At 46.4% G+C, this 54,733-nt stretch overlaps 2 protein-coding genes across 3 annotated transcripts; one reads left to right on the top strand and one right to left on the bottom strand.

Moving 5' to 3' along the window:
* Positions 1-5,677: 5,677 nt before the first annotated feature.
* Positions 5,678-24,482, top strand: SNX3 (sorting nexin 3). 2 transcript variants are annotated; one of them, XM_037391470.1, is made up of 4 exons: positions 5,686-5,994; positions 19,739-19,834; positions 20,200-20,324; positions 23,805-24,482. In XM_037391470.1, the coding sequence occupies exons 1-4, from the start codon at positions 5,833-5,835 to the stop codon at positions 23,908-23,910; spliced, it is 489 nt and encodes a 162-aa protein (XP_037247367.1). In that variant the 5' UTR covers positions 5,686-5,832; the 3' UTR covers positions 23,911-24,482. The 2 variants fall into 2 exon arrangements, with proteins under 2 accessions (XP_037247368.1, XP_037247367.1); XM_037391471.1 differs by lacking the exon at positions 20,200-20,324 and having other exon boundaries at positions 5,678-5,994; positions 23,805-23,864.
* On the bottom strand, positions 24,269-44,932 carry NR2E1 (nuclear receptor subfamily 2 group E member 1). Its single transcript, XM_037391469.1, is given in 10 exon segments — positions 24,269-29,207; positions 30,902-31,007; positions 31,272-31,421; positions 31,801-31,850; positions 31,852-31,895; positions 36,170-36,316; positions 37,621-37,856; positions 38,151-38,238; positions 38,966-39,111; positions 44,176-44,932. Coding segments are annotated over 10 exon segments (1,155 nt in total). The 5' UTR covers positions 44,201-44,932; the 3' UTR covers positions 24,269-29,044.
* Positions 44,933-54,733: the final 9,801 nt, after the last annotated feature.

Genomic DNA, 54,733 nt, shown 5'->3' with positions numbered 1-54,733 from the left:
CTCCTGAGAGCTCTCGGGAGCACGCTGACCGCCTGCCTCCTTTGGCAGGTACCTCGCCGCCTTACCCAGCCACCTCCATCATCCCTACGAAGGTCTTTTGACCGAAAGGCACAATGCAGAAAGGCTAGGCTCCAAGGGAAAGGCGCTTAGAGCTTGGGAATCCCCAACCACGACACTGGCCGGTTCACTGGGCAGCCCTGCATTCCCATCAGAAATGCACCCAAGCGTCAGGATGGGGCTTCAGAAAATGCTGCCTGCAGAGTGTGTTGTTGTAAGAAATAGGTAACAAAGTGTCTGCTTATGGCAAAAGCACAAAGGAAAAGCTTTAACCGACTTTTGGTTTTGCAGTGTCAGAATTCCTATGTCATACTCCAGCATTAAGTTTCTGTGCAACATGAGAAAGTAAGCAAGTAATTTTGATAAATGATTAACTTTTTTTTTCTGTATGAGTATAGCAAAATGTTGCATCAGGGCACGATAGAACAGCTTGCAAACAAAAGTTGACTACATCCCGAATGGTTTTGTTAATTTTAAAAATAATGATTATTACCTTGAAAATATTAACACTGATTGAAGTTATGTTCTAACATGTTCAGCTGTTTTAAAATATCTAGTTGCTCCAGACACATCTTCAGTGCTATGTACCTAATTAAATAGTGAATCGAAGTGCCAATTTATCACAGCTTAAAAGAGCTGTTTTCAGTGCATTTTCTTTCATCTTTCCCTTATTGAGCATTTATTGGTTTTGACTCATTCGAGCATGTTATAGCTATCAACACCTGTGCCCATTTAGGAAAGAATTCCAGTACAAATCATAGTGAATTGAATAGACATCTCAAAGATCCATCACAATTGTTGCAATATTTTTAGAAACTCAAACAAGGAAACAAACAACTTCAGTAAAAGTGATTTAAATAACAAATAAGTTATCTTTATAAACAGCTTATCTCCTTGAGAACAAAGAATAAACAAGGCAACAAGAGCCGGGTTTTCTTCCATTATTAACTCAGATCACAATACCAATGGGTGAAATGTCAAGAATAATTGGAGAAAATGACAGGATAATCTTCTGCAAAAACATCTGATTTATTTAAATTGTCACTGTTTCTTTCTTAACCTTGTTATCCATGGCAGCATAGAAAAACTTCCCATTTGGGTGTATTCTGACATCTTCTACCTAAGTGAATAAATCCTCTGCAATGCTGTGAGCCTCCTATACACTGACAGACTCTGAAATGCCACCATATATTCATTGTATTGCACACCTCAGGAACTGTTTCTCCATTGGCTATATGCACTTGGCAAAACTATGTTTGGTGTTAACCTAAATGAACAGGACTTTCAAGCATACTTCCACAGATTAGCACGGTTAATGTCCTGTAACAGGTATAGGTTATCTTTGTATGCTTCATTCCCTGTACCTGTCCCTTTTCTCACCTCCAAAAATGTGACACTGCAACTGTGTAGAAAAGAAATTGACACTTGTTCAACCCAGCTGCATTAACAGTCTTCCAGCTAGCCAAAACTATAGGTGGTCTTTAACAGGAATAAAAATCAGGGGTGTAATAAAACCCCTCCAGAGGCCCTCTCTAGCCTCTAGTGGTATAAAATGTACTCATTTTAGAAACCCTGATGTGCTGAACCCCATGGGGATGTAGGTATCTAAGGGTCTTCGGGCCTCCACTAGACGCTCTCTGAGTTTCTGCAGGAGGCCAGGGTTTACCTGCTTGCAAGGCACCAAGATACTCCCACCATGAGAAACATCTCTGGCTCCCAAACATAAACATACTTTTGATATAGAACTGACCATTCAGCCTACTCTATGAAAATTGACAGTTTCCATCAAAAGCCATTTTCCTGGGATTATGTTGAAATACTCTGGAGTAACCTTGATATTAACCTCACCTATTTCAAGACAATCAAATATGCTATTAATAGTCTACATTGCTTATGAAACCTCAGATTAATAAAGCTGCATAAATGTTCCCAAACTTATGGACTTAGAGCCAATTTCACTACCAGTTTACAGCCTGCATTTCAGTCAGCTCAGACATCCATTGCACAGTTTACCAGCTACACGGGCACTACTCAGCATCTCTCAAATCAAGTTCACAGTAGAAATGAATGCCATGAGGTGGTGGATGACATTTTAAACATTGAGGAATCTAGAATTGTGTGTGAGAATCATCCCTTGTTAAAGGGATAATGGTGTGCAAAAAGGGAGAAGAGAAATTGAATATAATAGTTAAATCTGAATATATATATATATATATAATGTGTATATTACAAATTAGATTTATAAGCTTAATATTTTTATCTGTCGGGTAAGTACACAATGCAGATATTCAGACACCATGTTTCAAAGCACTGGCCGCCAATGTAGGGATCAGGAAGTCCTTTTTCCACACAAGCATTGCACAATTAGTTCAATGTCTTGTGGGTTTTGCCTTATCCTGAGTCAGCATTTCCCACAAGTTTTGACAAAATATGCCTGTGTTAACTAAAATGTGTTAACCTGGGCACTTGTCAGAAAGCTGAAGAGTCCTGACTGGATAATGGAGATATTTGGTTTCCTTTCCAGTTAAATGTGACTTCTTTTGAAAACAAAGAAACAAACAGAAAACTACTTGAGAGGTATTACTATATCAAATTTAAGAATTTATCATCCATTAGCACCTGCTTCTGTGAGTTCATGCTATAAGACTCTGGTATTCATATTATCACTTGAAGTTATGCCAGAAAATCTTTGTGTCAGTTGAATAAAAAATACGTAGTAACAAATCCATGAGCACCTAATCAACCTAAATGCTTGATTTCTTGCATCTAAACTTTGGACCTACAAACACAGCTGACCTCTCTCCCTCTAGATTTGAAATTTGGCCCAAAGTTCACGTCAGAAACAGCATTGAAACTTCCTTTTCTGAATTTATGCTCAACTTCATTCTGAGAGATTAATCTTTGCAGCAAACAAAACCAGCTACAGATAGTGTAACTCAGTCTCATGGATCGCAAAAAAAACATTTGCAACACAATTCAAAATATACAAATGCATTTTTTGAGGGTTGAAAGGAAACAAGGAGGCTCGCCAGGACTCTGACTTCCCCTCACCTTCATTCCTTCCCTTTGCCTCAGTATCCAGTGGGGCACACGTGCTTTCACGTGACATAAGGGGGGGCTAATCATGAAGTAGGGCATCTTTCCCTTTGTCTCCCAGGTCAGAGGATTTGTATTTCACCTCAATGAAAAAAAAAAAAAAAAGAAAAAAAAAAGATGGGAGACTTAACCAAACCACTGTAGCCTCCTTACTTAGCCATGCTGTTGACACACGGGTACGAAAATATTGACTCTCTGTAGCTTGAGCTGGCCTCCATACAGCTCTCTACCACCAGTTATCTCTGTTAGGAAAAGCAGACAAAACAGTGGTGCTAAGATGGTATGCTGTGAGAAAAGCATTCAGCTTAAACCTCGCTCTTAGTATTTACCCAGCATGAGAACAAATTATACTGTTGATACATCACAGGCTCACCAACTTCCCAAATGTACAGTATTAGGCACTTTTTTGTTTCTTTGGAATAGATAATGAGAACAGGCTTGGCCGGGAGGCAGACAGTTTATTATACTTAAGACAATACCAGTGCTCTGCTGTATTTTCACATTTGCAGTCAGATGTGGTAGCATAGGTTGTGTAACAAACAAAAGCTTATCCAGATGCATGCACATATAATCTCAGTAGAATTAATGAGTTTTTTCTTGCCTTGCTGCAAGACCAGTTTAATAACTAGTATGATTCAGGTAAGGCTTCCTTTCACTCCCGCTTTGTAAAACTCTGTCAGCTTAATTTCTGTTTATAATTATAAAATGAATAGTTGGCAGCTATTAGCAAAAAAAAGGAAGAAAGGGAGGTGCACTAGGAAGGGGGAGAAACAATACTGGAGGAGTGATGAGCAGGAAATTCACAGAAAAGCTACCAAGCGAACCACCTACAGCATACTGGTAATATGGATAAGCTATTTTTGTACCTTGGGTTAATCCCTACTTTCTGATTACCTTTTTATTAACATAGACAACTGTTAACCAAACTTGCTGGATGTTAACTTGGAGTCTCTCAGATGTGACCTCTGGGCAGCCTGCCACTTTGCCTGCTGCCTAAGACACAGAGCTTTAGAAAAAATAGAACTAGTTTTTCTACAGTCTCATTCTACCTGGATAGTAAATGAGCATTTCCTGAACTCTTTCATAAGGAAGGAAGGAAAATGATATATGCATTTAATCATTGGAGGGATACAGTTAACAGATACAAAAAAACCCTGGAAGACCTCTGATAGAGTCATTTAGAAATATTAGCAGTGGATTAATGTAATTTCTATTCACTGATGTCCTAGGTACATCAAGAAGGTAAATATTCCACTTCCTTTGGCAACATTTCTTTTATCTTAACACACCATCTACTTGAATCAGGTACTGAAGAATCAAAAAGCTTACATCTTGGAAGGGAACAATTACATCAGCTCCCCTTCTCCCTTTCTTTCATTCTCTTTTTTTTTTCTATCCCTCTCGGTTACTAAAATACCTTTTTAATTATTCTGTAAACACAATTTTCTTTTCTTATCCTTTATGAATGAAATGTTAGCAAATTGAATAAAATATGGGCCAGCTGGTTATACTGCTGTTAAATGCATATCATTTGTGAAAATTCAAGAATTTTTGAAGCTTTAAGGCTACCACAGGCAACATTGCCACCTTGCTTGCAGCATGGGTCAACAACCTCGGCTTCTGTCTTCAACACAGAGATTTTAGCAGGCATCTCTTCCAGCCTACATTTGTACCTGGCTGATTCCTTTTGCCCAACACCTTGCATATACAGCATTTCCTATTCAGTCTTTTCATCCTGGTTCTCACAGTTTCCTATCTACGTTACAGCATTGCCTTTTCCTTTGGTTTTTTTCCCTGATCTCAATATGTACAGCTTTGTTCACGTCCATTAGCAACTCTGTTGCAAAATTAATTTGTTATTCTCTTACACTGAGACCTAGGTTATGTTTCTGTCTAATATACCCAACCTACCTGGGGTTCCCCACTCGTAATGAACTGCAATCCTTCCTTTCCACACTCTTTAAGAGCTGGAGGTGAAAAGCCGCAGCCGGGAGTGATGCGTTATTATTGTCGTGTGTTATTAGAACTTTCTTTGGTTTAAGGAAAAACCGGTTAGCTTGCTGCTGCGCTGGCCGAACCGCACCGCCGCTGCCCGCCTGCGCCCCTGACCCGCGCCCCCGCCCCAGCAGCGGCCCCCGCCTCGGCCCCACCGAGGGCCGGGCCCAGCCGAGCCGCCCGGGCCGCCCGCACCGCCTCGGGCAGGGCCGCACCCCTGCCCGCACAGCTGCTCCCTCCCTGCACGACAGAAGGGGACCCGCGGCGGGCCCCAAGAGAGGGCAATCGGCGGGCAGCCCCGCACCACACCCCGCGCAGCCCCGCTGCCCCCGGGCGGAGCGGGGCCGAGCCCCCCGGCCGGCGCCCGCCCAGCGGACGGCCCCGCGGAGCCAGCGCGCAGAGCGGCGGCGACACGCCTCCCGCGCCCGCCGGGGCTTGTAGTTCGACTGGCGAGCGGCTGCGCCGGGCCTGGCGAGCGGGCCGGCCCCTCAGGACTACAGCGCCCAGCGTGCCTTGCCCGCGGGCGGCGGGCGCATCCGTCGCGGCCGCGGCGGCGTGGGTGCGGGTTGCCGGGCAGTCAGCTGGCTGCGGCGCGATAAGACGGCGGGCGGCGCGGGGTGGCGGCGCTCGGTGCTCGCTCGCTCGCGGCCTGCTGCGCTCCGGGGGGAAGGCGCCCGCTCCGCCATGGCCGAGACGATCGCGGACACCCGGCGGCTGATCAGCAAGCCGCAGAACCTGAACGACGCCTACGGGCCGCCCAGCAACTTCCTGGAGATCGACGTGGGCAACCCGCAGACGGTGGGGGTGGGCCGCGGCCGCTTCACCACCTACGAGATCCGCGTCAAGGTGAGGGCTCGGCCCGGCGGCGGGGCGCGCTGGAGCCGGCCCCGGCCCCGCTCGCTGCGGGCCGCCCCTGCCCTGGCGCGGCGGGAGGCCGGGGGCGCCCCGCGGGGTACGCGCCTGCCCCTTCCGCGGCGGGGGCAGATAGGCGGCGGGGGCGGGCGGGCGCGGAGCCCCTGTGTGGGCGCTGGGCTTCGCCGCGGGCTCCGGCCGGCCCTTACGTAACCGGGAGGGGTGTCCCCGCCGCCGGGCCGCGGCTGGCCGTGCGGGGCTGCCGCCGTCGTGCCCTTCGGGGCCCGTTCCGCAGCGGTGCGGCGCGTAGCGCCGCGGGGGTAGGGCACGGCCGGGCAGGAGCGGGAGCAGGCCCCGGCTCCGGCGGGCAGCTGGAGCCGATAGTGACGCTCTGGTGGTAGCGAAGTCGACTCGTCTGGGCTGAGTTAAGCAAAGGGCAAACGCTCGCTGGGCACGGCTGCGCGCAGCTGCCGCTCGGCTGAAGTGCTGCTGTGCAGGGAGCCATGGCTCGCCGGCCTCTTGGTAAAGAGAAGAGGGCAAGCCCTCAGCTGTCTGAGATTTAGTAGTATGGGTGGATCTGCCCTGAGGAGGAGGTCAGGCTCAGCGTTCCAGCAGCCTCAAAAACCCGTGGGGAACGTGTAGGTCAGTCCAGTGGGCACATGTGCTGGGTCAAAGCTGGCTGAAGGGATGAGGTGCAGGTATGTGGGGGAGGGCTTCCTGGTTTGTTCTGTACCTGAAATGTAAATGGACTGCCTGATAAACAGGGCTGTTTCCTCACTGCCTGCTATCAAATAGTTTTTCTTAGTAGTACTAGACCCCTTCCTGGCTGGAAGGGCTGTGTTCACCGACTTGCCCTAAAGGCTAGTAGTCCTGAGCTTGAGAAAAGCTACATGAAGCCACTACTGTGTTCCCCGGTCTTTCTAGTTTCATAAGCAGGGCCTGGAGGGGTGAATGGAAAAATGCAATATCTGCAGCGTGGCACTTGACTGTGGCTGGTAGGGACTTGAGGCAGGGACCCTTTAAGTCTATACTGCCAGGGATAAGTTGGGCTGAGAAAGATGACCTCTTACAATTTTTTAGCTTTTTGTAGCTTGTGGTTGAGTTTACTACCTTGTGTAGCTTTACTCCATCACAGCTGATTGAACCTGGTCAGTTATTACAGGTGGTAATAGAGGGGGAAGAAGCCTCATTGACTCCCTGCACACATTTTCTGCCATATGAGTTCTTCTTTTGCTGAACACCACAGAGTGCACATTCTTTCATGACAGGGAAGGCCTCAGGTGAGGGCTGCTGCCTTGGTCGCTAAAATTCTTCAGGCAAGACTTAAAACCCTGTGTGGATTTTCTGGTATTAAAGGTCTAAGTTCTCAGCTTAGTATAACTTAAGTTAAAAAAGCAAAATCAGCTGAGATCTAAAGCTACTAGGGAGGATACTTTAATTCTGATGCTTCCAAGTTGTTGTGTCCAGTAGCTATCCTCATGTTTCAGGACATGTCCATAGGGTAGGAAGAATAAACTATATCAGTTGCAGCTTGTGTTTTGGCCTTTGTAGGAGGACAAACTAGAACTTGCTGACTTGTGTTGCATTACACTGCCCTTGTCAAGACCCTAGCTGTCCACTTGGCAGAAAGATCTAACTACCTTGCTGATAAGTATTTGTGCCTTAAGTTCCTGATGACTCTTCTTTCTGTGAGACTGAGCATTTGGAATTGCTGGATGCAGGCAAGATGATACAAAAGGGACTTAGCCATGATATGGTCTTGAGAATGAGACCAGATTTGCTGGGATTAAAAAAATACTATTTTTTAAAAATTCCCAACTGAAGTTTTTCAGCAGAAAGGAAAGCAGGTTTTGAGACAGGTTACTCTTAGCTCATGCACTATTTGGGGTAGAAAATTCTGGATTCCTGTTGTAATGGAGACCTAGAAGTGACTTGAACAAACATACATTGTGACAGTACTGGGACCTTTATTCTTATTCCCAGTCTGACTGCTATATAAACATTGTCTCCTCCATCTTCCTTACATGCATATATGCATGCCTGTATACAGGGCTGTCTCTTATATGATACATGATCATTCCCTTTCCAGTTGGGCACTACTGTACACATACTGCATCCATGCTATGTACATTCATAGCTATCATGAACTGTAAAATTGAGTTTTATATCTCTGTATGCTGGAAGACTATAGAGCAGGTAATACAAGTCATGCAGAATTGTTTGCTGTCTAAACTTGTATCAATTAACTGCTTCTTAGCAGAAACGGACCATGTTGCTAATACGCAAGTTTCAGCATGGGAGAAGAGTTCAAACTTGAATTGCTGTAGTATTGTATTTCTAAAAGTTAGACCTTGTACTACAAGCTGCTTGTTGAAGTGTGGCAGACAATAGCCACCAGCTAGCCTCTGTGGTTTTACAGCTGCTTGTTGTCACAGAAAGTAGTGGCTGTAGCTTCCCCCAACAGTGCTAGTAGTAGCAGCAGAACAAACCTCAGAAGCTGGAGTTACCTGTGTCACATCTGGAAAGCTATGTCTTCAACTAATGTTAACATTAAAACGTTAAGTGGTGCAGGTATGTATTGCTTAACTGTTGCCAAGTCCTGGTAGAAGCTACTGGACAGCCTCATGTTATGGCTGGAGATCATGTGAAGCCAGAAAATTGTCAGAGAGGACACTGAGATTCAAGTTTGTGTTGAAGCAATTAGACTTGTACCATTGCCATAGTGTTTACAAATTCAGTCCAAGGGTAATTCTGTCTTTATTGCTTTGTCTGAATCTCAAAGCTTAACTTTTTTTTGGGGGAAGACTGAGCTTGCCAGAAGACTCTTAAGCTGATGTCTGATAACTAGTACCTTGCAAAATATACTTGTGTGAAATACTGCAGAGTTCCCTCAAAGCTTTTATTGGCAAGTTTTCTACTGGTATTGCAGCTGAAGTATGTCTGTTTCTTGGAAAGCAACAAGTGGAACAACCTTATGCTTTAGTCCTTGTATTGCTGTATTCATCAAGTTCTGGTGGAAGCTGGAAAGCCTAATGGGGAACTCAAAAGTTCTGGGTAGAGTGCTCAGCAGTAAACTACTGGATAAGCAAGTTGGTTATATTTCAATACTTAGGAAAGTTCTTCATCATGTGTGTCTCTGTGCAGACTAGTAGGGTGGCTGTGCATTGTTCTAAGTGCATGGCACTTCAACAAGCTGTTAAGCTCATGAGTGCTGCAGCTAGAACATATATAGCACTTCCAGCAGGGCAGCTTACTTCAGATGGTCAGTTGGCCAAGGTATTGACTTTCTGAGCTTGAACTTGCACTAAAAAATGTTTTGTTCTTGGCAAACTGGACAAGGTTATGACAAAGCTTTCCACTATAACAACCACTATAAGGCACACAATGCTGTGGTATGCTACTACAGTGCAGCTTGGCAATGAAAGTCAAATTTCTTCAGTAATGGTAAATGATAAAAAAATGCCATCCTGCAGTGCTAAAATGGCAAATTTGGGTGGGTCATGTACAGGGTACTTGAGAATTTGCTTTTCAGCAGCAGCATTAGGCTGTGAGTTTGTACCATTCTGAGGTATCCTTTGTGTGAAGGCTTAGGGTGAGCTAAAAAGGAGAACAATGCAGGAGGGTATAAAGCCCCAAGTGCTTTTTCTAGTGAAATAGAACTTGACAAAGTAGTCATTGTATCTAAAGATACGAGACGATCACAGTATGGTAACTGTGCAATGGTTAAAACTAACATAATCAACTAGACTGTCAGCTAAAGTAATACAACAAACTGCTTTGCTGCCCTTACCTCTTGAGGAAGAATGTGAACCAACAGTTAAGCTCTCAGTGTAAATACTCTTGCATGCCATATGCTGTTTCTGATGAGTCTTTACTAGCTGTTCACTCAGGAGCTGCCACCAGAGGGGTGATGGCTCCCTTCTACTTGTTAAACCTTTTCAGGGTGGGCTTGTGCATGTCAACACTTTTCAACAAGAGCATGTTACTATTTATGGTGTGTAAGCCAGTCCTCCCTCTAAATTCCAGCAAGCAAACGTAGAACAAGTGACAGTTGTCCTACAGCGTATCTGCAATCCTCAATCCAGTTCCAGATATCATCTGACTTTTACTGTAGTTGAGACAGATTTCCTGGTAAGTGGGTCAACAGGAACATCTTTGCTCAGATTCTGTGCAACAGCTTCAGTTGCTAAATCCTTTAAGGAGACAAGTCATAAGCTTTACAAGCTAACTCCAATCCCAGCAACTGGTGACGCACTTCAGAGCCATACACCCACTGTAAAAGCAGTGCCATAGGAGATAAGCACATTGGTTAGAGTACTGTCAACAAAGCATGTGGGTGTCCAGGAACTTGCTATGTTTGGGAAGATATCGCTTTATTCACACTATTACATCTATTACTGTTTCTGTATTGGCTTCTGTGCTGCCCACTTTAATTGGGTTTGTCACCTAGACTAAAAGGCTAAATTATCTGTTCATGGTTAGTGAGAAATTGCAGGAAAGTCATTAATAGTCAAACTGACAGAACTAAAATAAAATACCCGTTACAGGAGCTACTAGTCCAAGTAGTTAAAGAGTTCTTTTTAGTCCAGCCAAAGTTAAACAAAAAGTCTGTCATCTTGGTTCTGTTATTTAATGTTGAATGGCCTGTTGCCTCTAGTCAGTATGATTAAACTCAGCATTAAGGCACACCATAGCTTCTCAAGGTTTGACAGCTCAGTGGGTTGTTTTGAGGTGTAGAAAGGTAATCCTTGCTGCTGTGTTTCCAGTTGTGAAATGTCACATGGGTGATGCTAGTGCTCTTTAAGGCAGCAGTCACCTTTCCTGTATTTTCTGCAGAAAGACTTATGTAGACCTGCAAAGGTACTTGACTGTGTAGGCCTAGTGTGGGGAAGGAAATGAGCACACAGGCTTTGAAGTGCCTCCAGTGTTAGAAATAGTATTGGTCCTAAAGGATCAGGCAAGTAAAGTATATTAAAGTACTAAACTTGTGCTGCTTTTGAAAGTCTGGTCTTATCTTAACCCATTTTTTTCCAAGACCTAGCTTGGATACAGCATTTGCATTTCAGCATATTTACACTATTCTGACTCAAGTGACTGATTTGAGTCTATTTTCTGTGATCAAATTGAGTCGGACAGTAAAACTGAAAGTATAATTTGCTCAAAAGCACTTGTCTTATGCCATGGCTTTGCGAAGTGGCACTCTTGAGCTGGTGAATGTGTCTTTGAAATGATCTGTCCTTGAATGGTACCAAATTTCCTGTCCTTCATGTGTTTTGCAGGGTTTGAAGTTGCAGACTTCTCCCACCATGGGAAGAATCAAAGCAGCTGGGACATGTAGTTAGCTTCAACATTGTTCAGTTTCATAGTCGTGAAGCTTGTGGTTGAGTAATGACTAAACACTGACTCAGTGTGGATGTGTTTAGGGATGCATAATCAGCACTAATGCTCTATTTTTCTACTACTGCAAATCTTGTGTCACACTAAGTCTGCTCTAACTGTAGTTAATTACTCTTTTAATATGCTTTTCTAGATACTGCTACCAGTTAGGTATTTTTAGACTCCTTCAAAGAACAAAAATGCACTGATTCTATTGACTTTGGCTCTCTGTTCTACAGCCCAGGTACTGCACCTTTCAAACATTAACTGTTCCATTGAGCAGTGATTCAGAAAAGGATAGCTGGAAGGCTAAGAACTTCCCAGGACACTGACTAGGGAGAAAGGGCTTGGACAAAAGAAACTTGCAAAGCAAGGAGAATAGATTTACAAGTCTACTGCATGTATTAGCTCTGAGCAGCTGATTTTTCTGTAGAGGTTTTTGATTAAACTAGGTTCAAGAGCCTAGTCCAAAGGCACTAAACTAGTTTGATGTTGGTGTCTGTCACTGTGTAAATAAAATAACCAAATTTGAATAGTACTTCTTTATTAGTATATTATTTTAACTGGGGACTTGGACTCTTTTATTTCTGTGCATACAATGCAGGCCTTGATTGTCATGTATTAAGAGTGCACTCTAGTACAGTGCTGAACAGACCAAATCAAACGGAACAATGCCTAATCTTTGTAGGACAGATGGCTGTGATCCAGGTAGGCATGTGATGCCAGAGTGTTTTGATACATCTTTATTTTTAGATGGCTTGCCAGGAAAGTGTCAGCTTGAACTTTAGAGCAGTCAGGTCTACTGTTTTTCATCTGGGGAAGTAAATAATGCAATGTAGATTTATGAGCTTCTAACTGTAGGGAAAGTATTCAGAGTTTTTTTAGTTGGTAATGCAATGCCAGTTGTGCTACTGGAGGCTATTTTAGCAAGTACGTAGTCTGAAAGTCCTGTGAAGTTACAGCACTGATTGAAGGGTCTGAAGTTGTGGTTACTGCCGTAACTTTTTTGACAAGAGAAGGATGGAGAAGCCCTTACATTGTAAAATATTTGGGTTTATATCCTGATCACAAACTGAAGACGTCTGTGAACATACTCCTTCTGTGGCTGTTTCTTGAGAATCCAGCTCAAAGCTTCTGTCATGGGAGAATCTTCTGGGTCATATGACAGTATAGTTTGTGTTGGTCACAAAGCCAATCTTGAAAGTATAACTATAAGCTAGTGTATAGCAGCTTTACTCTAAAATCCAGAAGAAAATGAAACTAATCTGAAGTGGTTTAAAGCCACCACTATACCTGGAAATAAAGGTTCAGAGACTTTCTACGGGCTTAAGCTGCAGAACCTGCCAAGTGTTGTGGTATGCTACAAATTAACAAACAGGAGCTATCAGTGTTTTTGTAGCTGTTAGGTGGCTACTTAAGAATGCAAACAGTGCTGCTCCAATAAAAATGGAAATACAAAGAGATTTTTTTTGCTACTTGGTATACCTGCTTCTATATTGCTCATCTATTTTTGCATATTTGAAGTGTAGGGATACTGGACTGTCTCTAGCTTGCAAAGCACATTAAAACCAATAAAAAATAGCAATTGCAGCAGTTCACTGCAAATTTTTTTTAGTCCCCACTTGACTGTAGCTGGTAGATGTCAGCTAGTGATGCTAAAGCATCAACTTCAGGTGATCCCTTTTCAGTCCTTCTCAATAAGGGATGAATGGTAACATTACAGTAAACTAAATCAACTGTGTAAAAGTAGCAATCCCTTCCCTTTAAAAGGAATATTTGGTATTCCAAAGGAGGCTTTGGCTTTCCAACCCTGAAACAATTATCTAGAGTTACTGATTCTGTCTGGGTGTTGCAAAAGCTGTTGCCTGAATGTGTCCTCCTTTAAGTGGGCTCCTGCTTTTACCTCTGGCTTCTGAGCATGAAGCCTGAAGAATAAAGCATCGCTAAATCTGTTTTTCTAGACTTACCATGCTTTGAGCCTTTTGACTGTGGCATACCATAATTCAGCTGTTCATGATGTTGGTGGACTTGATCAGGTGATGGTAGATGCTGTTTGGCAAAACCCCAGGCACTCTATGCTTATTTTCCTAGAGAAACTCTGGACTGAAGGCACTGGGCTTGGCAAGGGTTAGCTCTTGTCTAAAGACCAATAGTCCTTGTTGTGTTGATGTTGGGATTTTGCTGCCTTAGTCCTTTAGATGGAAAACATCCTTGTTCTGTGTTGTGGCACTGTGGAGTGGGAAGCTTTATAGTTCTTGGTATAGCTTAAGTCAGCATTGTTTGAAACTTGGGTGTGTATGTATGGTCAGATTTTTCAGCGTTCTATTAACTTTAGACTTTTTGCATGTAGTGTACCCTCAGTAGACCTGGACACCAAGTGGATAAAAGGGGCGGTAGAACTCTTCTTTGATCAAAAGGAAACTTGGGAAAATAACAACCTCTTATCTGACCTTTTTGCAGTGGGGAAAGAGGTTTTCTTTCGGTAAAGTACACAGCAAAAATCTAAACTTCTAGCAACTGAAGTTTAGGGCATGTTTGCCTTCTTTCTTGCTTTTCATAATTGTAGGAAATGGGGAGGCAGCTGCTTATGTCAAGTCGGGAAGGAAACAAACCACTGGCAAAGTTTCTGCAATAACAGTGGACTGCTGGAGCCAGCTTCTTGTACTAAAGGACAGCAGGCTTTTGCATTAAGAAAACCATAATCATTTTTGTCCACCCTGAATGCTACGTACTGTAATACCCCAGAGCTCCCATTGGTGACTAAATGTAGCCCACAGGGTGTAGTCTCTTGACAAAGATTACAGCTTGTATGAAGAGACAGTAAGAAGCTCGAATTTAGCTTCTGAGAGTCAAGGCCACAAACTTCTATCAAAATTGAGCACTTTGAGTGCTGTATTTCACTCTATTTTAATGGAAATAGTTGTATCAAGGCTACCATAACCTGCTTAAAAATGTAACATCGAAGTGGGTGCTGTGGCAACAGTGGAGCTTTATTCTGAGTCTGTAAGGAGTGGGAGACATGGCAATGCAGTGCTGCTGCTGAGCGTTACATTGGCAGATAAGGAAATTAATCAAACTTACTTCAACAGCAACAGCTGTGGAGCTTCTGCAGTTGTGGGGTGGGCTGGGCTGCAGTGACATTCAGGGTTAGTCTTGTGGAGAGTCGGCATGCTCCTTGAAGGAACCCAAACGCTATTTGCATTCAATTTATGTCTGGAAACAAATATGTAGGAGCTGTTTGCAAGGTTTTTTCTACTCACTCTATAAATTAAACTTGTCTAGGTAACAGAAAACTTACATTCATTTATAATGCTAATTAATTTTATTTCAAGTACCTCGTTTTCCTTCTGCATTCAAGGTAACTTATGTACTAGAATGGCTGCATTGGTGAGCTGTGTATCTGAAGCTGAATGGGCAGTATTGACTGTTACTCAAACTACTTGTATTCTGCCTGTGGAAGTCTCCTCACTTGTATACATAAACAATTTTTGGACTTCTAATTGGGCGTAGTTCAGGGATTCGTTGTAGTAACAGCCAAAGGCTGTTTTCTGGTTATCCAAGCTACTGTCTTAAGATTGTCACTTGCTTCTGATATGAATTGGGAACCTCCTGAGCTTGGAGTTGGACTTGTAGTTTGGACACGTTGTAATAACATAATGTAGCTGAAGAAACACGCTTACTGTGAATATGGGTTTTGCCCTGAAATCTGTTAGCAGGCAACCACTGCTTTCCATTAGGGAACACTAGATAAATTACTACAGAAACTCATTTGGTATATGAGTGGAGGAGCGCAGGAGTGACCTAAGGGTCTGGGTTTGTCATCTGCTGTTTAACTATGTAATTTAACTCTGCATCTGTTCTGACTATGTTTATTGTAGCGTACTCGCTTGGCTGTTAACTCATCCAGCAGAACAGACTGTTGATTTAACAGTAGTCAGAAAGCCTAAAGGCTGTCTGCATATAGTTGGTACAAAACCAGTGCTAGACAGAATCTGCCTGGTCTTAGCATCTTTCTATGCTTAGAATTTTGGGCTATGTGGGACTTGGGCAGAGCTGGTTTATTGTTCCTTCTGGAATAATGCTTTATCAGCAATTGTGACTGGTGACTTATGGTTGTCTAATGTCTTGGGTAATGCATAATCCTCTCAGGTTGAGGGCTTGCATTCAAACTGCTAAGAGCCATTATTTTGAACTAGGCAGTTGTTGGAAATGTTTTCGATAAGTGAGACTAATTATTGCACTGTAAAATGATTGCTGCAATAATTATGCTGAACTTGTCAGAGGAATGAGCTGTGCTCCAGGGGCTATGCGAAAACTGGGTCGTGAGTTTCATGACATAGACTTCACAGATCAGCAGGCTAAAAAGCCAACACTAATGCTGGATGAGCATGGGGAGGAATGTTTCTAAAAATGAAACTAGTCTGACTTCAAGTTTTGTACCTTACTCTTACCTCTGTTCTAGCAGGCAAACAAAGCATTAACAGTGTTGAGGATAGCTACTGGCACCTCGGTGACTAAGCAAGGATAGCTCAACATAAACTGAAGCTGAGAATAACTTTTTTATATCTGGTATGATCTTGAAGTGACACTTCAATAGAAGTTTAAAGTTTCTGCTGACACCTTAGGCTTGTCTCCTTCTACCAAATTCTTGGCTAATGAGAACACATGCTTCAGCAGCTGTCTGGCTTGCTTAATGAAAACCATCTATCCATGGTAGTAGATGGAGGCAGTAGGACATGCAGAAACCCTTCTTACTGTAGGAAAAAAGTGGTCTGGTCAAACACTATAATAATCGTGAATGAGAAAGGCACACACAGTAACTTCAGATGTGAATACATCCAGAGTTAAAAATGGGGAACAAAGATGTAAATAGGTTAAGCAGTATGAAACGGGGCTCTCAAATTGCTTTTTTTAAATAGATCCTAACAGCTGCATATCTGAGTGCTACTCAGTCAATACTGATTTAACTTATTGTTCAGCTTGTTCATCAGTGACCTGGATGAAGGGACAGAGTGTATCCTCAGCAAGTTCACTGATGATACAAAACAAGGAGGAGTGGCTGACACCCCAGAAGGCAGCACTGCCATCCAGCCAGACCTGGCCAGGCTGGAGAGATGGGCGGAGAGGAACCCAATGAAGTTCAACCAAGGCATGTGTAGGGTCCTGCACCTGGGGAGGAATAAACCCTTGCACCAGTACAGGCTGGGGCTGACCTGCTGGAAGGCAGCTCTGTGGAGAAGGACCTGGGAGTTCTGGTGGACAGCAAGCTGCTCATGAGCCAGCACTGTGTCCTGGTGGCCGAGAAGGCCAGTGGGATTGTTCTGGGCTGCATTAGGAGGAGCATGGCCAGCAGGTGGGGGGAGGTGATCCTGCCCCTCTGCTCTGCCCTGGTGAGGCTGCACCTGGAGAGCTGTGTCCAGTTCTGGGCTCCCCAGTTCAAGAGAGGCAGAGAACTACTGGAGAGGGTCCAGCAAAGGGCTATGAAGATGGTGAGGGGACTGGAACGTCTCCCTTATGAGGAAAGCTGCGAGAGCTGGGGCTGTTTAGCCTGGGGACAAGAAGACTGAGAGGGGATCTTACAAATGTCTACAAATATCTGAAGGGCAAGTGACAAGAGGATGGGGCCAGGCTCTTTTCAGTGGTGTCCAGGGACAGGATAAGGGGCAACAGGGAGGTTCCATCTGAATATGAGAAAGAATGTCTTTACTCTGAGGGCGACAGAGCCCTGGGACAGGCTGCCCAGAGAGGCTGTGGAGTCTCCTCTGGAGACATTCATATCCTGTCTGGCCATGATCCTGTGCAACCTGCTCTAGGAGAACCTGTCTTAGTAAGGGGTTGGAAGAGATGATCTCCAGAGGTCCCTTCCAGCCCTGACTGTTCTGTGATTCTGTGATTTCTAGAGAAAGAAGAACTACTGCAGTTTCTGGGTTTTAAGAAACATGAGGTTTAGAAGTTGATATCAACAGATAACTCTAATTTGTATCTAGGCCAAAGGTCAGGGGACGTGCACTTTCTTTTTAGCATATAGTTGTCAAGTTGACTTATATGCCACTTGATTTAATGGGAGCCTTCTAGCATACTCTTCTAGTTTTAATGTTTCCAGTGCTTATGATCAAAACTGGAGAAGACATTTCAACTCAGAGTAAACAAGTATTCTGTCCTTTTCTCTGACTTGTTGGCTGGGCTGGCATGTCAAGTTCAAAAGGGAATGTAGAAGGTAAAATGAGCTCAACTGGTACTTCTACCCCCACACTGTACCTGTAAGCCTGATATGATGTTTAGAGATTAACTTTATAGAGCTTGTGCCCAGAAGCATGAAAAGAGTTCCTGAAGACCTGGGAACTTGGTGGTTTTTAGCTGCTTTTGTTTAGTTCTAATCCTTCTTATAAGTAACTTGAGAGGAGAATGGAATATCTTTTGCAGGTGAGAGCCTATATGTTAAATACTGTAAAGCACTTTCTACCCGAGACACTGACAAGGAGTTGATGTTGTAATGTGGCAGGCTGAACTTGGTTAAAAAGCCAATAGCTGAAATCAGAGAAAAATAATCCAGTACTTAACTTCTGGGAATCTCCTTCATGCACTCTGGGAAACCTAGCTTTATTCACTCTTGAGTAGCACATTCTTATCAAGACAAGAGTGTTTATTTATAAAGCTTGACTTATGGCATAAGAGTCTTAAGTGCAATTTTGTTATTAGTCACTAGTACAATCAACAATGATTTACCTGGGAAGGAGAGCTTGAATACTTTTAGATCTTTAGCAATAAGAGATTTCATAACGAAATACTGTTCTGCACTTTGTCACTTGTAAATCATGGCCTAAATAGCATCATGTGAAAGTACACAACTAACTTCTCAAGTACTTTTGAACTGTGGCAGCCAGAAACTTGTTATTGGCTGGCAATAATACAATGGCCCGTAGTCATAGGCCTGCCTAGTACAGGAAGGGATCTTTGCAATCAAACCTGTTCTGAGCAGCCAAAAGTATCACTAAATAGCTTAAGCATAACATCCTACAGATGATATTATAGAGGGGTATTTACTCAAACTGTGACCAGAAGCTGAGAGAGATGGCTTGCAACTTAAAATAAAACAACAAAAAATAACAGGCACTAGCTGAGTGCTTATGCCACCAGGAAAACTGTGGATAGCTGTAGTTCCAGTTGAACATCAGCTTCCTAGGGTATTCCTCAAGAGCCTTCTTTAAGGGTATATTAAGACTGATAGTGAATATGCAGTCTGACAATGGTAAGCTTTATTCTGTTACTGCTGGTTATGTATAGCAATTACAGACTTTTGGTCTTGCTTTTAGTAGGTCATAACTCCTACATACATTTTTGTAACACTCTAGCCAGTTTGCTGTCTCAATGACATTTAAGCTTCAGATTGTGGTCTTGGAGCTTTCTGTTTGGGGATGTCTTCAGGAGAGTGTTCTCTCAATTACTACTCTTAAAATAACATGTGCGTTGAATTACAGCAGTGAGATAACACTGTACCCCAAGAATGAACAGAGGGTAATATAGGCTCTTGCACAGGTTAGTGCAAAAGACATATATCAGGGTGCTCATGTATTTAACATGGTCTTGTGCAGCATTATAGTCTTGCTCCCATTTGATTTTTCTTTCAAGGCTATTAGAGTTGGGTGCCGACTCCTAGCCTCATTGAGGAAAGCTCTGCCTAATCACGCTCTGCTTCGTTTAACTTTGTAGCAACAGTCTAATGTCATCGGCACTGAATGTTGTGTTCATCTCAGCCTTGTTGGCTTCTTTGGAGCTATACAAACCTGGCAGCTTGTACTATCACATCTTCAGCTTTATCTGGCCTGAATGGATGCACTGTAAGATCTACTGGTTTTGTTTTTAAAGATGTTGGAGGCCATGTTGTATCAGGTAGCAGGAAAGTACAGGAAGCTTGGTTAATGTCCTATGCTGTACCTGAAACGCTCCCTTGAGTGCAGTAAGAGGAGCCTATGTGGATTAAGAAGACTTCTTCTCTCCCCTGGCCTTCCAATTCTGTACTGGCACTGGGAATCCAGCTCTCAAGACAGTAAGAACAGAAGGCGCTTGTGCAGTCTTAGGAAGCATAAGGGGCCAGCAAATCTGCTATTCTCCTAGGTGGTATGGTGGCAAAATACCAGTGATTAGGATGCCATATATGTAGGTGGGGTCCACAGTTAAGCAGTTTGAGGCACAGCTTACTCATGTAGCTTATAGGGCTTTATCTCTATTCCTGTATCTTGAGTGTTTCTCCATAATGTTTTTGCTGAAGTGGCGCTAACTTGTAACTTGAGCTGAAGCAAGAAATAAGCTGTTTTCGAAACTTCTAACTTACCTAATCAATAGCTTATGTTCTTGTTTTCAGACAAATCTACCTATCTTCAAATTGAAAGAATCTACGGTCAGAAGAAGATACAGTGACTTTGAATGGCTAAGGAATGAACTAGAAAGAGAAAGCAAGGTGGGTAAAATGAAAGGCAAATATAAGTTTTCATAGACACACAATAGTGATGCTGAAGTGTTACCATTATTTTATAAAGCATATAGAGCAGATATTGTGGTTGAAAATATCCAAAACTAAACTGTTGTCAGTCTTTCAGTAAACTTGGTCATATCATAGAAGCTGTTTAATGGTTTTGAGTTAATTCAGAGTTAAACTACTTGAATTCAACTTACCTCTGTGGGCAGATACTGTTCTTCTCTGGCGATGTTTTATTACTTCACTGGGGATGTGATTGATGAATCCTGTAGGAGGAAGAGGTGGCACAGGAGGTGTATAAACTTGCTTACAGGCTGCACTTAAGGACACTTTCCTAAATCTTTCAGGTTGTGGTACCACCTCTACCAGGAAAAGCTCTTCTCCGTCAGCTCCCCTTCCGAGGAGATGATGGCATATTTGATGATGCCTTTATAGAGGAGAGGAAGCAGGCTCTTGAACAATTTATAAACAAGTAAGTGTTGGGTTTAGTTATCTAGAAACAAACCCTGGAACTCAGCTCTGGAAAACTGAACTAAAGCTGCTAAACATCTAACTATGGTAGCACCTCTACATACTATACATATAATTCACATATTCTCACAGTAGGACATACTAACAGTGCTCATTCAGTGTTTAGTTTGGATATTTTAATGCTTACCTGAACAGCTGAAATGAATGTTAGCAGTGGTGTTAATTTATGCAAATTACTACTAAAATTATAGCATTCAAAATAGTTCTACTTTTTCATTTCTGAAAAGGTATCCTCCACTGGGTAAACAATGGAGCTTACAGTAGGCTTTACAGCAGTTTACTTTGCAGATGCGAGATATTATCAGCTTGTATAATGATGCATATTTTCTCTAATTATCATGAGAGATGTAAAGATCTGAAGATGTAAAAACACTACCTGAGGTCCATACACATGCAGTTTGAAATAGACACTTTGAGTTTTGTCCCTGCTTTTCAAAGGATAAGCAGAAATTATAACAGTCCTATGATTCTTTCTACCATCTGACGCTACTAACTGCTGTCTGTATATTGACCTGAAGAGCTACTTTAATCTCTTTAGCCATGTGGATCCAAACAGCGGGTAAGAATTAACACTATCTGTTAACTGGCTCTTCTGGTCTCTAGAGACAACACTGTTCAGACCAACTGAATTTGGGACTGCTCCCTTCAAAAGTTCAAGCTTGTCAGTTCCACTAGCATTCTAATCTTGTTCAGCAGTAGTGCTGTTTAACAGGGACGTAGGATGCCTGTGACTTAACGCAGAATTTACAAGAATCTGCTTGTCAGTTCAGGCATGTGGCTTAGAGTTGCAAGTGACTAGTTTACTGAAACAATCTTGTGCAAATAAGCGGTATAAAATCTCCAAGTTTTTCTTAACATAGTTGCTTGTAGGCTCAATCTACAGGTATTTCTAATGGTTCTGAGCAGCTAAAATGCTGTAGACTGCTCTTTCCTCTGCTTAAAGATGAGTGGAATGAATTTGCAAGGCATCTAGTTTAGCATTTACACTACATGGAGGCAGATGCACTTACAGTAAGATGGACTGTGTTGGGATTTTTGAGCCTGTACAATCAAGGCAGTCATGACTGTAAAGTACAACTTTTATCCATGCAATCTCAGAAATCTACATTAGATGAGGAAGGTGTGCACTTACTGAAAGTTTTGTATGCAAAATCTAGCAGTATATGGGGGAAGAGGGCTGTTTATGTTCTGAAGCAGCTGATAGCAAAACACTCAACTGGAATCTCTGAAGAGCTCAGTATAGTTGACAGTAATGGAGTGGCCAGTTTACTGGTATCACTTGTTCAGATCTATAGCAAGTAATGCATTGATCTTGTGGAAGTGTGGAACTTCTTGGTCAATTTTTCCTCCTTTGAAACATAAAAGCAGACTGTTAATGTAGATATTGATATGATGGAAGACTTGAGTACAGCTGGAACAAGGCTTCTCAGGCACAACTGCTAGCTATTCAACCTCATCAATTTATTCTAGTGGCATGACCAACTCATCAAGCAAACATTATTAATTAAAGTTTTGAACCATCTAGAAGCTTTAAAGTTTATACAGAGTACTCTGGGTACTAGTGATCTTGGACCTGAAGGTAATTTGCATAACACATTCATGTTACTGTGTTCTCAAAGCTGGTCTAGGCTTCTAGAACTAGAGGAGAGTCCCTCAGAAACAGTATCACTGCAACCAAAAAAATCTTGGTGTACCGATGTCGGTTCTTGATATCCAGGAGTGTTAAGATGGATGTTGTTGAGAAGCTTTGTCAAAGTCACAGCAGTGCAGCTTACTTGAGTCAGCTTTCTTGGGCCAGCTTGCTGGTACCACCATCAGTACTACCTAAATGACATTCACAGGGGTGGCTATGTTGCAGTGCTCTTGTCTGCCTGAACCTGACTTGGGGATATATGAAAGTTTTTGAAGTAGTAGCTGCTATGTGTAAGGTCACCTTAGTGAAGAATACTGAGGCAACACCAATGCAGAGTGGGGTATTCATGTGAAACAAAGAGCTGAATCATATCTAGTCTTGCAATTCAGCCACCAGTTTGCCAGCCTTCTTGAAAGAGAGAAGGAATATGTCACTGCCCCATCTTCTCCTGTATATCTTTCTCCTGAAGTTCAAGGCCAGCAACTTCAGTCTGATGGGGGTAAGAAACTCAAACTAGTTATTCTAGATTCTTCCTTGTTAACTAGTGCTTGAGACTGCTGCCCATTTACTAGAACCTGGCAAGATTGATAAGTTTTATTACTGTACTAGAAATAATCTGTCAATGCTGAATAGGAGAGTTCAACTTCCTCATTAAAGGACACTCTCAATGACACATGAGAAGTGACAAATGAATTGTTCTGTCATGAAATAAGCAACAATAGATACATTTGTAGAAGATGCATAAAAGCACTTAGAAGTGCTGAGCCACTGGAGCTGACTATGTGCTTAACTTAGTAACTTCCATTTAGGGTAGAAATGTTCTGACAGATATGGGGACCATAAGACTGACACAAGCTGTCCTAGCGAGGATGGGGGGGCTTTCTCAGCGGAAGAAGCCTGTCTTGATTGACTGACCTGGATGTAACTTTTTTTTTCAATCCAAACTGCTTTGGGTTTTCATATCCATAAGTGATCACTTTCCAGGGGTTCTGATTCTCTTAGATTTTTACCTACACAGAAGGCTGTGTGGTATTTTAAGGAACTAAATGCAATGCCTTGTGGTTTTTCTCCAAGCTTGGCGATGTCTTCTAAGTCAGTTTCAGCTCCTTTACTGTTAAAAGGATGGTGGCTACGTCTATATGTGGAACAAAACTAAATCTACAGTAGAGATGCAGATCTAGTCTAGAGCAGACACGCTCTATCTCCTATCTTCGATATCTAAAGACATCTGTAATTAACAGAATAGCCAGTACCCTCTGGCTGTGCATCAGTGTTGCTCGTGTGCGCTAGGAATAGTGTCCATGGTAAGTCACTGCTCTAAAGAGTGTCAGAGCCTTCAGAAGAGCTTCACACCCCTGTTGGAGTAGGTCTGTAACTCTGCCTGGGTTAACTGCTACTGACTGAGCACTGAGGGATTCAGCAGCCTTTGGAAAGGTATCCCGTGTCAAAGACATGAAGACCTGTAAAAATCTACTTGGCTTGCTTCACTCTAGATTTCCTAACGCTAGGATGGGGTCTTGGATAGTTCTCTCAGTTGTAGGTGACAGATGATGGCATAACACGCTTCCAAATGATCAGAGGTTGCTCAGGGTTTCTATAGGCTAACTTCACGTGGGGGACAGCGACAGATCTTGCTGCTAGACATCATTGTAGTTGCCAGCAATGAACTGGAAGTGGGATCTATGCCTAAGTGCAGAACCATAGGTTGTTGGTATGAAATCTTGCTGTGCTGGCTAGCTGCAAGTAGACCCAACTTGTTAGCACTAATGCTTGTTTTTTCCTCTCCAGGGTTGCAGGCCACCCACTGGCACAGAACGAGCGCTGTCTTCACATGTTCTTGCAAGATGAAGTAATAGACAAAAACTACACACCATCCAAAATAAGACATACTTGAGTTCTGAAACATTGTTCTCAAACATTAGTGGTTCTTATGCTTGGTTTTAAGAGGTTGTAGTTTATGGTAGCATGCTGAGGATAAACGGGCACGAAGTCTCCACTAACATCAGTACACTGCTTGGTCTTTGCATATGCTTTATAGCATTAAAGAACTCACTTGCCTTCTAGCTAAATCCCTCTGAATCCTTGATTTAAGAGTATTATACTATGAGACTATCCACCCCTTGCAATGTCTCACAAACCTTTCCACTCTTATTTGCAATGACTTAATGTTTACTGACTTGGCCTTACTTGAACTTTCACAGTTGTAGTGTCACACGTTCACTTGTATTTGACTAAACTGTTATGCTGTTTCCGAGGTAGTCATCTGTCTGAACTTCTGTAGAAAGACTGCTTTATTTCTGATTCCTTGTGTGAGAAACACTTATGCAATTGTCTTCAAGCTTGTAAAACACTTTATACTGAAGTAATGAGGGAATTATCTTTATATTCTGTAAGAGGAAAAAATCAAATTTATATACTAAATAACTTGTCTAAAGTTTTGAAATAAAAGTGAAAATGCACTTCAAATGTTTTGTCACTCTTGACCTTGAGCATGGGGTATCTCATGCTTTCTGAGAAGCAGGGACTTGACTATACTAAGTGAACTGGTGTTTCAGCCTTGCTGTGATGCTCCTCTGCAATGTAGCCTTGTGTTACTAACAGCCAGCGCCAAATACCCTTAAATGCTGGCACTCGCTGCTCAAGTATTAAAGAGCATATAAAGGTATTGAAGGCTATTCCTGTGTTGCGGAGCCAAAGCTGGAACTCCATTTATGGTAGGCAGTCAACAGATCTGTGGCTTCTGTAAGTTTAGGAAGAGGGTACCTTTCTACTTGGCATGAGAAGCACCGATCCAGCTTCAAGTAACAAGTGAAAACTGTACCATCCTACAGAGAAAGGAATGTTGATATAACCCATTATTATAAATTCAGTCCTAGATTAAAGTAGCTCTGCTCTACAACTACAGCTGGGGACATGAAATCATACAAGCCTGCTATGTGATTATAGGCCACTTCCTTGATCATTAAAGGAAAGGGAAGCTGTGGCATTGTGCTTGTATGACCACTGGTGAAATGCAGGTTGTTGATGCCTGAACGACAGTTCACAAGCAATACTGCTGGAGTTTTCGTTTCCTGCTCCCCCACCCCCTCACTAGATGCTTCTATGGCTGGAGAAGCTTCCTTAGTGCTTCCAAATGTGACATGGGAGTTACCTATCCGTATGCTCTTGAAAATGGATTTGAGAACACTAGCAGCAATCTGATCCAGTGTTGTGTGCTGTTTGGTAACAGTACAAGTTGGCTTAGACTTAGCTTGGCTGCTTTTTCCTTTGTATATACTTGCTACTGTCTAGAACATCCTGCACAGTTACTAGTTTTAATTAACTAAGACTATTAACCTCATTTATGGAAATTCGGATGTAAAAGATTGAACTGACAAAACAGGGGTAGCTGGCTGGATTACATGTAGTACTCCTGACTAGCTACACTGAATAGTTAGATGCTCAAATAGTTGCTCTTTCTCCTTCATACTTAGTAAAGACTGCTGAATCTCTCCAAGCTATATCCCAGTACAAACTGGATCTCCTGGCTTCTCCCAGTACAGACTGGGCCCTGTCCCAGTATAAAGTGGAACCCCTTTGGCCCACTCCCAGTGCAAACTGACAGGTGTAGGCCAAAGCACCTGAGCCTAAGGATGGCAGGGAGTGTGCTGATGTTTGATTTGGTGTTAAGTAGTCCTGTGCAGAGCAGAGAATTGGGCTCAATGATCCTTATGGGTCCTTTCCAAATCAAGATCATCTGTGATTCTATCATCAGTCCTTTTCATGAAACCAGGGACCAAAACTGACAGAGCCCACTTGCAACCCAGAGCTGTCTCGCTTTCAACACAGTCTAGCTTTTTCAATAAGTTTTCATTAATGTAAAATTAATTCTAAAATTCCCTGTGCTTGTTAAATCACACTTAAAAGTTGACTTACTCTTAGAAATGGGGAAGAAGGGCTAAATGTATGTGAAGTTTTATTATTTGGGTTTAGATACATAGTAATGTATTATTTTTCCTTTCTCAAATGTTCTTTTCTGAGAAGCTACCTCCAGAAATCAATGTCCCATCTTATCCCTACAATACGATGACACAATCTGTATCATTTGCTGTGGAAAATAAATACTAAGTTGAAGAGGGAAAAGCTGCATGCTTGATGTGGAAGTATTTCTGTTTCCAAAGTGAAGACTTTGGAGTGTTAACCTCTGAGGTTGACAGGACATCTGCACCGGACTCTGGAATTTCACCTCACCTTCAGTTCTTGAAGGCCATCTAGAGACCTTGATTCTAGTCTAGTGTAATTGGTTCTGTTCCTGTGCAATCTGCAGTACTGGGAGGAAGACATGATCTGAGATTAGCCGTGCCTAAACCACAGGGAGCCGGGCATTGTTCCCAGCTCATGAGTCCGCTCTGCAGCTGGGCTAGGTCCTGCAGGTAAAAGGATGAGATATGGGCGTGCACCTATTGCCCTGCCTGCTTTGCAACTGCGAGGAAGCCAATACACTCTGTTGCATCTTCTGGCCTGGGTGATCTAGGGACTGAGACTACAGCACGCTGCAGAGTCCAGCTGCCTTGCAGCGTGGATGCAGTTCATATTTATTGCTGCTCCAGGACAGCAGCATGAATCTTACTGAAACGAGTGTTCTGGCATGGGGTTCGGCACAGCACTGGGTTCAACTTCTGTAGCTCGTAAACTGAATTGTCACAGAGTGGAGAACCACAATTGATTTTTCTGCCCTGTACAGTTGTTTTTAGTGTAGAGAGCAGAAAATGATTGCAGGTTATCACAGGTGCAGGAAGAACACTTCATAAGGTGTTCGTTGGCTTCTTTCTAAGAATGTGCTATGCCCTGTGGTAAATGCACTCTCAGGTGCTCCATGCTGGTTTTAGTTTTAATAGATGTTGTGAAGCGCTGTAGTCCATGCTTTGTCACAGCTGGCTCATCAGAAGACTGGTCTTGTATACTTTATGGTCTGGCTGTCTTGGAAAGGATAGAATGTGAGACCTAGCAGACTGTGCAAATGGAAGAGAGTTGAGGTGAAAACTTTGACCTCTGAAATGCATCTGATTTTTGTGCTTGGAGCCGGTGGAGCTAGGATTTCGCTTGTGATCTGTATTCCTTGACACTGAAAACCAGTGAACCATTGATGTACGCTGCACATTTCCACCTGTCATTTTAGCGTGCATGGCTCTTTGGTCACTCACTGCCATATGAACAATGTGTTATATTTCCCTTGTCCTATTGCCAACTTGTTCTGTGCATTGGGAGTTGCTTACCTCTTTCTTCGGTGTGATTACACAATTGGACACCTTAATAAAACCTCAGAATCTTTTTAATTGAAGCAGTGGTTTTATACTCATCACCCTTTGTTAGCTGCACAATCCACCAATATTAAAAACTGTAAAAACACAAAACAGAGACTTATACTAGGTTAGACCTCTGATCTGTTTAGTATTGTGTCCTAGAAAAAGCACTGTGTCAGCTCCTGGAGAAGGGAACCTTGCAGCAGGTGTATATTTGAATTACATGAAACAGCTCTATGCAGGACCTTAAGGTTCCTTTGACCCAAGGCAGGATCACCTAAGCTGTTCCTTTAATGTTTGTCTAACCTGTTTTTGATACCTCTGATGATGGAGACTCCACAGCATCCAAAGCAATCCATTTTATTAGAGAATAATATATCTGTACCCTGGTAGGTAGGGTACAGTGGAAGAAAGTAATTCAGAAGTAGAAGGACAAGCATTAAAAGAAAAGTGGAAGGTAATTTAAATTCAATATATTTTTATTCTTTGTAAATACAATGAGTACAACTTTTTAACTTCACAAATCAGTTAATCCACTTTGTACAGGAAAAGTTTTACTCATTCTATGATAGTCCAAGTGCTGATTTTTCTCAGTGCTAGTTCCTAATAACAAATCAAATTTTGAAAAGTACAGCAGCTATCTTTAAATGTTTTTTCTACATTTTTCATACATCAAATAAGCAGCTTATAACGTTTTTTTGTGTGTGAGAGGGTGTAGGCAAACAAGGCTTCAAAATTAGAACCTGGAGTTTTCTAAAAAGGCATTGGAGACTTTTGGAAATTGTTAGCATTGTATCAGTCAACAACCTTTATTTCTTTGAAATAAAATTCCTTCCATTGATTTTTTTTTTATAGTCATTTCACTTCTCTGCACATCTCACTGACAAAGAGTTTGGCCACCGTTGCCTTTGGTTTCAGCACTGTGCCATCGGGACAGCCAGCAGGACACTGAAGCAGTCATCTCCATTGTATTTGGTTTTGCTGTTTTAGTCTTCCTTTCTTGACTTGTGTCTTTTCAGGTGTGTGTGTGAACGTGTGTCTGTGTGTGTGGAAGAGGAAGGAGGGAAGGTCGAGGAGGATGTGTATAAAGCTCTTCTGTCTTTGAGATGTTAAATGAACGAATTGTGGTGACATCCACATCAAAGATCACCAGTTCATTTTGCAGGAAGAATGGAGCTGCCGTCATAAGCTACTTTTTAATCAGTTCTGAAGGCCACTTCATGATGTATTATAGCAGAAGCAATGTTTTGGTAACCTGGTCTTAAATGTTGCCTATCATATTAAAAACATTTTCCCAACATAGGCTACTTTCAAAACAATTCTGAAGGCCACTGCATCTCGTGTTACAACAGAAGCCAAGTTTGGTCACCCAGTTCCAAATACTGAACAAACTAAAGTACCTTCTTTCACATTTTGTCTCAGATCTGCCAGTTAAATGAGAGAATAGCAGAGTCTTTGTTAACTATGACTGGCATCTGAATTGCCTCCATCCTGTAGTAACAGGAATAGCAGCCAAATTCCAACCACTTTCACTTTTTCTGTAGAACAAAGCATTCTCTCCATGATCTAAATCACTCTGTTCAGAGCAGCAGAATCATATCTACCGGGGTATTTTTTTGTCAATGGGTTTAAAGGCTAAACATTCCCAGGCTTATGCTTCCTGTAGATTTTGTTAGTTGAGGCTTATTCTCCGTAGATAAAAGTTCTTCTCAAACTGTCCATCCTGATTGTTTATTTTAAGGTAATTTATATGTCACTGGATTTGTACATATCTGAAAGCAGTCTTGTAATTGGTACATTCCCAATGGTCTTTTTGAAAAACACTTCTTCTATTGTGGACGGACTAATCGAACGTAAAGCTGGTAAAAGCAATAAAAGTTTTCCAAAACGACAGGGTTGCGTGGGATACCTGGGAGACAAAGAGGGAAAAAAAACCAAACCATTATTGAAGTTTTTAAGGTTTTTTTTGAAGAAAGTCTTTTACTTTATAGAAAAGATCGATATTCAACAAATTGTATAGATGGGTGCTACCTGTGCTAAAACCCTGTGTTTTGTACTCATGTGAGCATGAAAGTTGACCCCAAGGAAAACTGTCTTAGTGGAGGTTAGCAGAATATAAACCAATGTCTCTGAGTTTTGATTAGCTCCTTTGTTTATTCCCTCAGAGCAGTAGCAATACAGAGACAGGATCTGCTCTGACTTGGCCCTCATACAACATCTATGTTGTTGATGCAGTTCAGGGAAGATCTTGACCTGTAGTAAATACCCTGTTATCTAAAGTGCAATTTAAAGAACTTAGACATGGACTTCACAAGACCTGTCACAGCTTTCCCCAGAAGTCCTGAACTGACTAGAGCAGCTCTTGCAGAAGGTGTTAGGGGGACTCTTCAGAATTCTCCCCAGTCCCACCACTCTGAAGTGGTCCGTAGGAGGAGGCTACTGATCCGTTCACAGCCAGCTGTTCTAGACTGTGGGATTGTACTTTGCATAGTACAGTTTGTGTGTTCCTGGGCTTACCTTTGTATACTTTGTGGGATGAAAGCTACAACGTTTACAGCAGCTTTTAAGATTCCTGTGTCCCGTGGGACTTATCCTAAATGAGACAAGGGGGAACATTTTCTTCCCAAATAATGATTCTTGTCACGCTGCTGTGGCACCGAAATGGGATTCACAAGTTCTGGGGTTTTCATTTCAACCCGAGGACAGACTCAGGGTAGCATTTTGGAAGAGACATTTACCTTCCTTGTGCCCCAATTTCTGTGTCTGCACAATCGGGGAAATGGCATAGGGATTAGAGATCTTGGGTGACAAGCTGTCATACTGCTGTGAGATGTGATGTTTGAGCATCACTGTTAGTGGTATTTAATTGAATAAAATGTAGAAGAAAATGTAGCCTTCTGTCCCACAGCAGTTGTCACTTCCCCAGGGGAAGATTCTCCTTTTAGCCCTTTTTCATTTGTCTGAATAAATTGAGGTGCTGGAGTGTGTCCAGAGAAGGGCAACGAAGCTGGTGAAGGGTCTAGAAAACGAGTCTTATGAGGAGCAGCTGAGGGAACTGGGGCTGTTTAGCCTGGAAGAAGAGGCTGAAGGGAGGAGGCCTTACTGCTCTCTACAACCGCCTGAAAGAAGGTTGTAGCAAGCTGGTGTTGTCTCTTCTCCTAACGTAGTAAGTGATCAGATGAGAGGAAGTGGCCTGAATTGCACCAGGGGAGGTTTAGATTGGATGTTAAGAAAAAATTTCTTTGCTGAAGGGGTTGTCAGGCATTGGAACAGGCTGCCTGGGGAGGTGGTGGAATCACCGTCCCTGGAGGTATTTAAAAGACATGTGGATGTGGCACTCAGGGACATGGTTTAGTGGTGGACTTGCCCACGTTAGGTTAATTGTTGAACCTGATGATTTTAAGGATCTTTTCCAACATTTTCTATGATTCTATGATTCTGTTTCATCAGGGAATGCCAAATCCCAGCAGGCTGACAGCTGATGTATACTTGCTGTAATAGCCCAGTCCCCATTTCAGCATCGGTGGGGAACTTCACCCTCACTACGTGAGAGCAGGGTTTTACCCCTACACCTGCGAGAAGTATTGAGAAGCCACCACTCACCTGGTGTGAATGTAGCTGTTCAGAGTGAGCTGGGCTTCATCTTGAAGGGCTGCTATAGCAGCAGCATTTCGGAAACTCCTCAGTTCGGAACCACTGTGTGTAGGCACTGGAAAGCAGATCAGTAACTAGTTCAGCTTGGCTCTTGGGGGGTCAGAACAGTTCAGCTAATGCTATCAATGGAAATTAAACGTTCCCATTAGTTCCCCAGCACGCCACTGTCAGCCTTTCAAAATGCAACACTGGCTATTGGAATTCAATACCACGAAACCTGTTGGATGGTATAAAACTATGTCTGGTTTAAAGCATATTTCTGCTCTACAGTAGCTTCATAGTTATCAGACCAGACAAGCAAGAGATTCTTTCTGCTTACCAGCTTTAAAAGTGACAATGCATTTGAGACAGGCAAATTCGGTAGCATCTAGCCGAAGTTGTCTAAATCTAGCCACAACCTCCTGTAAAGCCTGTATTTCCGAAATAATTTTATTCAGCTTCTGAGAATCTGTATTGTCACCGTTCATGCCTAAAACAGAAACAGATTAAATAAATAATATTAAAGGCATTTGCTTTATTTTATATTGATTTCTGACAAAATCCTCTGTATCAATATCCACTCTATTGTCACACTTGTCTATCTGGTTCCATGTAAACTGACTATATTGTATGAAGTTAATTATAACATCTCTTCTCTTGATGATACAAACACAGTAATTTGCATTTAAATGACAATGCAAGCATTCATGAATACAACAAAACAACATTATTTGCATTTAAATATAGATTTATAAATGACAGGTATGCTCTATTGTTCAGTAGAATTTGTTATTCTTTACATGTGTTTCTTTTCAGTAATGTATTTTATGTAATTTTGTAACAAAGTCATTAAATTGTGCAATTCTTACCAGATACAGCCAGTAGAGTGTTAGCATCAACTGGAATGGCCATTGTGCTATTCTAGAACAAACAGTGTCTTCCAAGCATCTTCCAAAAGCATCAGCTGTCATACAATAGATGTACAATATAACATAGTGTATATTTATAGATTATAAACAATTTTAAATATTGTAATTTCTGTTATTTACAAAAACTACTTAAATGCCTGTCATGGTGTTTTCCCCACAGAATTCGTTAGCTCTCCTCTCAGCTTTTTGAGAAGGTGTCTAGAAATAAGTCTCTGCATTGTAGAAAAACACTGCGGGTTGGCTCACTGTGCACCATGGTGTGTACCAAAAGGGAGGAGAGAGTGAGAACTGCCCAGAGAGCTTGCTCGCAACATGAACGCTCGCCTGTGTTTCTCAGCACAGCATGGGCTCTCTGCTCCTCTCCCTCGGCACAAATAGCTGTCCTAGGGCAAGTTGGACAGTGTTCTCCTGTTGCTCTCTAGGGATTATCCTCTTTTCCCCCAGGAAGGCAGGATTTGTGCAGAAAAGCCTGGACAACGCCCTGAAATGACATCACTCTGTAGGGAGCAGTGCTTTAGAGCACATATGTATCTTTAACCCCTTCCTTACTAAGCAAGTTTTTAGCTCTTTCAAGCACACAGCATCTGGACGCTCACACCGTTTCTCAGTATCACCTGTTTTCCTGCTTTTTTGCTTGAAATCACTCAAAAATTCCAGGCACTAAGAGCTGTTTCAGAGAACTGACAATCCAAGCACCTGCACTGACAGCATTGCTAGTTCTCTGCAATTTCCCTACATTGCCTTGTTGTGCAGTGGATGTGGTGTTCCCTCTTTGGAGGCAATGCCTTTGATTTCCGTGGAGAGGCACTGGTGCATCTGAAGAGGAGACAAGACTCCTGGTAATGCAGACTGGCAACAAGTTTAGTCTTGAGGGCATCTATGGGTTGTTGGCCCCCAGTTCAGCTGAAGCTCATGGCCTAAAGGACATGCTGTGGTGCACACACATTGCTGGGAACTCATGTTTCTTAATAAGGTGGGAGAGATTTGGAGGGGTGAGAACTGTAGTGGACTCAGGAGGCATCATCTGGTGGCTCCATGCAGTGAAAACTCATTGCCCAAAACTCATGCAGCAAAATAATCCAAACCACAAGCATTACTATTTCTATGATCCCTGGAAGTATCAGCAGCTTAACTTCTTAGGAAAATGGGAAGGAGGGTATTTTAAGTCTATAAAGACTCTATAAGGAAGAACAATATAAAAAAATATGTTGTACCAAATGAATGATTATTTCCTTGGAAACAGATATGTGAAAGTAATAGTTATTAGGAAAAAAATCTTTACTGGAAGGATTATCAAGCATTGGAACAGGCTGCCCAGGGAAGTGGTGGAGTCACCATCCCTGGAGGTACTTAAAAGATGTGTAGATGCAGCACTTGGGGACATGGTTTAGCGGTGGACTTGGCAGTGCTAGGTTAGTGGTTGGACCCGATGATCTTAAAAGCCTTTTCCAGCCTTCTCTATGACTGTATGATTCTATGATACAGAAAGCATGCAGTAAAAGTGGATTTTTTATCTATGTGCTCTTAACAGTATTATGAGTTTTAAACCACCTTATTCCGATCAGAATGGGAGGAAGAGCTCTCAGAGTTCCTGCTCCCAGCTTGCCACTGCAGGCTAACGCCCATTTTGTGCCTTTTTGTGCTATGTGCTTTGCAGAACTTCTACATAACCTGACTAAGGAAATTGTGACAGGAAAGTATTTCTGTCCCTGCATACAATTACTGTTTGAAATAATTATGTTGGATTTTACAGTACTGGAAGCTGCCCAGACTGGGAGCGGGGACGGGGTACTAGGGTTCAGTGCTCATCTCAGCTCTGTTCTGAGAGCAGCTGAACCTGCTCGTAAATCTCCTAACTGCTGCAGCCTGCAAACCCAGCCCCTCCTCTGGATAATCCTGCCTGATGGATGCACAGGTTTCTGTATGACATAGGAAATGATCCACCAGCCTTTCATTTGCTTTTGTAAAACGTTTTTTGTCATTCATTCATGCAGATACAATGGTAATGAAGGGTGGTTCCTGGAAGATATCAATTTCATATGTTCTTTCCCTCTAAGTCTTTAAAGTCAGAAGACTTTAGAAATAAGATACTATACCAATAGCTGAAGCTTTCTTCATGTGTATGCATAAGTCTGTAAAACCGCCAATTAAAATAACTCTTGCTGAAGTCATACTCAGCCCTCCTTCACCAAAGAATCAATAAATACCAGGCTTTCTGAAGGACTAGGTTTTGCTTCTTAATCAACTCCTTCCTGTAAGTACGACCTTTTGTTGGTGACCTGCATTGGGGCAACCTGTTTTATGGACAAGCTGGGCAGGTGTGCAGGCCAGCTAAACTTTAGGTATGGCATTTTTGTTGTGTGGCTTCCAATCCACAACGGGATTAGCTGTATGGAGCTGGGGAAGGGACACAGCCTCTGTTCTACCGAGGGCAATGACACAGCAATCCTCCAACTTGTGTTTTGTCAGCAGATTGGTTTCTACTTATTTCCTTGCCTTCAACATGAAACTGTCACAGAGCCCTGAAATCACAATGTGCTTGCCTTTTCAGAAGAGCACAAACAAAAGCAAAATCCAAGAAAAGGTTTTAGACTCTCCTCAGGCAGATGTCAGGGGTACAAATGGAGAAAGGCAGACATTTACAGCTGGGCCATTGTAAAATTAAATAATGCAATGGCACTAGTATAAAAATCAACTGTCTGATTATTCATTAAATAAAGTGATTAATATCAGAGTTGTTTCTTCTCCAGCTTTCCTGAATGTGGCAGGGGAATCATACAGAAAAAGGCCCAGGTCAAAACTTTAGAGCTGAGCAGCTCTGAGTTTTGAGGAAGTTGGCTTGCAGTGAGGTACAGCAAGTCAAGGTGATGTTAAGGAAAGGCTGGGATTTAAATATTTAATTCACTTACTCTAGTCCCTGATATGAAAGTGAAAGAAGTGGTTCATTATTTAAATATAACAGGAACACTCTGGTATCTATGGTAGATAAGCAGGCTTTGCTGTTTGAGGCATGCTTGGTCATGTGTGGTGGAGACTTCCCTTGCTCCCAGATCCTGCTGCTCCCTCCTCTTCACTCTAACAGAGATGACCTTGTGGGAAATGCATCTGTATTATGTCTAATAAAGCCTTTGCCTAAGGAGCCTCCTGTGCACATCACTGGTGGAGAGATGGACCAGCCACTTTCTGTGCACTGAGGCTGCTGCTGAAGCAGCACACTTGATGCTTATCCCTGATATTTGGGGCCTGTTTCTTTGGTTCCTTGGTATGACAGACCTAGTGCTCCGCAGGAGCAGTGGCAGCAGAAGACAATGTTAGAGAGCAGCATGCCACACTGGGACTGCTGTCTTCCTAACGGCATGTGTAACCTCGTGGGCCCTGCCTCATTGCTCGCATGCTCGCTACGCAACAGTACTGCAGCCAGAGCTGAGCAGTGTCCCCTTGACTATTTTCATGACAAGAATTTCAAAACATGGGTCTGGTTCTAGAGAAGGAACATTTCAATGTACCTTAGCTTCATATCACATTGTGACCATCATGATTTACCTTTAGGTAGAAAACACTGCTGGTTTCCTGAGAAGCTCTTCTCTTTCAGTTCAAAATATGTATTTGCATATCAACTGCAGCACTTGCAACATGCATCCACGGAAAGGAACTAGTTCCTCTGATGACTGCTATGTAACATCTAAGGCACAACCTTTCTAGTTACCATTTTGGGAAATTAGCTCAATCATATCAAAGTATTAGACGTCTTTTATGATTGGAGCTTTGTGTAGGTTTCCCCTTCCATTTTATAATTATCTGATTACTTTTTTAAAAAATCAGTGCATTATACAAAGCACACAGGGTCCTCATCAAGAATCAAGTCATTAAGAAATTGCTTAAGCTTGTATGGTTCACATAGGATTTTCTTGAGGCAAAGGCAAACTGTCATAGAGGAAAACAAGACAAATTAGGAAAGATTTTAATTAATGGTGAAAAATACTGGGGGCAGGCCAAATTTTGCCTCCACCATATTGGTGTAATTGCAAATTCACTGAAGCCAACATGAATAAGGAAAAAATGTTGGCCATGTGAGGAGAGGAGAGGAGAGTTTTCACTTTGTTCATGAAATAAAAGTTGGAGGAAAGCAGTTTCTAAATCACTGCCTTTTTTTCAGGAACAGACCGAAACTTTGCCCTGAATTTCAGAACTGCTGAAGTCCATTATGGATTTAAAGGTCTAGGGCTGAAGGTTCAGGACCCAGCCTGAGCTCTGAGCTGTCTTTAACAGGCAAGCCAGGCCAATGCCACTCCCGCTGCAGGTGCCTTACCTGGTCTTGTAAGGACAAGGTGGAGAAGGCTGGGACACTCTTGGCCCACTTGATGCTCATGAACAGAAGTCTGGCTGCTGACTCACAGACTGATTCGGTGGCCACTTCGTAGAGATACATAGGGGTACCGTTGACTTCATGCGGGTACTAATGTCAAAAAGAAAATAAAACAACTTCACACAATGTCACCAAGGCAGCCTTGTCTTCCTGTTCCCTAACAGCTGCCATTCAGTGCACCACGTTCATGCCCAGCACAGAGTGTCACTCTCTTGTTCTGCAAGCAGAGGGCATTGCTTTCAGTGGGCTCACTCCAACTGCTCTCTGCTGCTCATCCGTATAGATGAACTGTACTACAGAAACAGTGCCTGGAGGAGGCAGGAGGAAGAATGAACTTATTACATCAGGGGGAAAAATTTACCAAAATGTGGTGTCACCCTTTGCCGTGTTACACAATAGCACACTTCTGGTAGCAGAGTTAAAAGAATACAAATGTGATTAAGAATTTGTGGTTTGTAACCTGTGCTTCAGAAGCTGATTTAGTGCACCAGCCTTGCTCGGCAAAGGAGTAAGTACTCACTTAGCTTTAACCTTCACCTAGCTCCCTGACTGCAACTCACTGTAAGCAGATGTGTAGAACTAAGCATAACTACCTAAAGGTGGTGTAGGGTTGGAATGGAGTTACATTTTCAAGCACGTGTGATGTTTTCTTGCCAAATAATTTCCGATTAAGTATTTTCCAAAACTGCAATATAAAACTATACGTTATGATCATGCTCATGATGGATTCTGCCAAGCTACCAATTCTAAAAATGCAGAACGATTTAAGCCATCTCTTCTATGATTTTTCTAGATGCTGTAAATATACAAAATGCCACTGCAAATGGCTTAATGGAAAAAACCAACACCTTATGGCTAATTCCTGTGCAGTGGAGGCCACAGCAGTGCTTCCACTGGGCTGCCTAGGAAATGTCACAGCCAAGAAGCACGGAGCCAGCTTAGACTCGTTTGTGTCTGTGTGGACAAACTGCAGGCTTTGGTCAGCACAGCTATAGTACTTCCTGGACTACACCACTATAGATGATGATGGGCACTTTGCTGAAGAAAACTCAGTGATTGCATTCCTCATGAAACAAGGTTTAAAACTGACTTGTGGATGGGCTCCAGACAGGAGGAGCACTTCTGCAGCCATGAGGGTGTAAGAATGGAGGAGGGACAGGGTTGGTGCAGAGCAGGTTACCAGTCAGTCCTTCTGTGTACCCCTTCTGCAGAGGGCCTCTTGCCCCTTGCACCTCCTATCTTCAGAGCTTTTAGGGACATAACAAAAGAGTTCCCACCACAACCCACAAGGCCTCAAGCCTCGCTCTTTGCCATGTCAACCCCAGAGGCAAGAGGGAGCTGGTGGGTTGCAGGCACCCCAGTGGCAAGGTCTGGTGGCCGGGGTAGTGGCTGACCTTCGGGGTGGGCTGTGCTAGGCCCACCAGAGCCTGCCTCTCGGGTGTGCCGGTGACAGCGGCCAGCTCCAGGCCGTGGGGCTCCAGCTGGGAGACAGCAGTGAAGAAGGCAGGTGCCGGCAGGGCGGTGGCGGGGAAGTGGGGGGCACCGCCGCTCTCCTCTTTGTGCCCGCGGAAGTAGAGGGCCACTTGCTTCCGTATCGTCGATGTCCGGGGGCCCCGCTCGTGCTGCACTGCTGCAGGGCACCAAGGAAAGGTGAGGGGGTCACCACGGGGTCCCACACCAAGTACCCCATGTGCTCGGCTGGGCTTCCCTCCCTCCCCGCAATTTTTGGGGGTGACCCCCACGCCTCCCACCTGTGATGTTATCTGGAGAGAAATGGGCAAGTCTGCTGCGGGATGGGGGGTCATCAGAGGCCCGGGGAGGGGGGGTAGACCCTGCAGTGACGCACTGCTCCCCAGTTCAGAGTGAGTCCCGGCTCACTCCTGCTGCCCCACCACCCCGGCGCCGGGAGAGGGGGAGCGGGTACCGTCTTTGTTCATGTTGACCTCCAAGCACTTCTTCAGCCGGCAGGCCCGGCACTGGTTCCTGTGCGTCTTGTCCACCGGGCAGCCTCCCTGCAAGGCAGCCAGTCGTTGGGCCGGGGGGCGCAGCGCGCTCACCCCGCCGGCCCTGGAGCCCTCCCCGCGGCGCCGGGGGGCACGGGGGGGGCCGCTCCGACCGTGCCGGGGGGGGTCGTGCCGGGGGTCCGTGCCGCGCCGTGCCGTGCCGGGGTGCCTGGCCCCGCGGCGTGGCGGGCCGGGCCGCCTTCAGCACCCGAGACAGCGACGGCGGCACCGCCCCCTCGGGGCGCCCCTGTGCCCCGTGCCCCCCCGCCGCGCCCCCGGCCCCGCATCCCTGCGGGACCGACCGGGGGTGGGAGTGAGCGCGGCCGGAGCGGGAGGGGGAAAGCGCGGAGCTGGCTCTGCCTGGGCGCGGGCGCGACCCGCCGGGGGGAACTCGTGTCCGTCGTCCATCGACCGCCCGCGGAGTCCGGCTCACCGGGGGGCTGCCCCTCTTTCCTGGCGTGACCAGCCGGTGAGCTGGCTGCACGCCTCCCCTCGCCGTTGTCCCCGCACCCTCCTTGCGCACCCTCCCTGGTGGGCTGCGGCCGCACGGCCCGGGGTGCGGGGATGTGCCGGGAAGAGGCGGCCCGGGACCCCCTGGGTCGGGGCGGGGAGCTGCGTGGCAGCTGGATCTCACCGCTGCGGGTGTTCCTGCTGGCGGCGCGGGGGCAACACGGGGCCATGGGGGGGTGCAGGGTGAGGGGTGCAGGCGGTGAGCGGACTGCGCTGCGGCTGGTACCTGATTTCCCGATTTGCAAACGTAGGTCCTATTCCTCCTGATACTCCGCTTGAAAAATCCCGAGCACCCGTCGCAGGCGTAAACCCCATAGTGTTTCCCGGAGCTGCGGTCCCCACACACTTTGCAAGGGATGTCTAAAATGCGACCTGAAAGCAGAGAAGGGAGAGAGGGAGAGAGCGAGCGCTCAGCAATCTGACCTCCGGAGGGATTAGCCTCAGAGCCTCAGTACAAGCAAATAATGAAGTGATTTTATAGCCAACTTTCTTTTCCTTGAGCAAGTGTCAGTTTTCTACAATGAGCATTATTCATGCCCCGCTACGTTTATTTGGATCTTCTATAATCGCCAAGACCCATTTTGGGAGGGAAGATTACAGCAGCGAGAGCAGCAGGCTTGCCTGCTAGAAGTGGGGATGGGGGCGGGGGGCGGGGGTGTGTGTGTTTCCCTCGCTTTCTGGCGCTCGGCAAACAGCCGACGGCGCTTCCCTTGGGCAGGAGAGAGTCAGGAGATCGAGGCACAGAATAAAACAAAACAAAATAAAATGACCGGGAAGCCGAGCGACCTTGTCTCCCCTCTAGCAACCCCAGGGAAAGGGGGCTGGTTCCCGCTACAGAAGAGGCGTGCCGTTTCCTTCACCCCAAAACCTGCAGCAAAACTTTTCGCCTGGCCCTTTGTGCGCGGACGCGGCTGCGGGCGGCGGGCGGGCCGGTCGCGGGGCTGGCGGGCGGGCAGCTCTGCCCCGCTCCCCCGCGCGCTCCGCCGCCTCTCCCGCAGCCCCCGCTCCGCCGGGCGCTGCTTCCGCACCGGCTTGGACTAGAACTGCAAATGCTCTGAGGGTGATGTAAAAACTCGTACAGGGACTGTTGCAGCCCGGCTCAAGAAACCCGCCAAAACTTCGCTCAGCTTCTGCTTTTTATCCGGCCTCTCTCTTCTCTTTTTTCTTTTCTCCCCTCCTACTTTTTTTACTTTTTTCTTTTCTTTTCACTTCTTTCCACTTCTTTTATCTTTACTTTTATCTCTTTTCTCTTTCTTCTATCTTTTCTTTCCTTTTATTTTTTCTTTTCTTTTCTTCTTTTCTCTTATTTTCTCTTCTCTTCTTTTCTTTTCTTTATTTTATTTTTTTCTTTTTTCTTTTCTTTTCTTTTTTCTTTTCTTTTTTTTCTTTTCTTTCCTTTCCTTTTCTTTTCTTTTCTTCTCTTCTCTTCTCTTCTCTTCCCTTCCCTTCCCTTTTCTTCTCTTCTCTTCTCTTCTCTTTTCTTTTCTTTTCTTCTCTTTTCTTTTCTTTTTTTCTTTTCTTCTCTTCTCTTTTCTTTTCTTTTAATTTTTATTTTTTATTTTTTCTTCCCTTTTCTTCTCTTTTCTTTTTTCTTTTTTATTTTTTCTTCCCTTTTCTTCTCTTTTCTCCTTTTTTTTCCTTGGCCTCAAACAGCCATCTTCCTTCCTACCACAACTTAAACTGGCGATTCAGTCCCTCTCACCAAACCTTGGTCTCCAAACTCCAAGGGAGAGCGCCCAGGGCCGCTATCTTTGTTCGGAAGCAGCTCAGACAGAGAGAGCACCCCGGCTGTGGGGGGGTGGGGGTGAGGGCTGGAAGGGGGAAGGCGGCAGCGTGCGGTGTGGGGGGGCGGGGGGGTGTGTGGAAACAGGCCGCAGGGGCTCCTCTTGCTCCCTAGAGAATTTAGAAGTCCGAGATACTTTCAGACGTGTCTACGCTAAGGCTTTAAGACAATGCCTGCTGGCAGACAATAGGGACATTAGATAAAGTGTTAACTTAATGATTTTGCCCATTGAAACTCGTTTGACTGCCTCCAATGAGCACAAGCTGCCAGCTTCTCCCCTAAATGAAACCCGACAGCTGCTATACACAACACGGCGAGAGGGACGGGGATTAGGTTAGGGACTGTGAGAGGGAGGGGTGGCGGAGGGAGGGAAGGTGGGGAGAGAGGGAGAGCGGTTAAAGAATAGAAAACTTTTACGCAATTAATAAGGAGCGCAGCTAAAGGAAGCCCCCCCGCCCCACTGCCTGCGACCAAGCCGCGGCTTTGGAACTGCAGGTAGGCGCCCGTGAGGAGGGCCGAGGCCAAGGCACGGTTTCTGGGAGTGTGTAATTACAAGCCCTCCTTGCCACCTGCCTATTGGGGCACCAGTGACCCGTCAAAAAGTGTAGCATGGGAATTCGGATATCGCACAATGCCAACGGGGGAAAGCGCTCGACTTCCCTCTCCAGCCTTCAGCATCCACGGGGAGCGAGAGGGTCCACACGCACGCACACAAAGGAGGAGGAGGAGGGGCAGGCTGGGGGTGGGGGGAGACACTGGAGCGGTACGTGCAGCGGTGGCGCATCCCGGTGCGGAGCGCGGCTCGGCTGCGCTGCTCCTGCGCACCCCGGCGTAGCGCCGGGAACCCCCCGCTCCCCCTTCCCTCGGCAGCTGCACCCACCGTGGTCGCGCCCCCGGGCCCGCCGTGAGGTCGCCGCCCGTGGCACCGGGCAGCCGCGGGGGTCCCCTCTTCCCGGGGCTCCCCGCTCCCCCGGCCGGCCTGCGGCGCGGGACAGCCGGCTCGGCCCCGGCGGCGCTGAGAGCGGGCGGCGGCGAGGGGAGAAACTTGGGCTCGTTCTACAGAACAGTTTTCCCCAGACGGGTTTTAAGTTTGGGAAAGGTTTTTAAAAAATCCTATGCACTGTATATGCTTGTATCCACACCATGCATGTAAACATATGTTCCGTATATTCTTTACACCTCCGCATAGTCCGTATAAAACCCAAGCACCTGGAGCGCCTCGCCAAAGCCACCAGCCGCCTTCCCAGCCGTCGGAGCGGCGCGGCCCGTCCGACCGGCTCCGCGGCCCCCGACGAGGCTCCCGGAGGGAAGGGGGGCCACGGCAGAGGGCGCGGCTGGAGCCCCCCGTCTCGCCGCCCGCCCGCAATCCGGGTCGCCCCCTGCTCCCCCCCCCCCCCCCCCCAAGCCCCCCCGTCGCCGCCCCGCGGAGGCTGTCGTGCAGTGCAAAATATGAAATAAGTAGAGGGAGAAGAAGCAGAGCGGGGGGGTGGGAAGAGAAAAATGTAAGCTTGACACGGGGTCATGAGATAACTGATTAACTCTGTTTAAAAGAGCTCCGGTTCCCCGAGGTACCGCTTCGTCTCAGAAGTTTAGCGCTAAGAAAATGGGATTTCTGTTCAGCTGGGAAACCGTTTTGAACATCCCACGACAGGGGGTCCTCGGGGGCTTTTTTTGTGTGTCATAATTGCTTAAAGGATATATGGCAGCCCCGATTACTGTAATTACCATCAGAGGCTGTTGAAAGAAGTTAGTCTGGGCTCGGGGGACGGCGGGATGGGGTCTTGTTACCACCCAGGCAGAGATCGCAGCTGACATCGCTAGACGTCCACCGGCGGGCAGAAAAGCCAGTCCGGAGCCTCCTTGCCCGGGAGGCCCCCGGGACCCCCGGGACGGGCGCCCAGGCCCCGGGACAGCGGGCCCGGCTTTTGCACGCGCCGCCGAGGGCGGCTGGGCTCGGGCCCCGGCCCGGAGCGGTCCCCGCGTGTGCCTGCGGTGCCTGGCCGGGTCGGGCTTGGGAGTCCCTTTCGGGCAGTCCCAGGGGGTCTGGGCGGGTCGGACTCAGCCGCGAAAGCGGCGGCGGTGGCCGGGGGTCGCCCAGCGCCCTGCTGCCGGAGGCGCGGTCCAGCCTTGCGGGTTTTCTCCTCCGCAAAATGTCTCCGGCAGAAGCTCCGCCGTCCTTTGGCGACGAGGCTCCCCGGCCCTTCCTGCGCCTTCCCCAACACTCAGAAATCTGCCAGGAGCCCCGACAACGTCCCGGCGCGGCTGCCCACGGGCCCGATCCCGCTCAGGCTCCCCTCGCTCTTACCGGGCAGTTCGGGCAGCGCAGCCGGCGGGACGCAGCCCCGGCCGCCGCAGCTTTTTTTTGCCGCTGCCGCCTTCCCTACCGCCGTTAGTACCTCGACCGCGGCCCCGCCGCTGCTGGCTTTTTCCCCTCGTGGGGCTGACGGGGAAAATCGCCGCGCTCGGCCCCACGGGGGACGAAGGCAGACCGACCCACGCCGAAGCGGCGGCAGCTCGGCCGCAGCGCCGGGCCCCCGCGGGCATCTCGCGTGCCCCGCATCCCCCACGCGCGATTCCCGCGCCGTGGCCCCCGCCTGGCCCCCCGGCCCCGCCGCCGCGCCCCCCCCCCGGCTTCCCGGCCCCCGCGGACAAAAGGAGGACCCGGGTCAGAAGGACGGAGGGCAGCGGCAGTGAGAAGGCCGCGGTGCTGGCAGGGAGCGGCCGGTGGCAGGTACCGCCGTTGGATCCCTCCCGGCTCTGCCTCCCTATTTTTCCGCCGCTCCGCAACCCCGGGAGCGCGCCGGAGCGCAGAGGAAATAACTGTCCGATCCATCACTTGTCAGACATCAAATTGGATTGGGTATTTTTCCCCCCCTTCGTTACTGACTCCATCCATATTACAAACTCCGAAAGTCCCATTGGGATTATACGGATTGAGCCATTCTGTACGAGCGGTTAGTCATGCTTTAAATTCCCCAGTTATGAGGTGCATGGATTTAGGATTAAGAAAAATGTGACTTTTAAGTTGTTTCTGCTTTCCTCGTTGCAGGATTATTTGTTGTAACTGGAAATGGTGTGCAAAGTATTGCATTTAAATCCGCCTTCAATAGAGTTGCTTAAGCGATTCCGTGTAATTGTGTGACCAGAGTTTCAAACTCTTAAAAAGAAATTATTATGTCGCAGGAGACTGCATAAAATCAGTGAGGAAAGCAGCACGTTTCAACTTCGTGATGCCCTTTAAACCCAAACCTGCCTCCCTTCGCCCAAGTACCGGAGACCCGCAGACAACCGCCCGCGCCCCGCCGGGACGAGCCCCCTCCCGCCGCCGGCGCGGCTGCCTTTCCCGGGGCTCGCTGACCACGGGCTCCGGCCCCGGCTCCCGGCGCGGGCAGCCGGAGCGGGCAGCGGGAGAGCAGCTTCTTGTAAGCCCCGGCCCCAAACTCCATCGGGGCAACTCCGAGCGTATATATTCGTTGCCACTCCAGATGGAAATATGCACCTCTTTTTTCACTGGGGGGGGGGGGGGGGGCTGCAAACCCAAACCACAACCCCCCCTCCCCTTCCTCTCCTCCCCTCCACCTCCCGCCCCCCAGGGCCAGGCTGCAGCCGGTCTCGGAAAGGCTGCTCGAAGCCTCCGCCGCGTTATTACCCACTTGTTGATCCCGCCGGCTTGCTCATGCTCGAAGCCCCCGGGAGTCGTTAAACTCGGGGCGAAGTGTCGGCTCCGGGGCGAGGCGGTGCGCCCCCCACCCCCCACCCCCCGCCGGCGCGGCGGCTCCGCGGCAGGTGCCTCCCTCGGGCGCTCACTGCGGGCTCCGCCGCGGGGGCCGGCACATCCTCGCCGCTGCCCCGCTCCCCAGCGGTGTCCTTCCGAGGGACGGGAGCGCACCGCCGGGACGCGGCAAGGGGGGGGAGAAAAAAAAATAGGAGCAAAAAGAAAAAGAAAAAGAATTTTAAAAAAAGCAACGAAATGACCCGAAGTCGGCGGCCGCTCGCTGCCCCTCTGCGAGCAGATGCTCTCGGGACCCCGGGAGGGTGCAGGGGGGTGCGAGTGGGCTCGCCACCGCGCTCCTGGAAGGCAAGCGAGAGCCACAGCAGCCAAAACAACAATAAGACGAAGGAGAAGGTAGGATGGGGCTCGGGGCTCTGCGCCGAGCGCCTCGGTGCAGCGAGCAGGGAGATCAGAGCCTGGAAAAATAATGGAAGGGGGGAAAAGGCGTCAGAGGAGGCTGTCTCTGCCTCTCAGAAACTGAATGGTATAAAAAGGGAAAGGTTTCCAGAAGTTCATTACACTGGCTGACTTTGCGCTTTGAGCTCCAGGCTTCGGCCCCTATAATATCGGCAGAGGCTGTGACAGGCAGCGGCGGGGAGGGGAGAGGGACGCCCCTTGCCCACTGAGCTTCCCCTTCTTTCCCCCAACTCCTGCCGCCGCGTGACGTCACCCTGCGCGGGGAAGGGGAGGGGGCAGGGAGGGGGTTAAATGCTAATGATATTAATGAACCTCCGAGCGGCTTCCACACAAAATGCAGCGGCTGCCGAGATGATTCCGCCTCCTCACTCGCCTTGTGCCCTCGCTGTCATAAAAGGGGACACCCCCCACCCCCCACCCAAAAAAAAAAAAAAAAAAAAAAGGAAAAAAAAGAAAATGAAAAAAGAGGAGACAAAAGAAAAGCAGAAAGAACGGATCAAGATCCCGTTCTTTTTGCATTTTCCCGTGGCGAGGTGGGGCCCGCCTGCGGTTCGCCCCTGCCCTTGCCCTTGCCCCGGACCGGGCAGTGCCTGTGCCGGCGGCCGGAGGGCCCGGGGCTGCGAGCCGAGGCGAGCGGAGGCGGTCCGGGCAGCCAGCCTACCCGCCGGGCGGCCGGACCTCCCTGCTGCCGCGGGAGCCCGAGGCTGGCACGGGGGCCGGGGCGGGCGGGCTCCCGCAGGCGGACGGCGGCGCGGGGGACCCGGCGGGAGCGCTGTGCTCGCCCTCGGGAGGAGCGGGCAGCGCTTTGCCCTGCCCCAGCCTGGAAAACCCCGCGTCTCCCGGTGCCCGCAGCCGGAGTCGCCTCTGCCTGCCGCCCGCTCGGCCGCCCGGCCCTGCCGTGCAGGGGGCTCTGCCGGCACCGCCGATCCCAGCCCCGCGGCCGGCGGCTCCCGGCTGCCCGCTCCCCGGCGCCGGGACTTGTTGCACCGCGGCCGTGCAAGGAGCCCGCCCTCAGGTGGGGGTCACTCCTCCTGCCCCCCCCCAGCGGGCCCTACGGGCGGGCACCCACCGCCCCGGCCCCCGGGGGATTGCAGAGGGCCCGCCGGGCTGCTCTGAACCCCGGGGCCCCGCCGGCCCCGCCGCTGCTGCCCGCTGCCCCGGAGCGGCCCGGCGGCGCTGCCGGTGCCGGGGTGCAGCAGGGCAGCCCCGGCCGGAGGCGGGATCCTTTCCAGCTCGGCAGCTTTGGTTTCACCGGGAAGCTGCCGGGCTCTCCCACTCCTGCTGGAAATTCTGTGAGGTGGGAGCTGGCAGCGCAGCCCAGGGGTGTGTCGCAGCGCTGGCTCTGGACAGCACTGGGATCCCGGACTCTCGCTGCTCTTTGCCTCCCACGGGGCCTGCACATGGCACAGAAGGAAGCCTCGAATCAGGACAAGCCTGGTCCTGCCTAACACTGAGGGACACTGTCCAGCGGGATGAGGAGTTGCTCAGGGAGATCCCAGAAAGCAAAGAAACTGGTGGATCAGGGAACGCTGATAGATTTTTCACTCCAAATCTGCTTCCAGGGAGGCAGGGAAAAGTCCACCTCCTTAGGCAATCGTTCAGAGCAACAGGGAAGGAGATGACCATGCCACATTAGCAGGGCCTGGAGGCCAAAACAAAGAGAGAGGATTAAACAGCAGCAGGGCCCAAACCTGGCCCTGGGCATCCCCTGCCTAGTGAGGCAGATCTCTGGCCCTACAGCAGCTGCAATTCTTTAACCCATAAACTCAAAGCCACCTGAAAAACACTGCAAAGGCTGGTCAAACTGCATCCACACATTCCAGCCACACGTGAGACAGGCTGTTCTGAATGTGGCCAGGGCTTTCCCTTGCATGTACAGCACCAGGCTCTGCCAAGAGAGAAAAAACCCACAGACTATCTACCCCCTCGCCCCAAACTCCACATAATCCAGGCACCCAAAGCTGCCCTCTGCACATGGGTTGGGGCTGCGGGTTGCTGAGAAGGGAGCAAACCATCAGCCCTTCTCTGTCCCACCAGGCTGTGCTTGGTGCTGCTTTGCAATCCTGTACCAGCTTGAGGTTTGTCCTCTGTCACTTCAGAGCCTTTCCTGTGGTTTCTGTGATGGACAGAAATATCTCAGCCCTGAAAGTGAAAGCAGAATGCATCCTCTAGAAGTACAGGGGAGACCTCTCTCCCTACTCCAGCTTTTCACTGCAGATTGAATCAAAGCTGTTTCCATAATCATTTGGTGGAAAAGTAGTCCAGCTCCAACAAGGTAGGAAATTCTAGTTAGCATTTAGTATTTATCATTATTAACATCATTACCATTTAGCATTTACCATTATTGCCCTGCTTTCAGTTGGGACAAAGTTAACTTTCTTCCTAGTGGCTGGTATAGTGCTGTTTTGGACTTAGGATGAGAATAATGCTGATAACACACCGATGTTTTAGTTGTTGCTGAGCGGTGCTTACACTAAGTCAAGGACTTTTCAGATTCTCATACTGCCCTTCCAGAGAGAAAGAAGGCTGGGCTGCACAAGAAGCTGGGAGGGGACACAGCCAGGACAGCTGACCCCAACTGGCCAAAGGGATATTCCATACCATATGATGTCATGCTGAACACAAACACCGAGGGGGGGGGAGTTGGGGGAGTGTGGGGGGGGAGTTGGCCAGAGGGTGGCAGCCTGCTGCTCAGGGACTGGCTGGGCATCGGTCAGCGGGTGGTGAGCAATTGCATTGTGCATCACTTGTTTTGTATATTCATTTATCATTATTATTATTATTATTTTCCCTTCCTTTTCTGTCCTATTAAACTGTCTTTATCTCATCCCACGAATTTTACCTTTTTTCCAGTTCTCTCCCCCATCCCACTGGGAGTGGGGGGGAGTAAGTGAGCGGCTGTGTGATGTCTAGTTGCCTGCCAGGTTAAACCACAACAATTATATTTAGCATTTTGTTTATTGAGTGGTCCTACATATAAGGAAGGTGTTAATATAATAATGAAATTTACTGTCTCCTTGTAATGCTTTGGAAGTACAAATAGTTACCAGTCCTGCTACAGAAGCTGGCATGTGTTTCCTTTTCACTGTATCTCCTTCAGCAGTCTGGACTATGACAACAATTACATGGTGACATTTCTCAGTGCTGTGCCACAGTCTCTTGCCAGGTATCTTCTGTTGGAGCCTTAGCAGCAAGAAAAATCCATTGTGCGAGCCATTTTTAAGTACACTGCTCCTTCTGCCTTTACCTTGCTCGTCTTCTCTGCTCTTTGGGTAGGGAGCTGAAAGATCTTCAGTGAACAAAAAAAATGAAAAAAAAAAAAGTGAAGGAGGTCAGGCAAAGGAAAAAATTAAGCTGTCAGAGTTGTATGCATATAGCAACAGAATATACAGATGTGCTGTTTCCATCTGTTTCTCATTGGGAAGCAGGTGGGTAAGATCAGGTAAATCCAACATATCAGTTTACTTGGAAAGGATACAAGGAAGGAAAGGATAGAGCTATTTTCTCCTGGGAGGAGGAGCTGCTGTTGCTTTGGGGTGCTTGGGAAGTCATCTCCACTCCTCTGCTTTGGTGCACGTGCCAGCGAAGAGCCAGGGCATCCCTTGGCGCTGCAGACAGCCCTGTGCAGGGGGGTGAGCATGGCGATACCCTCACAGCATAAATACCTGTCAGGTTTAGTTCTTCTGGGTTGCTAAATCCCCACTGAATTCTGAGGCACCTTTCCTTCTTTGCAGGTCACCATCCGTGTTTTTGTGGCACCACCACAAATCCCTTTCTACACCCACCTGCAGGCAGATGGGCAGGCAGGTGGACAGGCAGTGGCACCATGGAGGCCATTGAGGGACTGTGCAGCTCCTCAGCTGCCCCGCCACACTCCTGGCCTTGGACGCGTCTGTGCTCGATGCCCATCTGGGGCTGCTCCCCATGTGGGTAGTAGAAATGACCCAACAAGCTCTTCTGCCGTATTCAGTCTACCTTGTGAAGCCCCTGCCTCACAGACAGCTTCCCTGGAGGGCCCTGCACTGCGCACACAGCGATGGCGGTGCTGGCCTTCCCTGTGCCATGGCTGACCCGGGGGCTGAGGACGCTGCCTGGCAGCTGCCCTGGTGGCCATCTTGGCGTCACCTCATGAGTGCCCTGGGGCCTGGTGCCTGCCAGGGCTGCAGGGTGGTGCTGAGAGGCCTGGTTAATTAAAAAAAACCACCACCACAGCTTTGTGCTGGGAGTTTTCTCCACGCAAGGCAAGAAAAAGCTTTTTTCCCAAATGTGAAAATCTGAGGCACAGAAACATGACCCAGTGAAAAGACTGTCCTGTGAATGCTCCCTCTCTCCTGTCGCAAGAGGGATTTCCTTGTGTTTACATACCCTCTGTAAAGCGAAGCCACCTCCTCACTGCAGCTGGGGATGACTTTTCCGGGGCCAGTGGAGCCCTATGTCCGATCTCCATGTGCTGAGGTGTCCCGGTGAGTGCACCGGTTACCTCTGGTGGCTTGTGGACTTGAGTAGCTCTCAGTCCATCCTCCACCTTGAGCAATCCATGCAGCAAAAAGTCAGGGAAGACTTGGCATCCTGCAGATGCCAGCGAAGAAGTGGCAATTTTCTCCCTTGTGCGTGTGCATGCTTGGATAAATAAGTTAATGACTGCATGAAACAGTGACCATTTCCACACGTGCATCTGATGAGTGTATGTTAGCGAAGCCAGCTTGCACAGAACAGCGGGAAAAATTATACCTAAGGAAGACAACTGAGGAAAGAATATCTCTGTAAGTCATGGCACCACTTCTCAATACTCGCATTCAGGGGTGGAACAAGCCTGAGTTCACTTGCAGCAATGAAATGCCCCATTAATCACGTATGCCTTTGAAAGGGATATGTCAGGCTTGGCTTATACGCCTACATTGGTACCTGATCCCATCTAGACAATGTGAGACAAGCGCTTAACAAAGCAGCTCTAGTTAGCAACTTGACTTATTTGTTAGTTTGCTAGTTAGATATAAATCAAAGTGTTGTAATAAGCCAATGATGCAGCAGCAGCTGCAATCTAATTTAGAGAGAAACAGCCTCATTTTAGTTTTTCTGACACAAACACGAAAGACAGTATCAATACTGAAGCTGGTAGAGACACAGCTGTAAAAAAAATCATGAAATGTCCGAATATGAGGGCAAATAAATTACTATCTCAATAACAGAAAACTTAAAATAAGATTGGGTCTATACTTTAGTAGTTTTAAATTGCCAATAAAAAATGCTGACTACAAGGAATAAATAAATCTTGGAGCTATGCTGTGACTTTTAAAAATCATTTTACCAGTGTGTTAAATGAATAGCTCTAGTTACTTCCTAAGTGCTTGTGTGTGCGTAGAAAAGGGTTGCCTCAGCTATGACCTTGTTTGATAACACTTCGAGTGTAATTATTTCTGTGGTAGATTGGCCTCCCAAATTTTGCTATAGAAGCCTATTAACAAGCTGACCTTTGAGGCAATTGCACAAAATACTGTGTAGCGGCAGCAAAGAATGCTCTTAGGAAGGGCCATATTTCTGGATGGCAATGTAGTGGCTCAGCTCCATTGACTTCAATTTAGCTATGTCTCTTGATACTGGCTGGAGACCAGATCTGTGGTATCTATTTTGGGAAACAAATTTAGAACCAACAAAAATAAATACTTCCAGATGCAGCACTGAGTCAGCGTATCACATTCAGTGCTGCTTGAAAGTATTGAGTCAGTTGGCGCAGACAGATTTTTAAGAAGAGATGAATAGTTTTACGACTGTCTATGACATTTATAGACATGCTTGCTTTGTCTCTTGCTCTATAAAATATAGGTCACAGAATATCTTTGCAGGTAGAGCAATTACTGGCAAGTCCAAGCAGAGAAGAGCATGGTATTCGTCACTCTGCAACTAGCTAGATGTATTATGAGGTTGGTTGGGTTTTCTGCCTTTTGAGATTTCAGACATTGATGAGGCCAGGTTGGTGAAATTGAGAAACCAGTAGACTGAGGCTGTGTAACAAAATCTAGCACTCTTACCTCTAAGAAAAGACGAAAGCAGAGGTCTGTTGCATTCCTCTGTAAAATGATTTAAGTCCTGCAGTTATTTGCACTTGTTCTACCTGAAAAGAAAATGCAGTCAGACGAAAATATAACACTGAGGCAGATTCTGATCCTGCGGTCTTTTATCATAAATATGAAATAGGTAGTAATTTAATGGGCTTACAGGGTTGCTGGTGTGCACAAGATGGGCAGAATTTGGCACAATCAGAGTTTTAGACAGTCTATCTAATCTGAAGAGTCCTGTCAGTCCTCAAAAAAGATGTCACCATTCAAATACAATGCACGTTCTTGGATCTGCAGTGTATTTTGGTGGTTCACAAACCTTGGTGCCTGGAGTGCTTTCTGCAGTGTGGGGCAATCATGTGCTACTAAGCCAGGGCTTCCAAGCTCTAAGTGCTCTTAAAAGAGACTTCAGATATTTTCACTCATGTTCGCATGTGATTTTGCCAGATGCAATTTTGCTGCAATTGTCACAAGAACATTGTATCACCATAAATATTAGGGCATTACAGGTGCTTGGATATGGGGGAGGATCTCTCTTCAGTGAGATCTAGTAACTGTATGTCCCTCTTTTCCATGAGGAATGGCTCTTATAAAGAAATATAAATCAGGGGAATGTCGGATGGGAATCCCAGGACAGAGCTTTATCTTGTGAATTAGTTCTTTGTGTTGCAATACAGAGCAGAAAGTACTGAAGCATTGAATCTAAAACTGAGGACTGGCATGGATGGCAATTCAACATGGAATGATGCATGTGGAGTAATAACAACTAGTAATGCTTACATTAGCTGTTTTTCCTAATTACTCTGTTCTGTGACAGTGTTGATACTGGTAAGCAAAGTTGTGTGGCAGATTACTTAGTTAAAGCAGTAGAAGGCCAAAGCGAAGATTATTCCTCATCAATGCTTTTATTTCCATTACAAGTGCAGAGACTATACTGCATATTAAATCATGAGGTTTAGGAAACCTCAAACGTCATCCAAATACTGTAACTGGCCTGCAAATACATATGAGAAATTCTTTAAAATCTACTGTAAAGCTGATTAACAAGTTTTGTACTGTCAGCAGCATTTGTTTGATTATTATTGACATTTTCTATATATTGCCATTGTAGTCAGTGTTGGCTGATGCTGCTCAAATCCACCTAGCACTTTTGCTTGCATGACGTTGATGTGATTCAGCACCTCACAGGCAAATGGAGGAAATGGGTTCTTCTTCTGTTCATTTTTCTGTGCACACGGTAAACACACTGTAGCTGGTAGAATATTTTCAGTCATATCCAGTAGCTAGATTTTCCTTCTATCAGAAATCATAAGCAAAATCACTACTTGAGGAGGAAGAAAAGTTTTGGTCTTGGGAACCCCATCAATTTGATTGATGACCAGGGCCAGTCATGCTAAGGGAATAAAGGATGGGACAGTTAAGCTTCCCAGGGAATACTGTTGACCCTGGTAACAGTGGTTTTCCCATGCCAGGGAAGAACACTGTTAATGTACTTGTGCATTAACAGGAGAGCTGCCATGAGTGAGGCCTCCACAGGGGAGAAGCCACATGGGTGTCTTTCTCTCTCCTGGACTTCCTGCACAAAACTGTATTTGAACATATTTGCGATTGTACCGCTTGACTTTTAGCCCCTCTCGGTGCCTTACACCGTTGCAAGGTGTGTCCATCCTTACTTATCTGCCCTTATGGCCTCTTAAAGCTTCTCTGCAGATGGGGAGGGTGTTAGGCCTTACACCTGCCTGCCTGCTGCAACTGAGGACACCGCTGCTCTGCAGCTGTTTATTGAACTCTCCCCTGAGTTGAAGGCCACCTAGAACATGTGACACCCATTGGTATCTTCAATCATGGTGTCTGATGTTTCAGTTTTAGCTCAGTGTGTTCACTTGGAATAGCCCTAACCTAACTGTAAACGATTTCTGCTTCTGGCTGGCTTATAATTAGGTTGCAGCAACTTGTACCCTTTTCTCTTTCCAAGAACAAGTATGTGATGGTTTTGGCTGGGATAGAGTTAATCTTATTCATAGAAGCTAGTGTGGGACCATGTTTTGCATTTGTGCTGGAAAGTGTTGATCACATAGGCATGTTTTTGTTCTTGCTGAGCAGTGCTTACACAGAGCCAAAGGCCTTTTCTGCGTCTCACCCACCCCACCATCGAGAGGGCTGGAGGTGCACAAGGAGTTGGGAGGGGACACAGCCAGGACAGCTGACCCCAACTGACCAAAGGGATGTTCCATACTGTATGACATGGTGCTCAGCATATAAAACTGGGGGAAGAAGGAGGAAGGGTGACACGTTCGGAGTGATGGTGTTTGTCTTCCCAAATAACCGTTACACGTGATGGAGCCCTGCTCTCCTGGAAATGGCTAATTACTTGCCTGCCAATGGGAAGTGGTGAATTAATTCCTTGGTTTGCTTTGCTTGCATGCATGGCTTTAGCTTTACCTATTAAACCATCTTTATCTCAAGCCCATGAGTTTTTTCACTTTTACTCTTCTGATTCTCTCCTCTATCCTACTGGGGTGTAGTGAGTGAATGGCTGTGTGGGGCTTACTTGCCAGCTGGGGTTAAGCCATGACAGTCCTTTTTGGCACCCAACATGGGGTTCAAAGTGTTCAAAATAACAACAGATTTGATTGGAATGTGCCAGATCAAATTCATAGCTGTTACTGCTGTTTAGCTATTAACTGACAGGCTCCTGTCCTTGCCATGAGGCTTGCTTACCTTACTGTATGTTAGAGTCTAGTATTCATTAGTGTCTGCTTTTTGCTTTCACTGCTTGCTGTACTGCTGTACTGCTTATCATCTTACTGTGTTGTGCCCAGGAACATTTTTATAATAACAGTGGCGATACGCCTGGGCTGGCAGAGGGCCAGGGCATGGCTGCTGTTTCAGGGCTGCTATACTGGACAGGCTGGAACTCCAGTATGAACTCAAGTTGAAGGGACTGTGGCCTGTGGATGAGTCCACATGGGACCAGAACACCCTGAACTGTCTGTGACTGTGAATAAGTCAACACCAGAACAGGTACACCTTGAAGAGTTTGTGGCTGTGGATAAATCTGTGCTGCAACAGGTGCACCTTGAGGCATCAGTGGCTGTCCATGAGGTTGTACTGGAGCACCTCAAAGTGTGTGTCCGTGGGTGACAGAGCAGGTACAACCCTGGAAGGACTACAGCCATGGGTAAGGCCATGTTGGAGCAGGTTTACTTCTGAAGGGACTGTGGCTATGGATTAGGCCACAATGGAGCAGTTAGATCTCCAAAGGTATTGCAGCCCATGGAGAAGGCCATGCTGGAACAGGTACACCTCAAAGCAACTCAAATACCCCTGAAGAGACTGTGGCACACAGATGAGGCTCCACTTGGAGCAGGTACAACCCTAAAGGACAGCAGTCGGTGGATAAGTCCAAGCCAGAGCAGGGGCAAGGGGAAGAGTTCATTGCAATGTTAAACCCTATATCAGGGGTCCTCAAACTATGGCCTGCGGGCTGGATACGGCCCCCCAGGGTCCTCAATCCGACCCCCAGTATTTACAGAACCCCCCCGCCCCCTCCTGCCGGGGGTTGAGGAGGGAAACCAAGCAGCCGCAGATGACTGCCTGCTACTTAATCCGCACGCCAGCCCCCTGTTTAAAAAGTTTGAGGACCCCTGCCCTATAACCTGGCCCAAAGGGACCAGGGGTGAAGATTGCAATGGATATACCTTTAAACTGTTGTAAACCATTATTTGAGTTGTGTGTTATAGGAATTACTTTATCAGGAACCACCTGGATCAGTGAAGGATAAGTCTTACAAGAAGCAGTGCAAGTGCAGCAGTGACCTGACCTGAGCTGACTTTGGTGACCGATAACTCCACACAACACACCACCTCTGCTGTCCTCAGTGACCAGTATGACAGATGGAGCCTAAAGTCACGGACTAAATGAACTCAATGGACATTCTCTGGATGTTTGTGGACATTTGATGGA

Source organism: Falco rusticolus, chromosome 6 (genome assembly GCF_015220075.1).
Source record: "Falco rusticolus isolate bFalRus1 chromosome 6, bFalRus1.pri, whole genome shotgun sequence".
In the NCBI taxonomy this organism is placed as follows: domain Eukaryota; kingdom Metazoa; phylum Chordata; class Aves; order Falconiformes; family Falconidae; genus Falco; species Falco rusticolus.
This window is presented reverse-complemented; position numbering and strand designations above follow the sequence as displayed.

Bases quoted from the DNA above. Each gene is read 5' to 3' on its own strand.
- SNX3 (XM_037391470.1), top strand. From the start codon at position 5,833: ATGGCCGAGACGATCGCGGACACCCGGCGGCTGATCAGCAAGCCGCAG. The intron at 5,995-19,738 runs GTGAGGGCTCGG...TCTTGTTTTCAG, and splicing joins CCTACGAGATCCGCGTCAAG to ACAAATCTACCTATCTTCAA. The intron at 19,835-20,199 runs GTGGGTAAAATG...TAAATCTTTCAG, and splicing joins AACTAGAAAGAGAAAGCAAG to GTTGTGGTACCACCTCTACC.